The sequence below is a fragment of the Cryptomeria japonica genome, chromosome 7, assembly GCF_030272615.1.
Source record: "Cryptomeria japonica chromosome 7, Sugi_1.0, whole genome shotgun sequence".
Taxonomy (NCBI): domain Eukaryota; kingdom Viridiplantae; phylum Streptophyta; class Pinopsida; order Cupressales; family Cupressaceae; genus Cryptomeria; species Cryptomeria japonica.
In genome coordinates this window covers 283,769,381-283,841,469 of record NC_081411.1, presented here as the reverse complement: position 1 = coordinate 283,841,469, position 72,089 = coordinate 283,769,381, and the positions used below count along the sequence as shown (strand labels likewise).

The 72,089-nt window shown below is 35.0% G+C and overlaps 2 protein-coding genes across 3 annotated transcripts; both read left to right on the top strand.

Moving 5' to 3' along the window:
* Positions 1–23,140: 23,140 nt before the first annotated feature.
* Positions 23,141–30,105, top strand: LOC131855887 (probable disease resistance protein At5g66900). 2 transcript variants are annotated; one of them, XM_059207978.1, is made up of 8 exons: positions 23,141–23,397; positions 23,810–23,929; positions 24,200–24,512; positions 26,692–26,855; positions 26,948–27,996; positions 28,100–28,372; positions 28,541–29,824; positions 29,970–30,105. In XM_059207978.1, the coding sequence occupies exons 3-8, from the start codon at positions 24,262–24,264 to the stop codon at positions 30,090–30,092; spliced, it is 3,144 nt and encodes a 1,047-aa protein (XP_059063961.1). In that variant the 5' UTR covers positions 23,141–23,397; positions 23,810–23,929; positions 24,200–24,261; the 3' UTR covers positions 30,093–30,105. The 2 variants fall into 2 exon arrangements, with proteins under 2 accessions (XP_059063961.1, XP_059063960.1); XM_059207977.1 differs by having other exon boundaries at positions 23,141–23,718.
* On the top strand, positions 30,105–34,929 carry LOC131856327 (protein SIEVE ELEMENT OCCLUSION C-like). Its single transcript, XM_059207979.1, has 3 exons — positions 30,105–30,508; positions 30,619–31,089; positions 34,780–34,929. The coding sequence occupies exons 1-3, from the start codon at positions 30,356–30,358 to the stop codon at positions 34,912–34,914; spliced, it is 759 nt and encodes a 252-aa protein (XP_059063962.1). The 5' UTR covers positions 30,105–30,355; the 3' UTR covers positions 34,915–34,929.
* The last annotated feature ends 37,160 nt before the right edge of the window (positions 34,930–72,089 follow it).

Below are 72,089 nucleotides of genomic sequence, written 5' to 3'. Positions count from 1 at the left end.
GTATTTTACTTCCACTTTTTCATTATTAACCTTATCCACATCATTTTTTCAGGAGATGAATCAATAATGTATATCCAACAAAGTCAATATTCTCATATCACAATCAATTCAAAAACGATCATAAAATTGATAAATTTTCACTAGACCCTTGTATCATCTCCCAAGGGGGCATCATCAATATCATTCAGCAAATCAACATCTGGGGCATCATATCGAACATTTTGGCACACAACATCATATCGATCAAAATATGGCAAGCATATCCAACAATTTTCTTTGAATCAACATGTGCACACATGTCACTTCAAAGAGGGGCAAAAAGTAGAAGTATAAATCTGACCACTTTCTTAAATACATATTTAATATTTATTTTAACCCTATCCCCCTATTAATTAAATCTTATTTAATTAATTTCTTCATTTTCATCTATTTAATTAAATAAATTATTCAATTTATTTAATTAAATTCACCTAAACCTTTTCTAGCCTTTAATTAAATAAATCACTTTATTTAATTAATTCTCCTTTCTTCCTTTTAATTAAATTTACTTTTAATTAATCCTCCAACTTGTATTTATGCAAGTTGCATCTATTTTAGTTGAAATAAAACTTTTTATTTTAATTAAAATTCTTCTCCCTCATCCACTTGCAAAATCCTACATCTCCCACTTGCCTCCTAAACCCCTTCTAGATTCTTCTAAAATATCCTAATTAGCCTAATCCATCTCTTAAACATTTTCACATTCCTTAAGAGAAGTCACTTCTCAAATTTTCCTCAAAGTCTTTGAAATGCATTAAAGGCTTTATGTCCTCAACAAGTTAACCTTCAAACTATTCTTAACCATAATGGTTAACTCAACCTCCCTTCATGGTTAGAGACTTTCTCTCTAACTTAACCCTCATCTAACCCAAGGGTCTCATCAAGCACTTATGGATTTGACCCTAGTTATCCTATTAACCCTTGCACAAGAGTTTACCCCTTGGGTAAAATATTTTGCCAATGGATAACCCTAACCTAACCTTAACCTTACCTCCTAAGGTAACCTTCATGTCTTGTTAGGAATTTAATGCTTCTTACATCTCCTTTCAAGCCACCTCTTTTTGACAATTGTCACCATTTCATTGGTAAAAATTGTAAACATGGATTGAGTAACTTCCAATCCTAGCCCTGTTAAGATTATTCAATCTTAACCATCCATTGCCCTATTTTTCCTATAAATAGAGCTCTCATTCTTCATTATCTGAGATCCAAGTTTCATGCATCTACATTATAGTCTAATTTACTAAGCATTTTAGCCTATCTTTGTTAAAATATCATCATAAACATTTAGAAGCATTTCATTTCATATCATAGAATATTCATGCTACTATATCATGTTAGGATAATTTGTTAATCCCATTATCATATCACTATCTTCATCTTAGCTTAATCATCATAGCTTTTAACACATCATATAGATATTAGAGTGCATTCATGCAAATAGATCACAATATCACTCGTTCTTGGAGTTGTCATTCCTAAGTCATTTGCTCAATGATCTGAGAGAAAAATATTGGCTTTAGGGATCCTATGAGATAGAGAACAATGGGACACCCCTTGGGAAGTTAAACTAGTTTAAATTAGTTTATATACTTGCACCAAGAGTGTCATTGATATGTAGGTTATCTGATCTTGATTTATTCGTTTTGATTGCCATGCTTTCATTTGTGAATGATAGGCTAGATTTTTTTCCAAGTGAATTGGACTTATGTTGTCATAGTAAAAAATGCAATCTAGTTCTCTACTACTTGATTAAGCTAATAACCATTGTAACCACAATATTTCCTTATCTTCTTTAGTGATTGCAATTTATTTTTCTTTCATAGTGGAGAGGGACACCACCTTCTACAATATAGGAATACACCTAAGTGTTGCCTTTGTAAAAATGAACACATATCCTATTGTAGATCGCTTTTTATCTAAGTCACTAGCCATGTTGAATTCAGCATATCCTTGCAATTATGCATCTTATTCGTTAAACCTCAACACATGATTTGATGTTTCCTTCAACTATCTTAGAATCTATTTTATATCCTTCTAGTGATTTTTTCATAGATTATTTATATACTTGTTGACCACTCCCACTGCATGAGAAATTTTGGGTCTTGGGAAGCCATTCCATACATAAGGCTTCCAACAATAGAAGCATGAGGAAATTTTTCCATGTATTCTTTTTCTTCTTGTGCCTTACACAACTCAAAAGATAATTTGAAATGATTAGTGAGAGGTGTACTCACAACCTTAGGATTTTTCATACTAAACCTATACCTTTTCAATATATATTTCCCATAATTTTATTTCCTTATTCCTAACTCTGATACTTATCATTCAAAGGATTTTCTTTGCAACACCCAAATCGTCCATTAAAAATTTCTTAGCCGAATGTTGTTTTAGTTGGCTAACTACAACCATGATAGTTCTTGTCACTATCATATCATCAACATACAATAACAAAAAAATATATTCACCTTTCTTCAAATTCTTATAATGTATAAAATGACAAAATTCACATCTAATAAAATTCTTCTCAACCATAAATGAATCAAAGTTTAAATATCATTATCTTGGAGCTTGTTTCAGACCATACAAACTTTGATTTAGTATGTAAACCACATCTTTTTACCTTCTTTCTAAAGATTTTAGGTTGTATCATGTATAAATATTCTTCCAAGTCACCATGTAGAAATGCTATCTCCATGTCAAGCTGCTCCAATTCAAGATCATAAACAATTGCTAAACTAACACTACTTTTATGGAAGTCATTTTTACAGATGGTGATTTTTTGTGTGAAATCAATACCCTTCTATTCATCATATACTTTGAACACCAATATAGCCTTGTATATCTTTTTCCCAGTTTCTTCTTCCTTCAACCTATATACCCATCTATTTTTTTAGTGATTTCCAATTATGTGGAAGTGACACTAAATACCTTGTGTGATTTTCCATCAAATATCCCATCTCATCTCTCATCACTTTCGTCCATTGTTTGTCATCTATTTTTTGCAATCTTCTTCAAATGTAGTGTGTTCTGCTTTATTGGCAAACAAGAAATGTTGAATGAAGTCTTTATATCCTGTTAAATATCTTTGCCCCTTGGTAGACCTTCTAACCTAAGGGATAAATTCTTGAAAATTTCCTAGTTTAGAGGCACGAGTGGAATGAACTTGTTGCTATGATGTACCGCCTTATTGAGGATAACAAGTGTAATTTTCTTGTCTTTTGTTGCCATAAATATTTGGAGGTTCATTCTCTTAATTGGGTGGCAAAGTATTTGGATGTGCTTTGGGTGGTAGATCTGGTATTTTCCCCTATGGAAGACTTTGAAAAAAACTCCTACATTTGATTTTCTTGTTGTTGTGATTGTGACCGAGTATGAACTCGGTGTTGTGATTTAAATACAACAATCCCATTTGTGCTATCATCTAATGGAACATATTTTTTTATTGATACCCCTATTCTGGTGAGCTTTCCATTACCTTTTCATTGAAGATCATATCTTTTCTTTGTGTCACTTTTTTGGTAACTAGATCCCATAGCCTATAGCCATATTTTTTCATCTCCATATCCAAAAAAGATGCATTGTTTTGACTTCACATGTTCTTTTTTCTTATGAGATTTGAACTAAAACTTATCCTTTATAACTTCATAATATAACAAAGAAGATGTATTTCTATTAATAAACTATATTGTTATATTTACAATCTCATCCTTATAACTATTTTCCTAAACCAACATTTGAGAGCCTACTATGTACTATTTCCAAAGTAGTTCTTCTTAGCCTTTTCGTTGCAACATTTACTTATCGTGTAAGAGAACCTATCTTAATTATTTGATTACCATTCTTTGCACAATATCCATCAAATTTTTTTAAACAATACTTACCCCCATCGTCAATTTTTAAACAATTAATTTTACAACGGGTTTGATTTTCAACAAGTGCCTTGAAATATTTAACAAATATCAAAAACTTCCTTATTTTTAACATATAAACTTAAACCTTCTTAGTGTAATCATATACATTTAAAGTAACAAAATAATTTCACCCACCAATAGATTGTACCTCAAAGGGGCCAAAGACATCCCCATGTACTAATTTCAATCGTCATGACTTCTTCTCATGTTCATAGTAGAGAATCTTGTCCTCTTCATTTGGCCATATTTGCGATGCTTACATAACTCCAAATCTATCAATTTTAGGCCTAGAAGCTAATTCTTCATTTGCAATATCTCAAGACCTTTATTTCTCATATGATCAAGCCTTTTATGCCAAACCTCTATTTTGTTGTCCACAACTGCCATTGGAGATCCCACTTCCACTAGAACATACAAAGTACCAAATTTGTTTTCTCTGCCAATCACCAACACTCCTTTTTTCACCTTCCATACACTTAACTCAAAAGCAATACCACATCCTTGAGCATCCAATTGCTTGGATGGAATCAAATTTATTTTGAGTTGAGGGACATGTCTAACATCCTTTAGTAGCCAATTGTTACCATTTTTCAATTTTAATAAATCATCTCTTTTATGAATGATATTACAAGTCTCATCAGCATCAAGGTAAAATTTACAAAAGTTTTCAACTTGACAATATGTGAAATACTCCTTGCATGATGTACCATGAAATGATGCTCTTGAGTCAAGAACCTAAGCATTTGCAATGGATTATCCCATACACATAACAAGATCACCAACATGTTCTTCAAATTGTATTTGCCTCATTTTCTTTTGATTGATTTTAAACCATTTTGAATGACCAACGATATCTCTTCATGTGGCCTTCTTTACCACAATACTAGCAATCAATATTTTTGTCTCTAGATTTGAATCTTTTGTTGGATTTTGATCCTTTTTTTCAATTGTTACTCTTCCCTCATTCTTTTGATCTTTCTTTGTTGTTGGTCACCAAATCCTCTCCCAATAACTTGCTTTGATTTTTCCTTCTCATATCCCCACTAAGTAGAATCCCCAAAACATCATCAAATTTTTAGCATACTTCCCTTCTTATTCGATACTAAGTTGCTAGAACATCCATATCAACTCCTTTTCCTAGCTATTAGGTAAAGAGCTTGACAACAAAATGACCTTTATCTTATCATCTAAACTAGTGCTTATTCAAATTAATTGACTAATCAAAGTGTTGAATTCATTCAAATTATTTGTGACATTAATGTGTTCATTTTTAAATTGTATAATTTCTTCATTATAAATACCTTGTTGGATGCAAAGGCCATCTCATACATGTCTAATAAACAACTCATAATCCTCTTGATATCTTCTCTATTGCAACATTAAACAAGACATTGTTAAATGATGATTAAAAAATTGTAGCCACTGCCTTCAAATCCAATTTTTCCCAGTCTTCATTTGACATTACAATTGTTTTTTTCAATTTTCCATCCAACATGATCAAAAAATCATTTTGGGTTAATAAAGATTTTAATTGTGACCTCCATATTTCAAAGTTTTGACTTGAAAAATTTTAAGTTCTCCATTTATTTGCTTCTTGCATTTGGTCTTGTTTGTTAATGGTTTTATCAAATTCTCTTAAATGCTCTAATACTAAGCATACATTACAGTTTAAAAAGGGTTGATTCACACTAGTGGTTCCCACTTTTACTTGCGAAGGAAAATCGTGGGTGTGGGAATTTTTTTTTAAGGTGGTTTGTATGAACTAGTGGCATTCGCTTGAACTACCTAGGGGGGTTTGAACGGACCCCATTTCGAGTTAGGGTATGAATGAACCCTAACCCAAAATTGGGTTCATTTGAACCCAATAAAATATTATATTTTAAGGGGTTTGCTTGAATCCCCCCTTTGAACGAACCCCTATTAAAACTTTTTTTTAATGGTTTGTACTTTCCATGTTCGTACGAACATGGGTTTGAATGAACTATGAGGGTTTCGTTCAAACCCACTTTGCTCGAAGGGGTGCTCATTCAAACCCCCTTTCTAGGCATCTCTTCCCCAATCTCTTCAAACTTCTGAGAAATTTTGGCCTTCAAACCTCTGGTTCAAGGCTCAAATGAAAGAATCTTGACAACCCAAAAATATAGGATGGTAGTGCTCAAAGAAAGCTTTCCAACAACTATAATTTTATTACATTATGAGTTTATTATGATCTTGTTTTTTAAATATTATGAAATATTATTTTTTCAGCGAACATGAACTTCTTTGTTCAATGCATTGGGAATAATAGTAAACTAATTCAAAAAAAAAAAGAAAAATATCTATGCACTACATATGGATGTCTTCTTTCTAACCAAAAAAAATTGAATTTTGATATATATAGAACAAGTTATGTGTTCAAATGTACACCTATATCTAAATTATAATTAGTTGAACTTCAAAACTTAATAAATGAAAAATATTCAACATATCACTATCAAACAAACTCCATGTTGTGGATATTAATGTTACAAACCAAATTTTGAAAGAATTGAGTTTTTATCATTTATAGAAAAAAAGATGCGTTTCGGGAGGCACACCACTCTTAAAAAATGATGTTTGTTGTAAAAAATTACTTTTCGAGGGAGATGGAAAAATAAAAAACAATTTTATTCAAAAATAATTAAAAAACATATATTTAGAATCTATAGACAAGATGTTACAAATCACTAATTTACATCATCTCCAAATTCTTAATGGTTTAAAAGTTATAGGTGTCGAAAAGTGAAGATTATTTAAAAAATGTTCATCTCTATGTCAAAGTTGGCAAAAAAGTGGGAACCATTATTGTGAGTTCACCCAAAAAAAAAGTCAATAAAAACATGATCAATAATAAATAGATCACAAAAAATTGAACACAAACACACAATCCATGTGGTTCACCAATAATTGGTTATATCCATTGGGAAAAGTAACATATTCATCTTGTTATTAGTAGTAACAACAAACACATGAATTCTTATTGATCAATACAAATGTTTCATTTCCCAATTTATAGATAGCTCATCGATGTAGATGAAGAGTCTAAAATAGGGTAGGGGAGATGAAGAGGTTTGTTGACCCAATATGTATGACTAGACTTTACAACATAATACCTTCATATTTTAATCATTACTAGTGATAGAATTTATGAGTACGTACCAATCACATTTTGGTTGTACCTCTAGTGGTCACAAGACATACACTTAATTGGTTTTGGCATAAAGTTGGTCTTGGAATGCTCCTTAATTGAACTACATAACTTGCATCATCTTACATCTTGAATAAAAGTGATTTGATCAATATGTCTTACAAATTCACGATTATTAGTATCCATATTTACATAATTTATAATATTTTCAACAATACCTTAAGAAAGTATTCGAATATATTTAAATATACAATGTGATTATATGCAAACACATCAAAACCCACCTTCAATAAATCCCAATAATATATAATTTTAAAAACACATTTTCCTATTCTAATCACAATTACATTGAAAATACAATGAAATCATCATTAGAAGCAAGTTAAGTCGGCTCCCCTTAAGGGATATGATTCTTAAATTATTTGGTTTGTTTGTCATGTTCTAAATTGAGGGCGACAAGAGAACACTACATTTTTTGTTTATTTGTGGATTGAGGCAAGATTTCTCAACTTTATCTACTCGAGAAAAATGACTTCAAAGATGGAGGGAGCAGTATCTACATCCACACTCAGTCTACAACTCTGCCTCACTCTATAAACTGTCTAATAGTGTTGTGAGTTAACCATGAGAAAAATCCAAGTTCCTCGTATAAAGTAGGAAGATAAGGTTTAAAGCTAAGGTCGTATATGATGACTTTGTTTGGCATTGAAATCCAAATTGATGCTATGCATGCTAAGATATTTTCACCATAGTTCTTTTCAAGTAGAAAAAAATATTATTTATATTTTGGTGGACTTCAATACTTATGATAGTGTAGTGTCATGAAATTGTGACCCTTGTTATTTGCGATGACATTAGGGTCTTCACGTTGGTGATTCAAATCCATAAGCCTGATCGGAGACCCGAGACTTGCTCAACCCCTAGAAACTGCCATGTTTTGCCCTTCACACTGCCTAAACCTGCTTCTTGTCCTGAGACAAAGGCAAGATAGGGGCACGGAGCCCCTGTCTCCCCTAGGATAGGGGCGTGGCACCCCTGTCCTCCATGGCACCCTTGTCCTGGCCCTATTTTGGGCCCCCCTCTATCCTATCTCTGCATTGGACTTTGCATTAAGTGGGAAAAACCTTCCCTATGTCAGCCTGTGATAGAAAATCAGTCAATTAACCCTAATTGACAAGTGTATAAGTCACATTCACCTTCCCATTTGTATAAGTTGGAAGTTTTTCATCGATCACACATTCAAGCATTCCTTTCCAACATTGAGCATTCTCAAGTCTCCTTTCAAGGCTAGGTGTTGCATTCAAGTAAAGGATTCAACCATTGAAGAGGAGATCCCTTTCAACATTCAATTGAATACAAGAAAATCTATCTACATTATATTTGAAACCTCCCTTGAGGTGACTTACATTTCAGTCTTTCATTTACATTTACTTGCAAGTACTTTCTTTCATCATTTGGTTAATTCCAAAACTAGGGTTTGACTTGAAGGTAAACCCCCAATTCCAACCCCTTTTCCTCTCTTTTCTATGTGTAGGTTGCAGGTGTGCAGGTGTGTTTGTAGATTCAGACTCTATTTGTAGAGGCAGAAAAACCCTTTTTGTTTCATGAATTTTTCAGAGGACTATGGACACTTTCAGCATGTGGAGGCAGAGACAGAGGTAAAGGCACCAACTGCCCTACTGTTCTATGGGGAGCTAGTAGTCCTGACAACTTTTCCCCAAATTCGTAGGGCAGCTTCATCTCGACATATTATAGCCAGATCTAGGTGCACAACTTCATCTCATGCTTCTATCTTGAGTTATAATTAGTTCTTTGCTACTTTTACACTTAACATAATTCAATCATTTTCCATTCTAAAAGAGGCGTTAGCTTATCATTTCTATCCCATTATCAATTCATTTAGTATTCAATCTCTGTCCTAAGAGATTGGATCTAGTGAATTCCCCCTCTTTTAAATGTAATGTGAATAAGTTGTTTGAAGGGAAATCCACAGTGAAACTTTCATCTCTCCTCGGAGGGAAGAAAAACTTTCGTCTTTATCTCTCCATCATTCACCCTTTTTCACCATTACATTTTGGTGAACCCGACATCTTACATGCTTTATTTTGAAAATCATTGCATATTTTTCATTTACAAGTTTAATTTTTCTACAAACTTAGTGGCTAATTCATTCAAAACCCTAGTTTTTACAATTGAAATTGAACTTGTGTTTTGCAAAAAAGTTGCTTCTTATTCTCTTAGATTTGAAAATTGATTTGTTTGTCAAATTCAATTTCTTCATTGTCTTGTTCAATTTGCAAATCAAATTCACAAAATTAGGAGGTTAATTGTCAAAACCTTAATTTAAAAAAAAACATCTTGAAATTGTGCAAAAATTGAATTTCCATTTCATTTTCAGATTTGTGACTGATTTCACACTTATCTTCTGTCCTAAAATTCAAATTTTCTATTTCTCTCCTTTTTCAAAATTCAAAATTTTAAAAATTAAGTGGTTAGGTCCTAAAACTCTAATTTTCAACTCTTGCCATAAAAAAAAACCCTAATTTTCAAATTTAATTAGATTTTGTGCAAATTTCAATGAATTTCAATGAATTTCAGTTTTCTAAACATTTTCCAAGGTGTGTCCCTATCCATTAGGTTTGACCCTTTTCAAATTTTGAATTCAATTCCTCTTTTTTTTTCAAAACCCTAATAGGGTCCTATTTTCCCATTCAAACCTTCATTTCGCCCATCTAGAGATTGTAAAATATGCCAATTTTTTGGGGTTCGCTTTAAAATCATCGTAACTTTCATCCCTGAGAATTCCGAAAAAAGTTGGTCGGACCATGTGCACTTTCAACATGGTCCCTGGTTTTTTTCCGAAATTTCAGGAGTTTGTTATGACTGTATTTAATAGCTTAAATCCAAAAAATTGGTTGATTTTGTTGAGTTTTGATCCCTCTAAAATAAAAAAATACCTTCAAATTTCAACATTTTAAATTACAATTTTTTTTTAAAATTAAGTGGTTAATTATACCCTACCCTGATTTTAAAAATTCTGATTTTATCAATTATAAAATTAAGTGGTATCCCATTGGCCCTAATTTTAAATTCCATTTTCCTTTCATTTATCATAAACATAATTTTTTTGGAAATTGTGTCATTTTCTTCTTCCAACAAATTCAAATTGTTTAATCACTATTTTCTCAAATTTTGCATTATTCATTTTTTGGGCACTTTGTTCATACTATTCACAATTCAAATTTTCCCTCTAGTGTATGAGTTTCACCACTATTAGTCCTACCTACACTATCCTTGTTAGACGAAGCATTAGAATTAAGGCTTCCCAAGGTTTAATTACCAAGGGGATGGAGCATAATCTAGGTGACTTCTTTAATGAGGATAATGCTAATTCTTCCCATCCTACTCATGTCCCTATCTATCCAATTGATGAATCCCATGATGAACACAAAGAATCTTTGACTAGAGTTTCAATAGATCAATTTTCAAAATTGGACAATCAATTTGATAGCTTTCAACAATGGATGTCCCAAGAGTACCCTAATAGTGAAGCTCTTCCATTAATTGAAGGCCTTAAACGCATGATTCAAAGTGATAAGAATGAAATTGATATATTGTGTGGCATTGCTCATATTGTTGATTCTAATGCCATGCGTATAAAGAGTTGTGCTAAGAACTTAGGTTATTCACAACCTTCAAATCAAATAAATCATTCTATTCCTTTGTCCTGCCATTGGTTCTATCACCCTTCCTATTGAAGTTCACACTAAATCTATGGATGCCCACTTTTCTATCATTCCTTCTTCCAAGCAATTCCATGTGAAGTTGGGCTACCCTTGGCTATCTTCCATGAAGGCTATTGCTACTCCAATTCATGTGTTTGAAATTTCCCCACAATGGAGAAGTCATAACCGTGAACCATAGCTTATTTCCCCATCCAAAAGAAGCCCTAGTGTTCCTATTGATCTCTTTTGGCCTAGGCAATTTTAATTTCTTCCACAAAGGAGCGATACTCTTTTTCAAACTTATCAAAAATGGAAGAATGATATGATCTTATTTGAGTCAACCTAGATCCCCAACACTTAACATCCCCATCCTTCTTGAATATGAAATCCTTCCCCTAATAGATAGGGCTAATCTTCCTCCTAAGGAAAATCCTCAACCTATTCCTATGGATGTTACTATGTCTTCTCCTAAGAAGAACAACAATATTCCTCCCAAGGTTAGACCTGTACCACCTCCCCATGATGGACCCAATCTCCTTCCTACACCTAATATTCCTACTTTATATTGTGAAGTTCCACCTCCTTGCTCTTATAGAGAGAAGAAGCCCACCTCTCCTCTTGTCCAACCTAAAAAACCTCAACCTAAACCTTCAACTATCATAGAGGAGACTATTCCTTCTTTCATAAATATTCCTCCTCCTTCTCAATCTTCTGCTAAGACTCGACAAAATCATTATGCGAGAGACCGCCAACAAAGGTGTCATGCTCGAGCTCGTGAAGTTGTTCCTCAACCAATTCCATCTCCCAAGACTCCAATAGTTGATATGATTCTATTTTCTCCCAAGAAAGATGTTGAATCTACATCTCCAAATCCTAAGTTGCACAAAATATGTGATGGTTTTACTCCTATTCATGTTCGTATTCCTCTTTCTATAAATTTGGTGAAGAAATGAGTGAAAATGTTTTTCATGATTGCAAAACAACTCCTAATGCTTCTGATAGTGATTAGGAATATGTTGATGTGGACAAGCATTTATCAAATGAATTTTCACAAACCCTAATCCTAGCTCCTAGAATTGAACAAAGTGACTTATCACATGAGCATAGTCCTTCTTTGGATCTTGTGATAGCTCCATCTGTTGTGCCCGATGTCGCTCCTCTGGCCTATTGCTCGCCTTCTCGAAATAATGACTAGCAAGAATGAGGGGTGGATGTCGTGCTAGATTAGCAATATTAGCACTGTAGATCTTCTCTCTCTTTACTTTCTTGTTCTTTTGTGACTATTCTTCTATGTGTATCCCTGTTCTTCTATTTTTCCCTCAATGTCTACTTGAGGACGATGCAAACCATTGAGATCTCTTTTAGTCTCTTTCACGTTGACTCGAAAGACATCCTCTCTTCCCTTTCTTCTAAGATAGTGTCCTTTCTCTGGGGAATGATGATTATTATATGCATATATACATATATGATATACATGAGTTATCATACAACATATTGACCGAGAAAAGAAAAACTACCTTGTGTTTTGTATTCATTATCCTTGGGTTTATTTCTCGACTGGGGGCTAAATCCTTGCGATAATGTGCTCTCTCTCTCTCTCTCTCTCTCTCTCTCTCTCTCTCTCTCTCTCTCTCTCTCTTCTCTCTCTCTTGGGTGTATCCTACCTTAAAGAAATTTCTCATGATAAGGCATGCACGATCTCTTTAACGTGGGGGCATACACTCCGCTCATATTTTCCTTCTTGATACTTAGAATTATTTAGTAAACTTGGCTTTGCTTCATAATTTTGGTATCTTCTTTTTCGTGACTCATAGCGAAGGGAAACTTGCTACTTGCAGTCATGGTTTTCCCTTCTTGATCTTCCCTTTTACTTTTTCGATCAAAGTCGTAAGATCCTTAGTCCACTGGGGGCTTGGTGCATCTTGCCTCCTTGACGTGGTAGAAGTCTTTGAATCTTGTTTCCTTGTACTTTACCGACAGTATTAGCATACGCTTATGCTCCCACTAAAGTGGGGGCTAAATGTAGTGTCATGAAATTGCGACCCTTGCAATTTGCGACCACATTAAGGTCTTCACGTTCATGATTTGAATCCCTAAGCCCGATCAGAGATCCGAGACTTTCTCAGCCCCCGGAAACTGCCTTTTTCTGCCCTCTGCACTGTCTGAACCTGCTTCCTATCCTGAGACAAGGGCAGGATAGTGGCGTGGTGCCCCTTTCCTCCTAGGGAAAGGGCATGGCACCCTTGTCCTGGCCCTATTTTGGGGCCCCCTCTATCCTATCTCTGTATTGGACATTGCATTAAGTAGGAAAAACCTTCCCAGTATTGGCCTGTGATGGAAAATCAATCAATTAACCCTAATTGACGAGTATATAAGTCGCATTCACCTTCCCATTTGCATATGTTGGAATTTTTCCATCGATCACGCATTCAAGCATTCAAAAGCATTCAAGCATTCCTTTCTAGCATTGAGCATGTCAAGTCTCCCTTCAAGGCTAGGTGTTGCATTTAATTCAAGGATTCAACCATTGAAGAGGAGATCCCTTTCAACATTCAATTGAATACAAGCAAATCTATCTACATTCTATCTACAACCTCCCATGAGGTGACTTACATTTCAGTATTTTATTTACATTTACTTGCAAGTATTGTCTTTCATCATTTGGTTAATTCCAAAAATGGGGTTTGACCTGAAGGAAAACCCCCAATCCCAACCCCTTTTCCTCTCTTTTATGTGTGTAGGTTGTAGGTGCGCAATTGTCTTTGCAGATTCAGACTCCATTTGCAGAGGCGGAAAAACCCTTTTCGTTTTGCCGATTTTTCGGAGTACTATGGACACTTTCAGCACGGTCCTGACAACTTTTCCCCAAATTCACAGGGTAGCTTCATCTCGACATATTATAGCCAGATCTAGGTGCACAACTTCATCTCATGCTTCTATCTCGAGTTATAATCAGTTCTTTGCTACTTTTACACTTAACATAATTCAATCATTTTTCATTCTAAAGGAGAGGTTAGCTTATCATTTCTATCCCATTATCAATTCATTTAGTATTCAATCTCTATCCTAAGAGATTGGATCTAGTGAATTCCCCCTCTTTTAAATGTAATGTGAATAAGGTGTTTGAAGGGAAATCCATAGTGAAACTTTCATCTCTCCTTTGAGGGAAGAAATTTTTTCCTCTTGATCTCTCCATCATTCACCCTTTTTCACCATTACAGATAGTTGTATGCTCAGATTGTGGTACCTATAAAAGAGACACAAACAACACAAACACGCCAATGTTACATTGCATTAGAGATTAAAATCAACAAAACAAGTTAGTTAATCAAAAACTCTCAAAATCATCTCATTGTCCTCTATCTCCAAGGATCCTTCTGATTCAAGGTGGCTCTCAACTTGGAAGAGCACTTGATCTTGGGATGACTATTTAAAGAACGAGAGATATTGTATGATCTAAGATCTAAATGGATGCAACTAAGATCTTAGTGAAAATTTAATGATATGCAAACTAGATATATTACCAAAATGAGAGATTTAGTGATGCAGGAGCATCCCCGGTTCTTGGCAATCTTGCATCAACCAAAAACATTTCTTTTTAGTTGGTTTTCTGTTTTTGCAGTTTCAACATATTTTTCTGCATTTTCTCACCGGATCTTGCGGAGATGGATTTTTCTTGTGAACATGATCATCTTCCTTATTCCTAAACTGCGGGATGTTTGGATCATTTTCCGGCAAGTTATCACTTCCGAATTCCGAGACAGTTTTTTGACTTAGAACATAGGAACCACCTGGACCTATTTTGCTATTGGTTAATCTTGTGGATCCTTTCCATAGCTTGTAAAGCCCCAGTTCATTGATTCCGATGTTCCTTGGCATGTGGCCGACCTTCCATCTGATCTGCACTTCATCCTTTGGATTTTCCGGAGGAATCTCTTTGGCAGAGGTTGACTTGGTGGTTTTCACATTTGATCCTGTTCTTCGGCATTTGATCCCTCTTGGGCCGACCTGGATCCCTCTTGACCATATAAATCAATGTAATTTATCATCATAATTTATTAGGGAGAATATAGAAGACGTATCTTAAGATTTAGAGGTTTGGAATTGACTGATTTTGTAATTGAACATGTATGTAGCAGGCCAGTGAGCTGAATCCTGTAACCCAGATGTTATCAGTTATTTGTAATCAGTTTTCATGATCTAATTCATTTAGTTTTGGATTGCCTCCATCATCTCCTCTTGTTTTCGTTGTGTTTACTCTTGCTGCCTGGTCCAGATTGATCTCTTTGAGGTCCCTCCTAACTGGTGACTACTTCATTTAGTGTGAGATTAAGCTAGCATGAGAACGAGAAATATGATATGGAACTAGCATGATACTCTAAGCATGGTAAAAACTAAGCTATAATGAAAATAAAATGATCTAAATGCTTAAGAGATGAAAAGATGAACTCCTTGATGATCTTGCACAAAGAAAATCAACTATAACTTAGATGCAAAAATAACTAAGATGGGATCCTTGATATGAGGAAATGGGCTCTATTTATAGAAGAATGGGTGAAATGGATGGCCAAGATTGAAATGGCTTGCGAAGGGTCAATATTGAAAGTTATCAATCCATGTGAGATTTTCAACCCAATCTCATGTTGACAAGTGTTACCATGAGATTTCTTGAGAGGAGAGGGAGGAAGCATTAAATGCTTGGGAAGACTTAATGGTTAACCCCATGTGGGCAAGTTTGTTGGATAAAGCTTTTATCCAAGGATGCAAGCTATTATCCATTGGTTCAACTCTTGTGCAAAGTTGAAAGATGGTCAAAGGGACAAACCATGATGGGTTGATGTGTTGAAGGAATGATGTTTTGTAAGAGCCTTTAAAGCTCTTTGAAGACTTTGGAGGTTAATTTTGTAAGAGCCTTAAAAATTTGGGGAACTCAACAAGTTAACTTGTTGAAAAGGATAAAGTCTTAAATACATTTAGAAGACTTTCTTCGAAATTTGGAGAAGTGACTTCCCCAAATTTAGGGATGTGAAATGATTAGAAGAATTTAGGCTAGTTAAGTGTGATTTGAGATGTTCTAGAAGAATGCTTAGGATGCAAGTGGATTTTGTAGGAGGATGCAAGTGGGAGAAATAGGATTTTAATTAAAGTAAAATGTTTTATTTCAACTAAAATGGATGCAACTTGCATTTGTGGGAAAATACAAGTGGGGGCATGCTTATAAATAAATATTGATTTATTTATGTGCAAGAAAGGATTTTAATTAAATATAAATTTATTTAAATGCAGAAAGAGAATTTAATCAAATAAACATAATTTATTCAATTAATGGAAGAAAGAGGAATTAATAAAATGTTGAATTTGATTAATGGTTGGATAGAAGAAAATGGATATTAATCAAAGGTTAGTTTAATTAATAGGTGGATAAATGATAAACAAATAAGATTCATTTAATTGAGTGTGCAGATTTAGGTGTCTACAATAGCCAATGTGTATGTGTATGTGTATATGTATGTCTCCCATGTTTTTAGGAATAGGATGGTGGATGCATTTTTGGGATTACAATATTTTATTTCTTTCTTCTATTAAACCTCTGAAATTTGTTGGTGGGTATTGCAATTTTAGTTCAATATGATCCGAACCATCTTCTATATTATAGTTACTATTGCTTTGGAAAACTTTTATGACAATTCGAGCTATAAGTCACAAGTCATATAGTTAGCAAAATTATTTTATAATTGAAATTAATTAGACATGTTTTACAAATTAATTTTTTGAACGTTTCTTTATATTTTACTGATACAAACAATCATGAGAAAATTAACATTTCAAATTTTGTAATGTAAAGAAGTGCAATATTTTACAATGTTGAAACATTCATGAGATTACATAAAAAATTGAAAAGAAGTGCAATATTTTACAATGTTGAAAAATTCATGAGATTACATTTCTTGTCTATCTTTCTTATAACAATAATTTAGAACAAGGACATTTTCTTATACTTCTATGTCAATAATTTGTCATATTGCATATAAATAATCATGGCACAAGTATTTATAAATGAAAACAATAGTTTTTTTGGGTCAGTCAATATCTATTATCTTTGAAAATGTCACTACGTTTAGCTTTGTTATTTGTAAGATAGAGGTGTTTTATTTTTCAACAAAATTTGTGCATGTCTTAATGTGCAAATGATGTTCTCATTGAATGGATTTTGTTTATAGTTGAGTCACTAGAGCTTGAATATTTGATCAATATTTAAATCCTAAATTCCAAAATATATTAATGTGAAGGGGTTGTTTTATATGAGTGTCAGTTATTTATCCTTGAATGTTTTATTGTATTCCTAAGACCCTCAATGTTTACAATTCCTTGGGTGGTTTGTATGAGTGAAAAATTTAACGAGATATGAAGGTTCAAACAAAAGATTTGGTTACTAAATAAATTAATTAGTGTTATGCTAAATTATTTTTGGTGTAGAAAATTGTGCACCCTTCATATAACCAACCTATTCAACGTATGACTCTTAACTAGGATAATTAAATTACACTTATAAGCATATCTTTTTTGTCTTCATTAACTTGTAAAACATTGACAAGATATACAAACCTCAACCGTTTGTGCACCCTTCCTAGAACTAGTCTATACATGTGACTATTAACTATTTAATTATATGAAAATCAAGAAACTACTATGATCTAGTGCAAGAATAACCACAAGAACTCTATTTGAGAAATGATATAAAATATTGGAAAGGAAATTATCTCAAGAATGAGAGAACATGAAAATATTTATGAGAATAAAAATGAATCAAAGTAAGAATGCATAAACAAAATCTCACAATAGCATGATAATGCATGCAAGGTGAATGGTACATATTTAGAAAGAGGAGACGAATACAACCAATATGAATAGTAATTCCAACTACCAAAAATAGGTAGGAATTACTCTCATGAAAAATACCATGTATTCTCATCATGATCCTCGTAGCAAAGCAAGCTAAATAAATGTGTAGGAAAAATAAATAATAATCCAAATAAAATAAACACATATTAACAACTACTATTAAGCGTAGCTTAGGTGTGTGAAAGATGGCCCCAAGAAGTGTGTATCTTGATGAAGTATTCATTAATTAGAAATTCCCCACAAGGAAGAATCCTTAAAAGAAAAACCTTAAATAGAGAAAAATAATCCCAAAGTAGAGACACAAGATTTTAAAAAAGACCATGTAGCCCCCAAAACACAATAGCCTTCTAATATCTCTATTAAAATAATGAATCCACATGGAAGAGTGAATGCACATGACCTCATAATAAGTGGTGAAATAAGTCCCTCTACATTAAACAATGGATCTTCCTTTTAGAAGAAGGAAATCTTGTGCTATAAGTATACCATATACTAAATTTCCACTTTAAAGGTGTAATCAAGGGGAAAACATGATGAAGATCTCTATAAAATGTTCAAGTACCTTTAAGTTTGTACTCAAATGTGCCAAAATGCAATTATGAGTCCTAGCCCTAATTATATAATATGATGAGAATAAAGCATAAATTTATAAGTACCCTCATCACATCCAAGGAAAAAAGAGTACCCTCATTACATCAAGGGAAAAAGACAAATAATAATTAGAAACAAATTTTAATGATGAGGTCATATATGATACTCATGTATAAAGATGGTCCACCAAGAAAGGGAGAGAGTAAGATGATATTTATAGATACTAATTAATGAGGTTGATGCTAAATTGTGGTAGTTGTTGGTTAATCAAATCAGGTGTCAAATAGATCCTTACATTTTTATGGGAATTGAACTAAGAATTATATATTCATATAGAAGATGTCAAAATGAACATTGAAAAATGTGAATAAGGGGATTCAAGAACTTTAGGTTATGTCATGATAGAAGCATGGTGAGATAGAGAATGATATTCCATGAAGGAGAATCAACTTTATCATAGCTATCATTATCAAAGAGGAAAGTAAGTCCCCAATCATGTTTTATGAGGTGTCATTGAACCTCCAATTGATAGATAATTTATCTCTTGCAAAACAGGGCAATGTCCTAAGACTATTCACAAAAGAGTTGGAAATATAAACTAGAAGCGTTTCTATTCTAAGAAATGAAATTGCATACAAAAATAAAATTGTTGAATTTAAATGAGATTTGCTTGAATGAGTTTTTCTTGAAGCAATTCAAAGCTCTAGCTATTGGTTTACAATTGAACAAGCAAAGACTAATTTTTTAAAACAATCTGATTAATCTTAAAATTGACACACACAAAAAATACACTATAAATTTGAACATAAACGTTTTCTAAAAGTTAAGTAGTCTTGCATATCTTAAATGACCATACAAAATTAAAAAGCATTATAGAAAAAAATAGTCTACAAAAGTTTTGTATACACTAAATGACACACATAATTTGATCATGTAGTGATTTCATTGTTTACTTGTAATAGAAAGAAGTTATGAATAGTGTCATGATGCCTTTGCAACACCAAAAATTTCATTTATTACATGCAAGATCCTACACTCATTAACTCCACTCTAGGTTCCTTGTCTCTTTTCAATATAAAGTAGAATTCCATTTCACATGACAATCAATATTTTAATGAGATAAGGTGTGTTATGTTGATTTCTACCATTTTTACCAACAAAATTTGTCTTGTCTGATCTTTTGGAAATTTGTGGATTGAATTGATTTATGAGTTTGAATTATTCGTTATTGTTGTGTTCATTTACACAGATCATTAATAGAATTGAAAAATAAACAAAATTATTAACAGAGTTGAATCTCCATCTTTTATATTAGTTGAATGTCATTTCAATCAAATCAAGATTATAAAAATAGTTGACTTTTGTATATTTACACACACACATACTAGCATACTTATCTTTAAAGGAATATAGGCAAAGTACGCTGAAAGATATCATATTTGTTCATTATTCCACTTAAACATTTATTATACTATTATATTGTATTTAATTTTAAATTTATTATTATAATATGATCTTGTAATTAGTATTAATTATTATTAAGATATTATTATATTATCACAACATTATATTATTATTATAATATTAGATTGAGATAATTATGACGTTAACTAATTGCATGATGGAGGTAGACAAAATTGATTGATGAGTTAAATGTAAAGTGAGTGATAGTTGATAGGATAAAATAAATAAAATATATTTTTTTCTTTTCATGCATTTAAGTGTCACAAACACGTCAAATTAAATGCTTCTAGTTTTTATTAACGTACATTGTTGCATCCATTGTGTGAATATAAAGATAGCCCCCAAGAAAGGGAGAGAAAACCCCAAGAAGAGAGAGTAAGAGGATGTCTATAGATGCTATGAGGTTGAAGTTGTTGGTTAATCAAATCAAGCATCAAATAAGACAAAATAGATCCCTACATTTTTATGGGAATTGAACGTACTTCTATAGAAGGTGTCAAAATGAACAATAAAAAATGTAAAATTAATGAATATAATAGAAAAAAATTATTGTCAAAATGAACTATATAATTGAAATGAGTTTAACTCAAAAACATAAAGTAGAATTCCATTTCATACGACAATCAAATTTTAATGAGATGAGACGTGTTATGTTGACTTCTACCATTTTTACCGACAAAATTTGTCTTGCTTGATCTTTTGGAAATCTACAGACTGAATTGTCTACCTTATAAACAAGAGACACAAAGCGTCAAGTTCCTGCCGAGATGTTTTAGATTAGTGTTGTAATTTTTTCTATGAAGTGTTTTGTTTAGCTTGATCATTGGGACAATGGAGGACATGAGGTCTCCTCATACTAGGCTTTGAGGTTGAGTCCTTTGAAACATATGCATTCTGTATCATTAGAATTCATGAGTAACCAAATAAATGCCATAGAAAGGAATTGTAAAATTTGCTGAATGAACAAATTTAAGATAAATTAAAATATGAACAGTTTTAATTTGTCAAAACCATGGCCGTTTCCTCAAACCACTAAATCAATTTCAAGATTTAAATTTATTACTTATACCCAAACAATACAGTTCATTTCCGTGTGTAAATTTATTATAATTTTGAATCTAAAATGTTTACTTTGATAGGAAATATTGGGAGATAGCCTATGGAAGAACTGGGGATGCTGTGAAAATATTCTACACATTTAACAATAATTTTTACAATTTTTAATTAAAAAAATAAAGAAAATCTCCATACAATTTTAACCAAAATAATGGAAAAAATTTCAGAACAGAATTAGCTAGACTTCTAAACAATTTAACAGTAATGACTTTGAAATATTAGAAGAATTGCAGAAACAAATTAAGGTATCTGAGAATTGAATCCCCAAAATCCCTGACATATCCTTGGTGAATTCAGTACTCCGTCATAAATATAAAAAGACCATTTGTATCATTTTATCCTATACCAAAAGCAGAAGAGAAATCTGCAATTGAAAAAATAAACAAAACTTTTTTCAAGTAAAAATCAAGGAACATTCCCTTCCAAATTTTAACCAAAAAAGCATAACAGAAGCCCCAAGACATAGGCAAACCCGCTTATAGAGAAACCACCACCCGCTACACCTCCGCCTGGCCATAACAAAAGCCAAAAGAGCAAGCAACAAACATAATCAACAATCAATAACATAAAAAAATGTCAATTTTGGTGTAGTAAAAAAACTATGAGAGCGTAAAAAGCTCTAGTTGCCTCTTAACACAAGAAATGAATTGATCAAAAGCCATAAATTAAACTTGGGCAAACTGAAAATATTAAATACGAATCTTAAAAAGAAAAACCCTTGGCTAGTGAATTTATAATAGCTACATATATTGCATAAAAGCTTCATGCTATGACCGTTGATATTTTTGCAGGAAAAAGGCTGCCAAATTGCAACGCAACAAAGGGCTCAATAGAATTTCATATCATTCTCTGCATTCAAAGACACATTCAATGCATTCAAAGACACATTCAATGGGATAAGATTTGTCCAGATTTCTCTAACAACTGGTTACATCTGATTGGATCCTTTCTCCTTGCATTAAAGAAGAGGATAAGATTTTTGACTTTTGTAGATCTTTCTAGATTTACTTTTTCTCATTTTATTCACACCGAACTATTAAGACTAGAGAAATAAATATTTTTCTACAAATAAAAGGAAAAAATTTGAATTATGCTAATGGCTATAGCAAATATAAGCCAATAGGAAAAGAAATAAATAATTTTGATAATATTATTAAAATATGTAAAAATAATAAAACTATAGAAATGTTAATAGATTTTTTTAATTCAATGACATGATTAGACAACAAAAAGAATAAAATGCATTCAAAGACACATTCAATGGGATAAGATTTGTCTAGATTTCTCTAACAACTGGTTACATCTGATTGGATCCTTTCTCCTTGCATTAAAGAAGAGGATAAGATTTTTGACTTTTTTAGATCTTTCTAGATTTACTTTTTCCGATTTTATTCAGACCGAACTATTAAGACTAGAGAAATAAATATTTTTCTACAAATAAAAGGAAAAAATTTGAATTATGCTAATGACTATAGCAAATATAAGCCAATAGGAAAAGAAATAAATAATTTTGATAATATTATTAAAATATGTAAAAATAATAAAACTATAGAAATGTTAATAGATTTTTTTAATTAAATGACATGATTGGACAGCAAAAAGAATAAATTGCATATAACGGATGCATAAGTCATACCATTCTCTGCATTCAAAGACACATTCAATGCATTCAAAGACACATTCAATGGGATAAGATTTGTCTAGATTTCTCGAACAACTGATTACATCTGATTGGATCTTTTCTCCTTGCATTAAAGAAGAGGATAAGATTTTTGACTTTTTTAGATCTTTATATATTTACTTTTTCTCATTTTATTCAGACCAAACTATTAAGACTAGAGAAATAAATATTTTTCTACAAATAAAAAAAAAAATTTGAATCATGCCAAATATAAGCATAGAAATGTTAATAGATTTTCTTAATTCAATGACATGATTGGACAGCAAAAAAAAAAAAAAATTGCATCTAACGGATGCATAAGTAATCCTGCCGTTAGATGCATAAATAATCCTGCCTATCCGCAGAAACTAATAATAATACTAACAATGCCTGGCCGTCACGGCATGGTAATGCTTTAATTTTTATAAACAAATTATTGACTCCATGCAAAAGAATCCAAATGCACATACTACGAAACTGACAGCCTACCAGTACCTATTGAATAGTTTAACTCTGAATGAGTGCAACAGTTGACATTTGCCTAATTATTTTGGAGTCCAGGTCTTACATGGCTTGTATAAAAGTATAGGATTAGTATGAACGCAGAAGAAACCAACATGATTACAGGTCACGGCAAATAGTTAGAAGAGATGGGGTCACTTCAGGTGGACCAAGGGTTTGTCTGTATTTTAATTAAAAGTGTCCATATTTATATGTGGTGTATGTGAAGTTACATATCATCTAGTGAAGACTACACCGCCTCTTGACAAGGAGCTTGGTTTTATCATTTGGCTCAAGATGCATACCCTCAAGTAGAAGGTACATAGTCTTTTGGTGAAGCCTTCTCTTAGACCATACTTCTATAGTTCTATCTCAACGTGTTCATAGCTTACAAAGAATACAATCTGATTTCTTTCCAGCATCTGTGGACAACGATTCTCTGTTTGTCTCCTTGCAACACCCCCTTCAGTTTTATCCTCCAATTTTAACATGTCTTCTGTTGCCTCAACTGCTCCAACCTCTCCTACTACCTCTGAACTTATTGATAGATTTCTTAAAACTAGCGAGGATGCACCAGATTTCAATCTAGAACAACTAGTCCACATGATTGACAGTGTTACTTCTCAATACGACACTAAGGTAGAAAACATCTCTATCTTCCAAGGATTCCAATGTTTGTTTCCTCAGTTCAAGGATGGATTTTGATCAATAAGGTTGATTATTGTTGCAGGGGAAATGAAATCCATCTTTTGGGAAATTAAATTATGGTGCAGCTGGCCTCCCCTCTGCAGCACATACATCCAAATTCTCCGAAGACGTGTCAAAGCATGTCAACATCATTTCTCGCCAGGTGCTATTCGCCTGTTTTAGAAACATGTAGTTCAGCTCATATTCCTCCTGGCACAAAACAGATTTTGTAGATTAATGATTTTAGTTAGCAGAAAACTGAATTGTGATTTTTAATTGGAAATAGACATCAATATCTCTATTTAGATAAAAAAATTAGGTTACATCTAGATTTTACTTACAAGTAAACTGTACCAGGTTATTTTAATAGCCAAAAGTAGAGGAGATTGTGATCTTTAATACATTTTGAAGTTGATATTGCTTTGTGGGTCAGATATCAAAGTCTCTTGGAGATAAACATGGGACAACTATAGCAGTGTTGATACCTTTGGAAATATGCATTGGGTTGGAGTGGGCTTCTTGGTGGTCGCTGCTGTTTTACAAAGGCTGGATACAATTGAATCTAACAGAATGGAGCGCTTGAAGCTTCTCAAGTCTATGAATAATTTATGCAAAGTAATTATGCAACTCAAGCGTCTTCCTCATCTAAAAAATGAGATGCAGACAAGGATAAAAGAATCTATACAGTTGATAGTTGAAGGAGCAATATTGTGTTGTTTTCAAAAGAAAAGAAAAACACTTGGAAGGTAAGCCAAAACAACAGCTTTTAGCTGAAAGAAAAACTTATTTCCTGTTTCCTTTTTCTTGCACAATGTGCTCTTGTTACTACAAATAAAAAAGATGAAATCTAGATAAACAAATAATCAATCATTTTAAGCACATTGGATATTTCCAAGTACATCTATCGTTATACATTAAGTTATGCTTGTGTTTCAAATGAAATCCTAAGCTTTCTTGAGGCAAGTAGAATGCTTTACCTACAAACCACACCACAACTACAAAATGACTACCTGGGAACAGATAGGAAAGCACCAGTAAAAGTGCTTGAGTTTGTGGGTTAGATGTCGTTTACCTATATGACAAATAGGAGGTATTTATTGTAGTCTATGAAATCATATTTTTATCAAGATTCAATTATATAGTTTTTGAGTTAAACTCATTGATCCATATTTCATGGGTAGTGGTTCAAACTTCAAAGAATTCAACTCTCATGAGTATGAATGGTTCACTTGTCACACACTACATCTACGACACTCACAAATGTAAAACACCGGAACTTCTTGGGAGGTCACCTATCCTAGTATTACTCCAACTCAAGTGTGCTTAACCATGGAGTCTCCCCCAAGACCAAGCCCACTTAGCAAAACCTTCAGCAAATATTGTACCTTGTAAAGCAATTCATTATGGAGCACATTTAGCTCATCCATTGATAACTAGGAGGTATTTTTTGTGGTACATCAAATTATGATGTTTTATCATTATTCGCTAACATAGTTTTTGAGTCAAACTCATTGATTATGTTTCATGAGTAGTGATTCACATGAATCCATCTCTCATGAGCATGAATAGTCTACTTAGCACTCTATGCATCTAGGTGATGCTCACAAGGGTGAAGCATTGAAACTTTCTAGGAGGTCATCCTTTGTAGCAATACTCCAACTCAAGCATGCTTGAACATGGAGTTTCCCCAAGACCATGTCCACTTAGCTTGTTACCTCATTTGCTAAACCTTCATAAGTATTGTGCCTCATGAAACATTCATATAGAGCCCCTTTAGCTCATCCAATGACAAGTATGAGATATTTTTCACAAATATATCAAATTATGATAAATTTTATTGGGATTCAATTGCATAGTTTTTGAGTTAAACTCATTGACTCATATTTCATGAGTAGTGACTTCTAGGAACTCATCTCTCATGAGTATGAATGACTTAGGACTCCTTGGGAGGTTACTCGTTCCACTACAACTTTGACTCAAGTGTGTTTGACCATTGAGTTTCTCCCAAGATCAAGCCCACTTATCTTGCTATCCCATTTGCAAAAACCTTCAATATGTGTTGTGCCTTAAGAACCATTCATTATAGAGTCCATTTAGCTCATTTAATGATAGGTAGGAGATATTTTCCAGTAAATCAAATTATGATGTTTTATTAAGATTCAGTTACGTGGCTTTTGAGTCGAACACATTGACCCATATTTCATGAGTAGTGGTTCACGCAAACCCATCCCTCATGAGAATGAATGATCCACTTTGCACTTATTGCATCCAAGTGATGCTCACAAGGGTGAAGCATTGAGACTTTCCAGGAGGTCACCCATCCTAGTAGTACTTCAAGTCAAGCATTCTTAAACATGAAGATTTCCCCAAGATTAAGCCCGTTTAACTTGCTACTCCATCTGCAAAACTTTTGGCGAGTGTTGTGCCTTATGGAACATTCATTATAGAGCTTTAATAGCTTATCCAATGATAGATACAAGATATTTTTTACAATCTATTAAATTATGATTTTTTATTGAGATTCATTTTACAGTTTTTGAATCAAACTTATTGACCCATATTTGATGCCATTATCTACACCTGAAATTGTCATAAATGCACTGGAATAAATTGTGTATATGGAAGAACTGTGGATTAGAATCCAAATCTTGAGAAACCGACAACTTTGAAATGTTTCAAGTCCATTTCCTTCTGTGCATATACCTGGTAAAGCACTTGACAGTTGTGTAGACATAGTTGATGCCATGCAGTATTACTATTAACCCTAGATGGTCTTAATGAAGAGGGACATAAAAAGATAACTAAATAGTAAATACTCACCCCTTTCCTACTTTTTCAAGAATCATAAATGCTCAATAATATGTTTAGAAACTTGGATTGCTTATAAGCTAAACACATAACATATTTGTTAAATTCTTGATCTAGGTTGTCCATGGCTTCAAAAGACAAACAAGACCTTGAAGAACTTAGCTTTCAAGTGGATGAGATGCGCAAGACATTAAATGAACAGATTAATGTTTGTATTTTAGATGATATTCATAGCACTATGGGAAGCAGCGCCTCACAGGCTCCTTTCTTGAATGATGCAGGTAATTGCTTATATTTACTGTTCAGCTATTTGCTGATAGTAACTGATGATATTGTGTAAGTTCTGATTTCTTTTTGTCAACTTTGAAAGCAGTTGGGATAGAGCAACAGATAACTAAAGTCGTTGAACTACTTGATTTGGAAAATGACAAGCCAGTTGTAGCAGTTGTTATACATGGAATAGGAGGTGCTGGGAAGACGACTCTAGCTGATGCAGTTTATGTATCTCTGCAAGAGAAATTCCATGGTTGGAAACATTCCAAAGCTACTCTCATCCAAAACCTAGACTTAGATCCCAAAATAGAGGAGCTGCAATCCCAGATTGTACAGGATTTGACTGGTGTGAAGCAAAAGGTAAGAGACTATAAAAGTGGACAGCAATGCTTAAAAGAAATAATGGAAAAAGAAACTGTCTTCTTATACATTGACAATGTCTTGAGGAGAGACCATCTGGAGAAGCTTCTACCTAAGGAGATAACAGGTCCCAAAAAAATACGGATGCTTCTAACAGCTAGAAAAACAAATATATTGGGAGTGGTTGAGGACTGCAGGATTAAACCCTGTAAAATTTATCCTATGGGACCTCTTTCTCTTGAAGCAGCCCTGCAAGTGTTATGCAAAAAGATAGACAGAGAACAGGACATCAATTCAATATTGGATGAAAGCCCTCAGGCCAAGGAGATAGCAAAGAAATGCAGTTGCTGTCCTCTGTTTTTGGAAGTAGTAGGAGCATATCTCCATAAACGAAAGAACAAAGATGAAGCTTATGAAAGAGTACTCAATTGGCTCCAATGTGGAGAAGCTTTTAGTGGCTACAAGGAAGAGAGTTTCGATGAATCAAGGATTCTCTTTGTATATGAGGAGCTTCAACCAAGTTCTCAAGCGGCCTTCCTTGACATATGCTCATTCTTCTATAATTGGGAGTGGGAAGAAGTTGCGTGCATTGTAGGAGAGGAAGAACTAGAAAGCCTAGAAGAGGGGGCTCTGCTCAAAAGAATAGAGCTTGAAGAAGGTTATGATGTCAAAAGAAAAGTAAACAGGATAAGTATTCATGATCTTCTTCTAGCGGCTGGTCGTAATAAATCAAAAGGCAACCGTTTCAATGATTTAGGTGATTTTTCTGCAGTCCTGAACAATGAACAGGTATGAAAACCTATTACTATTCATATTAAATTTATGCAAGCTGTTGTAGGGTGTTTCATAATACATATTCAGTTATGTTGTCGTGGCTTCTTTATATCAACAGGCTCTCCGCCAAATAAAAGGAGTTTGGTTGGGATGGAATAAGAAGCCTTTTCATCTATTAGCAGAAAAGCTAGATGCGATGTGTGGGTCTTTACGAGTATTTGCAATGGGAGACTCAATAATTGTGAAAGGAAAATGCAGTCAACAATTTAATGAGTTAAGGTTTCTTCAAGTGGGAAAAGTGCCCAATCTTCCATTTGATATATCAAGGTTAAAGCGTTTGACATTCATGGATTACAACTCTGCGGGCAACACGGTGTTAGATCTGTCCAAGGTTTGTACTCCCTTTTTGTCAAGTGTTTTCTTCAATGATTTTTATTATGAACACATGATATGCAACAATTTTCTTGCTAAAATGTGATTGCTAGACCATTCAACTACAATTTTTTATATAAAGAGAAGGCTTCAGTGGATGTGAGCTAATATTGTTCTTTAGTTTCAGATACAATCAAAACTCAAAGTGCTTAAGCTCTCAGAACAAGGCAAGAGCCTTCAAAATCTTGAAATCAATCCATACACAGTAGCAGTATTGAAGGACCTACGAATATGTGCCTGGCGCTTTTGTAAATTGCAAAAACTGCCAAAAGCATTTCAGCAGCTTAACAAATTACAGCAGTTAGATTTGTCAAAATGCGAATTCACAGAAATTCCTGAGAGTTTTGGTCAATTATTTGCTTTGGAAAAGCTAAACCTGTCCTTTTCTCAAAATCTGAAAGAATTACCAGATTCATTGGAGAAGCTCCAAGCTTTGCAGGAGTTGGTTTTGAGTTATTGTAGGAATCTGAAGAAGTTGCCAGAAGGGTTTGGCAAATTGAAGGCTCTCACTAAGCTTGATTTAACATACTGTGAGAATTTGCAGGAGCTTCCAGGCAGTTTTGATAAGCTTTACTCATTAAGGTCGCTGTGGTTAGAACATTGCAGCAGTTTATTTGGGCTCCACGAAAGAATTGGGAATTTAACATCCTTAACTTCTTTACGGTTAGGTGAATGTGCAAAGCTGAGAAGTATTCCGGAAAGCATTGGACAGTTGACATCATTGACAGGGTCCATATCATTTAGTGGGTGTTCAAGTTTGACAGAAGTACCAGGAGAAATTTGCAAACTTACAATGATTAAAAAAATTTCACTGGGGAGGTGCTCCAGTTTAAAGATGCTTCCCAGTCGGCTCATAGAAATCAGTTCCCTTCAAGATTTAGACTTACATGGATGTGAAAACTTACAAGAAATGTGTAATAACTTCCATTGCTTGGTAGCATTAAGAAAATTAAACATGGTCAATTGCTGGAGTTTATCAAAGCTACCAGAAGGTTTTGGTAAACTTAGATGTTTGCAGGAGTTATGTTTATCAGGATGTCGCAAGTTAGAGGAATTGTGCAGTGACTTCCATTGCCTTAGAGCATTAATAAAATTAGACTTGTCTGAATGCAGTAGTTTGATGATACTTCCTGAACAATTTGGTGATCTTGCTTGCTTGGAAGAGTTAGATCTGTCAAGATGCTTTCAGTTGCAATCTCTCTCTGCAAATTTCCATTCCTTACCATCCTTAATAAGACTGGGACTCATAAATTGTGAGAGGTTAGAAGGGAAATGGATGGATAGTGTTGTGGCAATTGAAAGCCTGTGGCGTGTAGACATCAGTGGAAGTGAAAGGATGATCCAACGGTGGATGGAAATGCAAAGGGAGAAGGATAACTGCCATCTGGTAGTGGTAACAGGAAAATTGCAGGTATAGTTGTGGTTTATTTTATAGTTAAAACCATTCAGAGACTGAAAGCTGTATATATTGCATTCGCTGCAATATATTCAAAGAAAAACATATGATTTTTTTCACTATGGATGATTTAAGGAAATGCCATGTTTGTGTATTGCAGGAGAGTCATAGTTCTTTAAAGCAACAATATCAAAGTTCTTTAGGGAAGAAAGAATCCTCATCGACTCTCATCAACATCCATTTTGTTCATCCTCTCTTCAGCCAGAGACCGCTCTCATCTTGATCATTAGTTTGCGTTCCACTGAACCCTCGGTATGGGAATTACTGGAAAGAAATCTCCAACGGCTGGAATCCAATTATAAATCCTTCAAACTCATATATATCGGCAAAGAATTCAGTTCATTACCGACTAATTTGAAAGACAGGATACTGGCTTACACACCTGAAAACTCCCAGGCTTCCTTACTCTTGGATAAATTATTTGCTTTGTTTCCTACTTATAGAGAATATGTCTTCTGTACCTCTGATGGTTTACAAGAAAATGGCATGAAATGTTTTACAGTGTGGGAAGACATCTCTTATATACTTAATGAGGTTAGCTTCCTAATCAGAACCCCGAGAGAAAGCAATACTGAATTGTTGAGAGCATTGTTGCTGACTACAGAAACAGATTTTCTTCTGATCAAGAACAAACAACGGGTATTAATTTTTTCAAGCTACTATCTAGTAATTTTCATTTAAAATTGCAATTTTACAAAATTTATAATGCAAACTTTTGGTGCTAAGTTGTTTTTCATTGATAATTATAGGTGCAGGTCACTGACATACAAGACAAAATGCTATTATTATTGATTACACCCATTAACATATCGGAAACACAGACTTCAGCTTTGAAAGATATGTATCTAAAGATGCAAGACAGACACGACTATCTAGCAGAAGTTGTTTGGATTCCAAGAGTGGATTGGGGGAAGCCAACTTGGGCTGAATATCAGAGATGCGCTACAAATTCTGCATGGCCAGTGGTTCCAAATCCGTGGCTAATAAACCCAGAATCATTAAATTATTTGGTTAATACAGCAACCGCACTAGTTGTGGTAGATGCAAAGGGAATGATTTCATGCAAAGATGCATTGCCTATGGTAGAAAGGTGGGGGTTGGAGGCATATCCATTTTGTCAAAGCCGCGAAGATGATCTCAGGAAGCTAGAGTGGGAGGGACTCAAGGTCCAATCTAGTGTGGAATTTGTCTTTCAAAATCTGGAGTCATCTCAATTGAAGGTAAGTTCCAATCAATCAAATTCCATGAATAATTAAAGAATTCTTTTAATCTCATTAATATCTTATATAATTGCCGCTGTGCTGATAGGTAAAAGAGGCCATGTGCATGGAGAAACAGTTCCTTTGTGCACAGGTTCCCTTGAGAAGATGTTAAACTTTGTGCCTAGTTTGAATTTTGCATTGATGAAGTTGAAAATCAAGGTCAAAGTTCTCTATGTGGGGAAGAGACCTATTCACATTTGGACGAATGTTCAAGAAGAAGATGCTTATGAAATGAAGAGAAAGGCAATGTCTAACATTCCAAATCTCTCATTCTTGGATGCATATAAATTGTGGCAGCGTGTTGTGGATTTGTATAATGATCTGAGTAGAATGAAAGATGATGAAAAAATATTAAAGGTGAGAAGATTAGTGTCAGGTCTCTTGAAAAAATCCAATAGAGATGTGGGGCTGATTGTGATTGATGAAGATGGGGAGATGGTGACTGCGAGGGGAAAGGAAATGGTAGAGGTGCTGTTGAAGGGTGGTAAGGATGAGGAAGAGTTGTTGTGTGATATTAAAAACAAAGGACTGAAACAAGTTTTAGATTTGAGATGGAACGATGATATAGTGTCCAACTCTCTTTATCACTAATTCAAAATTCCTACATGGGTATGATCACTCTATTACTGCAGGATGTTTAAGTTTCTAAAATGTACCAAAATTCGTGGAATACAAGAAGGACAAGAAAACAAAAAAAAGGAAGTTTAATGACTCGAATTGCAACTATATGTTATGAAATCTGCATATACTAATAAGTACATTTGATATTTGAGGAATTATATAGTTATATGAAATAGACTGAAATCTTTTCAACTGTAATAAATTACATAAAAAGGTGAAGAGTAAAAACATAAAAATGGATTTGGTAAGTGGTAAGAAGTGAAAAATGTATATAGTCGTTTATAATCATGTTAAATCATTTAAAAGGTTAAAACAACTATGAGAAATGATTCATGAGAAAGAAAAACTCATAAATACTACTAAATGTTCCTGATTTCCATTTCTGAAAAATGTTTATAAAAAACATTGAACCGAGAGCATTAAAAGTGCATTCTCCAACTCCAAATTAGTACGCTACCTTATGATGTTTGATGTGCTAATTGGATAAAATTATGTCCAAAACTTGATAAATTGGTGCATATGGTTATCCCTAATGGGAGTTTGAAGATGTTTGGTCTCATCCATGTTGTGTGAGTTAGACATCTCACCGGGGTGCCTTCTTATTTTTGGTATTAATGACAGATTTTTCAATTTATTAGATTAGATTGTTGATGTGTTTTTTATGCACTTCATATACATAATAAACTACCAAGTACTTTATCCTCTCTTGAACAAAATCCTCTCAAATTTAAGCTATGTGATCATACAAGGTGACTCCAAGGTTTCTATTGTCAAGTCTTGATGTGTGGATAACTCAATGTTTTGATGTGATATTGCTGGAATTACGAGGGGACTTACATTGAACATGAATGTTGCTAGAACATGAAAACTTACTTGGAAAACAAATAGCAAAAGGAATTAAGAATTAAGAAAGCTAATCTAATCCCAAGAATGTAGGAACTAATTGTTGATTAGGTGTTACCAAACCAAGCTTTGTTTCGCCATAAGGAACAACTACACAAAACTGGTACAATCTCCTGAGGATAAACAAATGATTTTCATATCACCAATGCACATCAATCACACAAACAATGAGCATGAAGTAAAAGAAGTTAAACTTTCACACAAGTTTAGTTGACTACGCATTGCAATTTACAATCAGCAAATTACTAGTAGTATGAACATTAGATACACTATTCATCAACAATGATATCTTCCATTCATGTAACCAACTTTAAAGCAAATGAGAAGTAGAGACCATGCAACATATTGAATTAACATAGAGAATTCACCATAACTTCAATGAAAACATGTCTCTTACAACAAGATCTTGGCAACAATCTTTGCCTTCTCCTCCTATTCTAACTTCTACTCTAACTTCTAATTCATAATTGTTGTCTATTATTTAACTATTTTCTCTTAACCTTTACAAATGAAAGAATTGAGCCTTATATAAAGGTCTCATTACATTTCAATGGCTCAGATTGATTATCAAATCAATGGTCAAGATTTTACAATAAAACCCTAATTAGGGTTTGTTACAACAAATTCCTCCTTGACCAATAAGAAAATTACAATGAATAGGACACATGTCCTTCATTGAATCCCGACCAATGAATGATGAAGTTAGTTATCTCAAACTCAGTGCCTTCATTAGGTGAGTTAGGTACATTGTATTTGGATATCCTTGACTTGGTACCATTTGATTGGGTGAGTGATGATTGGGATGCCACCTCAACCTTGATCCAATCTTTTCATCTTGAAGCTTTTCACCTTGGCATACTAGCAATGATTCTTGGATTTCATCTTTGTTACTTTGACATGTTGATCCTCTTCATTTACATTTGTGATGTTGTCTTTGCAATATGCTTGTAAAGTCTCTCCAAATCGTACCTTCGTCTTCTCTTGAATTTGAACCTTGATTCTTCTTCATAGCATTGTTTGAGCTTCTTCATATAGTGAAGTCCTTCACTCCACGCTCCATACATCACATTGCTTGCATCCAAACTGAAAAAGAAAAAGAAAACATTTAAATCTTTATTGTGAATGAAATCTTAAGTAAGCAAAATGCAAGATAATTTACAAAACTCGCTTCTAGAAACCCTTCAAAAATCTGGAAATTGTCCTTCATATTAAAATTTCAAGGAAAAATGATTAAAATTCTTCGAATTTTGTCTTAAATCTGATTGCTTTCCACTGCAGTCCATATGGAAAGCATGGCAACAAACTTGCCAGTGCCTAAATTGGAAAAGTTCTTCTTTGCAACATGGTTTCAGCTTCGGGACATCTTCCATTTGGTGGAACAGATTGGTCCAATATCAAGGCCATCCCTTAGCTATTGCCTTTCCAAGACGAGCTCTTTTTTTGTTCAATAAGGGAGTTCAACAGTTTAGGGACTTATGGGATTTTAATAATTTAGATTGGGCAACTTGGAATTGTATTAAAAATCAGTTTGACATTAATAACAGGTATAAAGGGGTCATTATTTTTGTTAAATCACTGGTGCTGGTTGACTTGACTATGAAAATTTGCACTCCAATCTATTGTAACTTTTTCAAAGATTGGTTATGGTTGTCTAAATTTCAATTTTCATACTTCCCATTGAAGAAGGTGTATTTGAATCTTCTCCCTTCTATGTCATTGAATCCCAGACTGAACCTCAAATGGAAATGCAAATTTAAAGAAAAAACATGGAGAAATTTGAGTGCTCAAGTTTGGAGGTCAAAAGCTGAAGCTGAGGCTCAGATTTTGTCTTGGAAACTCTTGCACTGCAAATTGCCAGTGGGCAAAAGATTGAAATATTTAAAGATCCGAACACTTGTTTGTCCGTTTTGTCAATGCAGTGAAAGTTTGAAACACATCTTTTGGGACTGTCTATAGGCTAAAAATAAACGGAATGCAATTTTTAAATATCTTCCTGCTATTTTTGACCATGTTTTATGTTGGAAGGAAGCTAAAACTATTTTGCTGAGTATATGGAAGAGTAGATGTTTAGCAATTTTTTCTAAGATCATTTTCAACATTGTTTTTTAATGTTCTTATATGCAGAGGGTACCCAATGAGAAGGTGCAGATCAGTAGGCATTTGGATGCTATTAAATATCAAGTTCTTCAACTTCATGTGAACGACACTATGTGTTCCAGACAATTGCAACGTCTTTTGAAGTTTAAGGTGCCTTGTTGAAATGTCACAATGGAGGGTTCTTGTTTATTGTATGTTTCTAAGCTGCTGTTACAATTTGTAATAGGTTGTTGGGGTATGGTTTATGATTTTAGCGTGCTGTTACAGCTTGTATTTATTTGCTTGGATCTAGTTCATACCATAGTTTAAAAAATCGTGGACTCGCCACGGACTCGCGAGTCCTTGGGAGCCACGAGTCGACTCGCCGAGGACTCGCGAGACGAGTCCTGGCGAGTCCATCTAAAAGACTCGCGAGTCTTTTGCAAGGATTCGCGCGAGCACTCGCGAGTCTTTCAGATGGACTCGCCAAGACCCAGAAAAAAGTCATGCAAGCTTTAAAATTGAGTTTTTTTTTAATTTTTTTCAAAGTTACCCCAAGTTTCCGGGACGGGGATGGCAGGGGATGGCGGGACGCATTTCCGGGACGGCAAATTTTTTTGCCAAATTTGGGGACGGCGGGGGACGGCATAGGGGACAGCTATATAAAATATAGGAAAAATTTAAAATATATAGGAAAATTTCAAAATTCTAAATGTTCATATGAAAACATGGATAAAGCATGCATACATACATTATATTCATATGAAAACAATAAAACATGGATATAGCATGTGTATGATACTATGAAAAGTTGAAAACATTTTAGAATGTAAATTTTGAACATACAACATTGTTAATACTCAATAGACAATATGCAATTATGCATTCATAAATCAGAATTTCAATTCATTCACATTGTCAATATGCATATCAATAGACTCGGAGGTTAAATTTTCCCTACTTCTATCGACGCAGTTTCCCCCCATATTTTTCAACGGGGGTTTGGGGGCAGTGCCCCCAAGGTGGGGTCAAGGGGCATCGCCCCTTGCAGGGTCAAGGTGCAGCACCCCTTGCGCGCTCCCTGTTGCAATACAGGGAGGGGTCGAGGGGCAGCACCCCACGAGGCCAAAAAAACTTATTCTTTAATAAAGGCGTTGGGTGTTATTTTTCTATTGACTCGCCAAGTTTGATGATTTTCTAATCTCTATGTCAAAATGCCCAAAGGCTACACTGCTGCCATATAGTTTCATTGTCAAAATTATGAATTAAATTAATAAATTTAAAATTTAATTAATGTTATCTTTTAATTTTTTTTATTTTTAATAACAATTTGAATTAATAAGGGGCCTATATTAGAAAATTTAAATAAAAAATTGAAAATACAACTTTTTAAATTTTTTTAATATTTTTTAAGGGCCTTAGATATGGGGGACGTTTGGCCGTCCCCGGGACGGATTGGGGACGTCCCAGCCGTCCCCAGCCGTCCCCGGGACATACGGACGTCCCCCAGAGCTAGGGCAGGCGTCCCCTTGTTTCGGGGACGTCCCCTCAAAATACAAGGCAATTTGGGGACGGGGGGAAACGTCCCCTGGCCGTCCCCAAGTCCCCGAAACGTCCCCGGGACGGGGACGGAGGTTTTCAGGTCAGGGACGCGTCCCTGGGTAACTCTGATTTTTTTGCCTTCATTTGGCATAACTGAGGGAGTGAAAAATAAAATAAAAATAACACCCGATGTCTTTATAAAATAATAAAAGTATTTTTGGCCTCGCGGGGCGCTGCCCCTCGACCCTGCCCTGTATCGCGACAGGGAGCGCGCAAGGGGCGCTGCCCCTCGACCCCAACTTGGGGGCGCTGCCCCCAAACCTCCGTTGAAAAATATAGGGGGAAACTGCGCCAATGGAAGTAGGGAAAATTTAACCTCCGAGTCTGATTAGGCTCCATATAACAGCATAATTAGCATTGAAGAAATCTTGGTATTATACATTTTAGAGTTGAAAGTTTGGAACTATGAGTATGTGACATGTGTAATGTTTCAATTATGGCTCTTATGTTCTCTAAGTGCATTAATTTCTTTATGTTTTTTTGTAAAACTACGGTTTTTTTTTTTGTCGAGTCCTTGCCGAGTCTTTCATGAGTCCGAGTTCGAGTCCAAATTCGACTATGATTCATACCATGATGGAGAATCAATCTCCATAAGGAGAAATTAGTCCCTATATTTGTCCCTAATTCTTTTGCCTTGAGACCCCTTTATTTTTCACTTGAAGTGGAATTTCGATCAGGATAGGGACAAAATAGTCCCTATAAAAATTTCTCATAGTGGGAATTCGGTTACTACAAGGACAAAATAGTTTTCCATCATCATTTCTTTACTTCAAGTCTCAAGAGTGGAAATTCGATTTCTATAGGGACAAATTAGTCCCTATGAATTTGCTCACAGTGGAAGTTCGATTTCCATAAGGATTTTTTTGATCCTTAAATTTCTTCTTTGTCCAAATTGTTCAAATTACTTCACTCATTCAATCCCCCAAGTGGAAAATCGATTTTCTTAGGGACTTTTGTAATCCTTGGTTTCAACTTTCTCGAGAGTGGAAAATTGATGGGGATAGCGACTTTTCACCTGTTCAACACAAAGTCCACATCAATCTTGCAATAATTTGATCGTTATGCTCAAATTTAAGGGAAGAGTGGAAATTTGATTTCCATAAGAACAAATTGACCATTTGCATCCATGACATTGTAAATCTCATAAACTCTAAGACCTATTTGAAAAGGTTAACGACTGAAGAAACTACTGCCAAGCCAAGCAAACGAACAAAACAACTATCTTAAAAAAGCAAAAAAGTGAGAGTCCCCGTTTGCAATGAGGCGAGATGTAAAAACGTCACAACAGCATGCATGTTGTTAAATCCTTTGTTTAGAAGAAAGAGCCACATTTCCATTAAGAAAAACATATACCAGTTGCATAGAATTTGACTTACAATTTGATTTCACTTTTAGCAAAATACTAAACAGCCGGGACTTGTATACGGGAGAACTCACATTTTTGTCTGTCTCAAAGGCATTCCTTTCATCGTTTTCAAAACCCCCTTTTCAGAAAGAACAACTCTGACTTTCACATATTCTGCAGATGTAAACACTCTGCATTATCTCTGGCCAAAAAGGGGAAATAAAAAATAGAACATTGATTTTAACAACGAAATATTTATTGAACAGTTACCTGGATGAATTCACGATCCTATAAAGCCAAGTACAGAGCATAGTGATCACGTATCACAGAACCATTTGTGCCCGATTGAAAATGGCAGAACACATGAACTGAAAGCAGGAGGATTTCGCTGTGCGCAAGCTTCGTCTTTGAGTGGAGATGGTGCCATTGACAGTTCGTGATCGAGGAGGTATAGGGCTTGAACTTTAAAAGGAAAAGAGGAATGGTAGCCCTCTAATCAACTTGTTCTGCTTACACCACTGTAACAGAACACGGTTATGCTGGGTGAACCCAAGAGTAACTGCAAGGCTGTTAAGTATTTTGGGTGGCACTTGGTGTTCCACACAGTCATTTTAAACATTGTGTCTGCTCAGAAGGACGGACATTTGAGAAAGCTCGTGGTAGGAGAAACAGCTGTGGTAAGAAGGTTTAAAGCTGTTTTCTTGGTGTTAAAGAATACGATAATAGAGCAAATTTTTGGAGGGTATTTTTTAATCTCTCTTTTCTAATATTCTTAGAAAGGACTTAGGAAATACATGGACTAAATAGAGTGTTCTCGAAGGAGGATCACATTTAGTTCTTTAAGTGTTTAGTTTTGTTTATAATAAAAAGGTTGAAAAATGATTTATAGGAAGAAATTTGAAGTGTGTGGGATTTTTAAAGTGATTGTTTGAGCAATTATATTCAAAATTCTTGGCGTAAATCTATTGTGTCATGGGATTTGAATTTGACAATTATTTTATTTTATTTTTTTGAAATAATTAAGACATATTTTAGATATGTGATTTGTTCTTAGTTGATCTTATAGAAAAAGAATACAAATTTTCTAAGTTATAATGTGTTTGGTCTCATAAAATAAAAGAGGTTGGTTTATTGTTGAAAAGACTTATTTGGATTATCCACTTTTGAAATTAGATAAATGTGATTGATAAAATCTAAATCCATTGAATTTTTATCAAATCTAAATTGGTGTATTATCAAATAATGGATTTTCTTATGATTTTAGCAAAATTGTATATTCAATTTATATCATCACTTGAGTTTACTAAGTTTTTGTGTGAATTGATTACGTTTGTCTTGATTGTGTTGAGTTAGGATGACAAAAGAGTAGTAGACAAATGACACACAATTCTATTTTGGGATGTGTTTATGTTATAAAAAGATTTAGCCAAATTGATGGATAATCTATGTGTATTATGAGTCCATGGTACTTGTTAAGTTGCATGATAACCAAATGTCATACTTAGCTATAAGAAATCTAAGGTTGTGTGATACATTGAAACAATGAAGTCAATACGTCACAATCAATTCTTATTTGGTATGGTATGGCCACAAATCTCTTTATTTGCTACACTCATGAAGGGCAGGGCCAGTTCCCATAGGAAGGTTTGCATGGACTATCGATTTGTGAATGGAGGTAAAGCACCTAAATGATGCTCCCCCTCCATGCAATAACTCATTTTCCCACATGCTTGTTATTCAAAGACACGTTGTATATTAGGACAATGGTTTTTTGATTTGTACATCGATTATTGTACATTGTACTTGTTTATAATTGAAAGAACAGTCATATAATAAGAATGAAAAGGTATGAATATGTTTACTTTGAACATGAGTGTAGTTTGATAAGAAAATCATAAATAATGTATGTTGCAAGGTGTGCGCCCTTAGTCTCCTTGTGTTGTGCAGCACAACGCTTGGGTTTGTGACATGGCTTAACCGCATCCCATGGATTATATAAGTCTAGTGGTTGTATCAAGCATTAACAGGTCGATCTTTTGGTGCAATGACAACCGCACTTGTAACAAGTGGTATCAGAGCTTGGTTATAGGTTCAAACCCCTTGTTTGCGCTGGGGGGAGGGGGGGGATTGTTGTAAGGTGTGCACCCTTGGTCTCCTTGTGTTGTGCAATGCAACGCTTGGGTTTGTGACATGGCTTAACTGCCTCCTATAGATTCTATAAGTCTAGTGGTTGTATCGGACATTAACAGGTTGATCTTTTGGTGTAACAACAACTGCACTTGTAACAATGTATTTTGATCCTGATTTGGAATTAAATAGAATCTTAAACAATATTGTTAAGATCAATAGTGAATGCAATTAAGCACTTGTGTGTACCTCATAAATTATTTGGATTTACAATATTTAATGATTTTTTAAACTCAAGAAATGAAATTGGTGCTCTTGTATGAATTTTGTTTGGGTGTTTTATTCTTCATAAAAATATTGATCAAGATATTTACATTACTTTTAATAGAATGATATGGTATTGTTTATATCTATATAAATTTAAAAAAGGTTATAGTTTTGGCTTAAGTTTTATGATACAAATGTAATTTTGTTACACATGGTATCAAAGAATGATTTAAACACTTTGTTTATGAGCTTACTTTGGAGGAAGTAAATACTACTAGATTAATATTTGTTGATCTAACCCTAGGGATTTTGTATTTTAAATACAAAGATTGGTGTTTCTAAGTCAAGGGTATGTGCATCAAGATGGGTGACCAAAAGGGGGTTAAGATGCCACTTTGTTTTTTTTCAAATCAACAAAGTTTGAACTTTGACAATAAATTGAAGATAGACTAAAAATTGGAAGATGCAACAAGAACAAGAATCGTAGCACACTAAATCTACCTTCTAAACTACTATTTTTTTAAATTGTGGAGATTAAGGGTTTCAAAAAGGGGAACCACAATTGTTGGTCCCTTTTTAATTAGAAAAACATAACATAACATCAAATATGGTGACCCTAAAAATGTTAAAAAAAATTTAGAATTTTGAAAATCACTCAAGTGAGAAACTAGCTAACACCATGTAGTTTATACCATATTTTCAGCTAATTTTTTGAAGAATATATGTTTCTAACTAATTTTTTAAGTGGACATATCCTAGAAAATAAAAATTTGAGCATGCTCCCCTCTAATTTTTTTGAAAATTAATCGAGTTTTTTCAATATGTGTAGAATGGAGTCTAGTTTCTATAAATTTAATTTGTTTCAAAATACGATAAGCGAGTAAAAAACCATGCCCAAAATAGCACATGTTGGTTTTTGACAAAAAAAGATACACTAACAATAGAAATTGGAGATGAAAACCTTAACATAATCAAAATTTGAAAATATTATATGGTTAGATAGCTAAGAGAGAGCTTAACATCATTATGGTGCATTTTTGTTTTCATTGAAACATGTGCAAACCTAATGGAGAGCACGAACAAAGATGTTGGAGTTTTTTTCTCAAGCCTGAAATGGTTATCCAAGCCTTACGATTGGATGTCCAAGGCAAATCCAAGACAAAGGATTTTTATTTTCCAATGAAACCCATTTGGCGATCGCCAAATTCAAAAAATACATGTTTTGCATTTAGTGAGCACCAAATTTGGTACTAGCCCAATGTGAAAACTAAATTTTTTCATTTGGCTAGCACCAAATTTGGCACTAGCCAAATGGTTTGCATTGGAAACTTTTATTTATCTTTCTCTCTTTCTCCCCCAAAGTATACCTAATTCTCTCTCCCTCTCTTCTCTCTCTCACCCCCCTCTTCTCTATCTAATTCTATTTCACTCTCCCTCTCTTATTGTTTCTTTCCATTCTCTCTATCATTACATATCTCTCCCACACTCTCTTTCCCCATCTCTAGGCCTCCATCTCCCTCCCTCTTTACCTCACTACCTCTCCCTCATCTAATTTCCCACATTCTCTCTCCCCTCAATCTCTATCCCTAGGTCTCTCACCCTCTCTCCCTAAGATCTAGGTCTCTAACCTCAATATCTCTCCCCTCTCTAATTCTTTCCCTCCCTCTCCACTTCTCTCCCTATCTACTTACTCTTATTTGTATATCTATTATTCTCTCATCCTCTCTTATTCTCTCTCTCTCCATTATCTAGGTCACTACCCCTCTCTCCCATACTCTCCCTACCCTCTATAAGTTTCTCCTTCCCTCTCTCCCTCTCCACCTATCTACCTCTACATTCATGTCTCATTACCCACCTCTCTTTATCCCATTTCATCTATCTTACCCTCTCTCTCCCCATCTATGTCTCTCACCTCTCTCTATCCCCCTCCATGTATCACACCCCTCTCTTCCCCTCTAGGTCTCTCACCTCTCTATTGCCCCCCCTAGTTCTCTCACTCCCTCTGCACCTCTTTATCACTCCCCCTTACTCCTATCCCTTTATGAACTCTCTCCTCTGCTTCTCTCTCCACTCACATCTTTATCCCCTCCTTCCCTAGGTCTCTCACTCCCTCAATATCTACATCTCCCTACATCCCCTCTTACTCATCTCTCTCTTTGTTCTTTTGTCTCTCCACTTCTCCCTCCCTCCCTTTTGTAGGTCTCTCCAACCATTTCTTCCTCTCCTTCTCTATCTCCCCCTCCCTCTTTACCCCCATCTCTATCTCTCTCCCTTCCCCATTAATTCTCTCTCTCTTCACCTATCTACCTATCCATTCATATATCATTATCCATCTCTCTCTATCCCCCTCCATGTATCTCATCCCTCTGTCTCTCTCTCCCCATCTAGGCATCTCACATCTCTTTCCCCCTCTACATCTCTCAACTCTCTATTGGCCCCCCTCTATTTCTCTCTCCTTTACACCTCTTTATCCCTCCCTCCTTACCCATATCCATTTATAAATTTCTCCTCCTCTTCTCTCTCCCCTCACCTCTTTGTCCCCTCCTTCCCTAGGTCCCTCACTCATGAGCTATGTCTACCTCTCCCACCATCCTCTCTCTATCCTCTATAGGTTTCTTCCTCCTTCCCTCTCCACTTCTCTACATTTACATCCATATCTCATTACCCACCTCTCTCCATCTCCCTCCAATATGTATCTCACCCCTCTCTCTCCACATAGGTGTATCAGTTCTCTTATTCCATGTACACCTCTCTATCTCTCCCCCCTTACCCCTATCCTTATGAATTCTCTCCTCCTTTGTGAATCAACACCAACACACAACAAGGCCAACTAAACAACATTTTACCACAAGAGGGTGTAAACATGATGTCACAATCCAAGCCTTCTAAACATCAAAAAGGAAAAATAGAAGCACTTGACAACCTGCTTGGGAGGTAGGATACACACAACCGACTATTCAAGACCAACAAGTTGCTACACAATATCAACAACAAATGCAACCAGCTATGCAAGCCAATATCCAATACCAACCTCAGCAGCCACAAAATTATCAAAATGTTGGACCAACACACCAAGTGACATATCAACAACCAATCATCCAACAATATCAACTAGACCCACAACAACAACAATAATATATCACAATATCAACAACAAATGCCAAAGATTCTCTAATTTTATTAGCAAATGACTCAATTAGAAACTCAACAACAAGTACCAGTAGCACAGTTACAAGAACATGGGCGACAACAACATTCTCCTTTGCTAACAATTCAAGCTCAACAACAACTCATCAAACACACTCAACAATTTCAATGTTAGACACAATCCAATGTTCAACCCCAAGTGCAGTCCATAATGCACTATCAATAGCTACAACAATAAGATAAATACAAAGACACCATTACAACACAATATGGAGATCCATACCAATGGCAAGTACACCTTGATCCACTATTCCTAAATATCAAGAGCAATATCCACTTGGAGAAATAGTATACAGACAACAAGGTCATGCAGGAATGAATGATGAACCTCCTAGACAAGGACCTTTTGATATGATGACATAATAGATCGAGAAACTATCCAAACAAGTTGAAACATTATAGACAAAAGTGATTAAAAAAAGTAGCACGCCAAAGGATTTATACCCTAATACGTTCGATAAAAGTTTGTACATGCCTCCTTTCCCAAAAAACTTTAGTGTACCTAAATTTGACAAATATAGAGGAAAAGGAGACCCAAAATATCATATCAGAGAACTCTATGTGTCTTGTATGGAAATTCACTATGATGACACATATCTCATGCGTCTATTCCTGCAAAGTCTTTCAGAACAAGCGATGGTCTGGTATGTATGACTGCCAGGTAACATCAAGTCATGTAATGAATTATCTAAGAAATTCATTTGTCACTTTGCCTTCAATATCGATAATGAAGTCGTCATGACTAATCTTTGTACTACTAAATAGAAAATAGGGGAATCTTTCATGACGTTCTTACAAATATGGCTAAACTTAGTTAGTTGATGTCCATTCAACATCCCGAGGAACAACAAGTCAACCTATTTATTAAAAATTTAGTACCAAAATTAATGTATGAATTAAAAATAAAAAGTCCTAGCACCATCGACAAACTTTTCAAGAAAGGGACAAATATCAAGAAAGATCTTATACAAAAAGGGATTATCAAAATCTCTAAAGATAACACCAACAACGCTAGCACTTCCAATGATAAGAGAAAACTCTGGTCTAGAAACGAGAATGTTACCAACAATGGAGTTGTGGATGCAAGGACAGTAAACAATACACAAAAAATGTTCATCCTCAAAGGGGCCGCACCACCAAGTACTTAGACAAACAACCAACCTCGACAACAAATCAATACAAAGTGCCTTTTCAATAACCAACACAACAACAAAATCAAGTAGCCAACATCATGCAACAAAACCAAAAATGAAACCCCCCTAGAAATAGAGACACGCCTCCTTGGCAATTCACACCATTAAGGGAGCCCATTGAATCTATATTGAAATAGTTACTTCAATCAAACCTTGTACAACAAGCTGAAATCATAAATGAACCAATAGTAAAACCAAGGTGGTGGAATGATAACCAATATTTTGAATATCACTGAACAAAAGGACACAAAACCCCTTCTTGTTTCCAACTGAAACATATTATACAAGACTTTATTGACCAATTCTTGGTAGAAATAGACTCTCTAGTAGCGTCGTCAAACACAAATCACACCATATTCAAGACCCTGTTGCTTGATGATGATAAAGGAAGGGCCTATACATCTACTTCTAACCCAAAAGGCAATGCTAATTACACTAATAGCCCATGAGTATACAATCAATTATCTCTGAGTGTCAGATAGCCTTTTATCTACCATAAGAGTCAAGGATCCAAATTCCCAATGTGCAATAGCTACCCAACGATCTAAGGTTGTTTTACAAATAACTCCTATGCCATAATTACTAGCCAATATAATATCCTTGATTGTTTAGGCAAGACTCCGACACAAATCTCTATCCTTGATTTTTTGCATATATACCCTACCCATAGATCAGTCCTAGACAAAGCATTACAAGGATCCACCATTCCTACCGACATAGATGTTGACCAGTTTCAAGCCATGATAGGACATATCACTCCTTCATGCCCAATTATTTTTACTAAAAATGATTTCCCTCACAATAAGCCCAATCACAAATCCATTGCATTTAGAAGTATTCATCCATAATTGTAAAGTAAGACGATTCTTGATAGATGACAAAACAAGATTGAATATTTATACATTGGGAGTTATCATAGCTCTTGGTTATTCAAAAAATGGCATTGATCCTTCAAAGAAAATAACTATCAAAGCTTATGATGATGTAGAGTGCCTTTAAAAAGGAGTCATCGTGCTACCTATCCAAGTTAGACCCTCCATTGAAAGTATAACATTGCAAGTCCTGGACCTAGATCTACCTGACAACATGATTCTGGGTCGTCCCTAGATACATGCCATGAAAATAGTTTCATCTACTTATCATCAATGCTTAAAATTCCCTTATAAGGGAACATAAATCACTATCCCTAGAGATCCAGATCCCTTCCAACTTTGTGTCAACCTAAAAGGGACAAACAAGTAGCAAGTACCAGTAAATAGAGAAGCTCCATCACCCACTAACACGTCTCAAAATATGGATCCTCAAACATTGGCTAAATTGTCAAAAGGAAAACACAAAGTTGAAGATCAAGGATGTGGGGAATACACTATGGCGCAGTCATTTCACATTGGAAATATACCTACTTTCCCTAAGTCCTATGGAAATCCATGTTAGGTGCAAAAAAGAACCCAAGATTATAATTCAGTATCAACCTCCTACTACTTTCACAAAATGGGGAGACCACAACAAAGAAAAAATTGAAGATGATGTATCAAAATGGCTTTACAGAGATGAAGAGAATATCCCACCTATATAGTTTCTTATTCAAAACCATGGAAAAAGATTCATCATCATGTAGAAGAAAGGCTATGATGGACATAGTGGTCTTGGCCCAAATAAATAAGGAATTGTAGAACCCATTCAACCAAAAGAGCGACATCACACTAGAGGACTAGGATTTAAACCATTATGGATTGGTCCCTCCCATGCCAAGTTAACCTTATACGAAAAAGGCGCACACTCCTAACAATGAAAATACACTCGATGAAGGCCTTAATGAAATGGATACCAATGAGTAGGAATTGGATTCCTATTCCTCTAGATTTTATGCCCTAGATGATATTTTCCTTGATCCCGATGACTTACCTATTGAAGACAAGCATGTAAATACTCATCTTCCTACACAAACTTATCCTAGACCATGGATTCTAGACTTTTGGGATCGTAGCTCATCTTTTGAAGAATGCAGTACCAAAAGTAATGCTAACAATGATACAACTGATGTCCATATCATGACCTTAACCTTTGCCACACCATATTTGTATATAATAGTGATGATAGCATGCCCTTAGTTCATCCTGAAACAAGGACCACCAAGTTTAGACCATTTTGAGAATTATGACTAGGCCATAGTAGCATTCCTTGAGTTTCACGAAGAAATGCCAACATAATTTGGGGAGTCAACTCCATCTTCCAGTCACAAAAATGAAAATGAAAATAATGAAAATAATGAGTCTCTTGGTGAAAACCGCAAGGCACCTCTGGACATTAAAAAAGTAAAAATAAATGACGTATATGAGGCTGAAAACCTTCTCGAGGTGCTTGAGGATGGAAGACTAGACAAACCCCCAACATATCATATAGAATGTTTTCTCTTGGTGGCGACAGTGCAAGAAATCAACTTGGGTAAGCTACATAATCTTAAAGTCATTCACTTTGTAGCCTCATTGTTAGAGAAAGAGAAGGCAGACTTTATTACATTCTTCCCAGAAAAACAAATAAAATTTGCATGGTCCTGTAACATCATAAATTGTACACCCTTAATTTGGGTTGTACAATTTCACGCTTAGGTTAGCACCTGCCTTAGTGTGTTGCATTTTGTATGTTCAAAGTTCCTTTTAAGCATTTAATTAAATCTAAAGTCCTCTCTTATCATTCCAAACATTATAAAAGTGGGCCCTTAACCCTAAGTATGCCCCCTTTTATTTCTTCTTCAATTAATTAATTAAATAAACCCTGATAAGGTCCTATTTCAACCTTCAAGGTTCAATTTCGCATATATAATCACCTTGAATTATCGCATCGAGCTAGATTTAGCTTTGTAATGACGATATCTTGCATCCCTAAGAATTTGTAAAAAAATCGGTCGGACCATAGCAATGATTCGCCATGGTCCTGACTTTTTCTCCCCAAATTTTGGGATCATGTTTTAGTGATATTTTAATGTTTAAATCCTGCTTTGTGCGAAATTATATCAATTCTAGGTTAGCCTATGATAAAAAATTGTGATAATTTGTTGAAAATAGCCAAGATCTAGGGCACAATGAATAGCACAATAGAGAGACAATATTTGATAAGAATAAATTGTATTATAATCAAGATGAAAATATTGATCAACTGAATCATCAAGAATTATTACATATAATGTAGATGAGCCTTCTTATAAAGGCCTTCTAAGAGATAAGAGAACACACAATGATGACATGCGGCTCAATGAGATGCAAGGGTAGGTAGGGGTAGGTAGGATAAATAGTAAAATGTTCCACATAAGGTGGATCACCCACCGAAGGTGGAATTATCACTCCACAATAAGTGGATATGATAAAGTAAAAACAAGATCACACCATAAAAGGTGGAAATTCTCCTACATACACACTCCCAATATATGCACATCTCCCTAAGTGTCTCATATGAAAAATACAATGAGGTGCATGTACCTAAGTAAACTTAAGTAAAGTGTAATTATATTCAAGATGAATAAATAATTACACCAACACCCCCCTTAAGTGCAACTTAGGGGAATGCACTTAAGTCTACAATGCAACTAAGCAATACAAGATGGGTCCTAACTACTAGGCCATGTTAGGTACCCATGTACAAATGCAAATGCAATCTCCCATAAAGCGGGGAAAGAGAGAAAAACCCAATGTGAAAAAACCCTCCCCCAAAAGAGAGATGAAAACTATATACAAAGAAACTCTCAAAGAAGTATGAGAAGGACAAAACCCCATGTGAGGAAAAAGTCCCCCCCCCCCACATGAGAGAAGAAAAGAGACCAAGTAGCCACCCCTCAATGTAAAATTTGCACCAATGGTAGAAGCTTGAAGCTGAATGAAGAAACTTCTCCATGATCGTCAAACAACGTTCCTCCCCTTGGGAAGAAACAAAACCAAAGGTGTATCCATGAAGTCTCCCCAATCATGAAGGGAAGATGTAGGAAAAAAACTCATGATGAATGGAATCTTTGAAAACTGATCAAGTGTTCCCATGTCAATGCTAAAAGTTACCCCCTCCAAAGGTGGTGTACTGATCCACACTACTGAAAAAGGCACTCCAAGATATAGTGGAGATGAATGTAGAAAAAGATCCAAAGACTCACATGTCTCCTCTAAAGATAAAGACCTCCTCCAACTGTTGTACATAAGAATCCACAATCATGTCAACATCGAAAGAATGATCATGTAGAGAATGCACAAGAGGGTCAAAGTGTTCCCTTGCAACAATCAAAGAAGGATCATCTTCACCAAAGAGAAGATGAATGTCATCAATGATGTCTCCCAAATCTAGAATGTAGGACTCCACAAGGAAACCTACAATGTCTTTCAAGTAGTCATCCCAATGAACTGAAGCTAGAAGACAAGATATATCCTACTACACTGAATCACAAGAAGGCAAAACTATCGCAACATCTACATCATCCAGTGCAATAGGTGGTGTGATATCAAAAGGAGGAGATGTAATGGAAGGCTAAAAAATGGGGTCACATGTGAGAACACCCAAGTTCAAGTACCCAAATTTCTCATCAAAATCTGAATCATCGACATAGGAAGAATCAACCTCATCAATAAGACCAAAATGTGAAAAGGAGTACAACCGAGATGAATGATCAACCACCCCAGTCACAATGATAGCTCTAGTCTCCAAGTCTCTAATGATAACTAAATCAAGTGTGAACTTCATAGTTTTCCTTGTTGCCCCATGTGTGATTTGATAGATGGAAAGGAGATTGTTTGTCAAATGGGGTACACAAAACACGTCATTGAAGGAGTTATCCCCAATGGCAATAGATCCTTTCCCAATCACATCCATGTATGTATGATTGCCCATCAAAATATGTGACATGATACAAGGCTCAAATAAAGAGAACATAGACTGCGAAGATGCCATATGATGAGAAGCCCCCAAATCATGATTTGTAGTAGCACAAAGATCTTGTCTGTTTCCTTTATTTGTCCCAAAAGTGTGATCTTTCCCTTAATCTTTTTCTTTGGAAGAAGAAGCCGAAGTAGATATTCTAGAAGTCAAACTGATTTTGTTCTTCTCAAGAAGATGTTTCAATTCATCAATATCCTTCTTGTAGCAACATTGTTCATCATGTCTTGACTTCTTGCAATATGCACAAAAAAGATTGTCCTTATATGATTTCCTCTTTGGTGAGGATGTAGAATCACCTTGTTGTGGAGATGATGATTGTGCTCCATCTTGTTGTGCCTTAGGCTTAGGTTGCTTTTGGTTCTTACCTTTTCCTTGTTTTCTTTGATTCCCTTTATTAGCCACCAAAGCTTGTGACTTTGAAGATTTGAGAATCCCCATCGTAGTCAACTTAGATTTCTCAAGAATCAACATCTTCATGAATGCAGCAAAGGATGGTGGAGTGTAGGAGGCACCTTGAGCTAATTGATGGGTGGGAAAGCTAGATACAAAGGGTGCATACTCTGATGGAAGCTTGTCCAACAAGTTGTAAACTTTGCTCTTAACTCATTTGATTTTGTGACATAATAATAGATTGTATCAAAATCCTTGGGATCCAATGTTGTGAGTTCACTATCAAGCTTGCAGCCCTTAATCTCATCAAATTGACCATAATTTATCATAAATATCCCAAGCCTCTTTAACTTTATTACACTTATCAATGTGAAAAGTGAGGTCATTTGATACATACTTTCTTAAGGTTCCAAGTGCCATACAATTTTTTATGAGCCATTCAATTTGAGCATTAGGATCATCCTTAGGATTAGATGGTGTTGTAATTGTTTCATTTACATAATGAATTAGTCCTTTTTCCATTAGTTTACTCCATGCCTTAATCTTCCATGATGCATAATTATGAGGAGTTAAAAGTGAATATTTAGGAGAACCCGTAGAACCAAAATGAAAAAACACAAGATAGAGAGAGGCAAAATCACACAAGACACCCCCCCAAATTACTCAATCAAGAAACCCCCCCCCAAAAAAAAAAAATTAAAAAAAATGATGATTTGGCACTTTATACTTAGTGCATGTACAATGGCCACTTGCAAAGCAAGGCAAGGTGGACTTCTGATTTCAATGTTACAACTACCTCAAATAGGCTATAAGAGACCCCAACAAATACTACAAGTGATCTAAACTGAGATCCAAGCAAAATACAAGTACCAAATAGGTCAAAAATGACCAAATACTAAAAGTATAATTTCTACTCAAAATCACTGCAAATGGATGGTGTATTATAAAATTAAAGAAAAAATTATGCACTTAAAAAAAAATGGCACTTGAAAAGGAGGTCATGTGACCCCAAATGAAGCTTCTGAAGTTGCAAAATTGAGGATTAGACAGGTATAGTCATCAAAAAATGTAAACTGTGAAAAAATTGTCCATCAAAATTAGAAATTTCCTCCACCACTGTGAATAGCATGAAAAATTAGCCCACCCAAAAAACAATTGCACCAAAAAGGAACAAAAATGAGCAAGATACGACCTGCAAAAAAAATAAAAAAATGGTGAGGGGTGCAATTTTTTTAAAAATATGCTGACACAATGCTGACATCAGCATTTCACAATGCTAAATTTGACGGTCGTTTGACCATCATCAGGACGTCGCACCCCCCTGCACAGTATGTCTGTATAGTACAAAGTTGATGATGTGGCAATAATTGGTCCATACAGTCGACGTGTCAGTATGGATAATGAATTGGTGGCTTAGGTGGCAGTATGATGGGTTGATGTGGTGGATGACGCAACTGTCTGTACAACTGGCTGGATTGTACACTTGGAGTACATGGTAGAACTGGTGGTGGATGACAAGGCATTGACTATGTGCTGATTGGACTAAGTGACGTGGCCTATACGCCAACTGGGATTGTTGACATGTTGTCATGTGGTGCACTTAGTTTTCACCACGTGGCATCTTGCTATTGTGGCCTATGGAGGATAGCTTGCGTGGCGGAAAGGACCAATGCACAACTGTCGGGAAACTGTGAGCACTCGTACAAACTTTCTCAGCGAGGTCGGGAGGAGCGCGGCGGGGTGGCGAGGGTCGGGGTTGGAGCCGCGGTTCGATCGGGACTGCTAGAAAGTACTGTGGGTGGCTGGTGGGAGTCCCAATGGTAGGGCTAGTGTAACTCACATACCCTGCATAATAGTAGTGATAGTACGATGGTCGGGTGGGGGGGGGGTACCCCCCCAAAAACAAACAATATTTTTTTAAATTTTTTTTTTGTTGACAATAAAATTTTGCTTGTATAAAAAAATCTGTGAGATTTTTAAAATATAGAAAAAAAATCGCAGAAAATAAAATTCGAGTTTTTTTATTATTTTTTAAAATAATTTCGTATCGTATAGCCAAATTGGCTAAATTTCTCCAGGGCCCTGAAATCAATTTTCACCAAATATGGTCGAGTTTATACTCAAAATTTATGGAAATGGCCTTCCGGATGCAACTGTGATGTCCAAATCACCATAGCACACACCTAAAATGAGCATCTCCCCAAATCCGAAAAAGAAAGCCTCCAAAAGCTTTCAAAAATGACTAATCAATGAAGTCGTATTGGCTCTGATACCATATGAGAATTTGTTGAAAATAGCCAAGATCTAGGGCAAAATGAATAGCACAATAGAGAGACAATATTTGATAAGAGTAAACTATATTCTAATCAAGATGAAAATATTGATCAATTGAATCATCAAGAATTATTACATACAATGTAGATGAGCTTGCTTATAAAGGCAAGGCTAAGAGACAAGAGAGCACACAATGATGACATGTGGCTCAATCAGATGCAAGGGTAGGTAGGAGAAATAGTAAAATATTCTACATGAGGTGGATCACCCACCAAAGGTGGAATTATCACTCCACAATAAGTGGATATGATAAAGTAACAACAAGATCACACCATAAAAGGTGGAAATTCTCCTACATACACACTCCCAATGTATGCACATCTCCCTAAGTGTCTCATATGAAAACTACAATGAGGTGTGTGTACCTAAGTAAACTTAAGTAAAGTGTAATTATATCCAAGATGAATAAATAATCGCACCAACAAAAATAAAGTTAGGGTTTCATATATATAACCTTTTCTTTCCTCATTTGAAGGATCCACAATCAAGCAATTGAAGGAGCGTCTTATGAAGTGAAAGTGCAGGTTTTGTGTGAAGTCTTCAATCAAAAAATTCATCATTCATCAAGTCTTCATCAACCTTTTCCATCATCCATGGAATCTTAGGAGATATTGAATAATAATAAGGAGATCACCGACTATTGATTGGCTTGTACCTCTCCCTTAGGGTTTGGTATGGTTTCATGTTATTTTCATATCTCTATGTGAGTTTCACATCATCCATTTTCAGATTTACTTTATTTCTTTAAATCACTACCGCATCTATAATTTTAAGCATTTACATTACATACATTTAGGGTTTTTACTCAAAATATAGGGTAGAACTCTAGTTTGCATTTTTTAGCTCACTAGGATCTTACAAGCACATGATATTCTAGAGGACACACACTTTTTAATACTACATTGGCTATTTGTGGAGGTGGAAATCACCAAAACAAGGGGTTTGACTAAGGTAAAACCATATATAGCCACCCACACAACATTTTTGAGATTGCAAGTGCAGGGACAAGATTTCGATGGAGCTGTGAACTTTCGGGAAGCCAAAATTTAGGGACAGATTCAGATCTAGAAATAGCCCCCAAATAAATGAGATCGGGGCACCCAACGCCCTGGTCCTTTTCATATTTTGATGGTTTTTGGCAGTTCTAGTCTTAGGCCCTCTAATTTGTAGATTTATGATTTCTATCTCAGTATAGTAACAAGGACTAGAGCGCCTGGTGCCTTGGTCTAGCTCAGTTAGGCTTGGATTTCAGTGACAGGTGCACGTTAGAATTACATTATCAGATCTGTAGTCCGTGTCTCAGTTTTATTTTTATATCTTTCTATTATTGCAGTTAATCTAGTTGCTTTCATATATTTCACTAGCTTAGCTTATCATTACTTTACATTGGACTCATTTCCCTTTCATGGCAGCAAAGGAATAGAAACCCTAAAAGTATTCCTTGACTCTCTTTCACAAGTAGTAAAAGAGAATCACTTCCTTAGGCTCTTTCGTATTCCAATGTATGGTTGAAAGTGGGGTTAGGCCCTAAACTACCCGAGCCCATTTTTCACCATCACAGGTCCTATGCAGATATGCCAAGGCTAGAATTAGAATTGGTTCTTCATCATTTGCCATTCCAACCAAGTGCTAAACTAGTCAAACAAAAAGTATGAAAAATGCATCCACAAATTGCATTACTAGTGAAAGCAGAACTCAAGAAATTGTTAGATGTGGGTTTCATTAGACCCATTGATTATGCAAAGTGGATTTCTAATTTGGTTCCAGCGAGAAAACCTGTTGGGGGCATCAAAATATGTACTAATTTTAGAGACTTGAACAAAGCTTATCTAAAGGATGACTTCCCTTCACCAAACATAGACATGATTGTGGACATGACCACTGGCTATGAGATGATGTCTTTAATAGATGGTTTTTTCTGGATATAATCCGATCGGAATATCTCTTGAGGGTCAGCCTAAAACAACTTTCTCTTATTCTTGGGGAACCTATTATTGGAATGTAATGCCCTTCGGCCTAAAAAATGCCAGAGCAAATTATCAGAGAGAAATGAAAACCATCTTCCATGATTTCATGCACACATTGATGGAAGATTATGTAGATGACCTACTATGCAAATCACTCACTAGAGATAGTTATTTGAGTATCCTAATTTTAATCTTTGATAGAATGGAACAATATAAGCTTTGGTTGAACCCTAAGAAATATGTTTTTGGGGTTACATTGGGAAAACTCCTAGGTTGCATTATCTCTCATCATGGCATTGAAGTAGATCTAGCAAAAGTGAAAGATATAATGGATATGCCTCTACCTTCAAACCTAAAACAACTAAGAAGTCTACAAGGAAAATTATAGTCTATCAGAGGATTCATAGCACAATTAGGTAACAAATGCCACCCCTTATAACATTTTCTTCACAGGGGAGTAATTTTCAAATGGAATAAACAATGTCAACAAGCTTTCCAAAAGTTAAAGGAGTATTTGTTATATCCACCGGTCTTGATGCCTCCCATTGAAGGAAAACCTTTCATATTGTACATATAAAAAACAACAACAATATTATGGGCTCTCTTAGCACAACACAATGGGGAAGGAAAAGAGAGAGTTATATAATATATCAACCAAACCCTAGTTGGTTATGAATTGAACTATACCACTATTGAACATACATGCCTAGAAGTTGTCTTTGCTACTCAACAGCTTAGACATTACTTATTAAGTCACAAAATATTTCTTGTAGCAAAGTTAGACCCATTGACGTATCTACTTAATAGGGCAACACTCATAGGCCACCTTTCTAAGTGGGTTATGATATTGATTTGATATCCAATATGTAGACCACAAGGCTATAAAAGGACAAGCCATAGCATACCAACTCGCAGAAGCTCCTATCCAAGATGATCACCCATTTTTATTTGATTTTCCAGATGAGGTCATATTTAATATCACACCTACCACTGAATGACAACTCTATTTTGATGGCTCACACACACATCATGGCTTGGGGGCAGGTATTTTGTTTTTGACTCCGTAGGGGGATACAATCCCTAAATCATATAGAATCACATTTGAATGTACAAATAACATTGTAGAGTATGAAGCCTTACTCACAAGACTAAGAATTATAGTGCAATGGGATATCAATAATCTTAAAGTATATGATGAGTCTCAATTGGTCATCCAACAAGCAAATGATGAATATAAGGCTAAAGATGAAAAACTCATCCCTTACAAGAAGTTGGTTGATTTCTACAAGACCAGGTTTGTTACAATCACATTCAGTTAGGTACCATGACTGCAATACAAACTAGTAGATGCCATGATCATTATCGCATCCATGCTTGATATTCCATAAAATATTGTTAAATCTGAGTTCTTAGTAGAAAAACTATTGATTCCTACCTTTGAGATTATACAATTTGAAATCCTATGTGAAATTATTGTTCCCAATTCTCTTTGGTACCAACACATATATAACTATTTAAAATCCCAAACATTATCTCCCAACCTATGAAAAAAGCAATGTCACTTCTTTACCCATCAAGCCAATAGATATGTTATCATTCGTGACACCCTCTACCATTTCTCTTTTGACCAAACCCTCCTTGGATGTGTTGATTATGAAGAAGTGCAAACTGCTTTACAAGAGATTCATGATGGTGTTTATGGAGACCACTTCAATGGTTTCAGTCTTGCAAAGAAACTAATAAGAGTAGGATACTACTAGTGTACCATGGAAAAAGAGGCTCACACGTTTGCAAAGAAGTGTTGGATCTATGTCAAATTCATGGAGCCTTATTCATGCACTAGCCCAAGAACTCCAACTTTTCATATCTCCTTGGCCCTTTTCTCAGTGGGGACTCAACCTCATAGGTAAGATTCACCCTACCTCTGCTAGTGGTCATAATTTATTATCATTGTCATATAATACTTCACCAAATGGATTGAATCAATTTCCATGACCTACATTACTGACACACAAATTTCCAAGTTTATCCTAAATTATATCATATGTCGATATAGAGTCTCTTTGGCAATTGTCATTGATAATGGTTGTCCCTTCAAAAACCAAATTTTTTTAGGGAGCTCTGTGAAAAGTTTCATATTCAACACATCTTTTCCTGTCCTTTCTACCCATAGAGTAATGCTCAAGCTGATGCATCTAACAAAACCATCATAAAAATCCTCAAAAAGACTATTAATGACATTGGTCATGACTGGCATGTGTAGCTGAATCCTGCCTTATAGGCATACTAAACTAGTATCTGCACTCCTACAGGCGCTACCCCTTATTCCCTAGCCTACGATATTGAATCCATCCTTTCCATTGAGGTCAAGATCCCCTTGTTGAGAGTCTCCTTGCGTCATATCATTGATGATGAAGAATATGGAGTATCTAGACTACATGAGCTAGAAACTCTAGATGAGCGATGCATGAGCAATGCCAAACTACCCTAGTCCATCTACAAGCATATCAAAATTATCTCCAAAGTAATTATAACAAGAAAGTCAAGGGTAGGTACTTTGAAGTCAGATATTTGGTCCTCAAGATGAATCCAAAGAATCAATAAGAAAGGGAGAAGCCAGTCAAATTTGAGCCTAATTGGCTAGGTCACTATTTAGTTACTATGCAACTTATGAATCTAGGGCATATCAGCTAGCAACATCAGAGAGAGAACTACTATCTGAACCTATAAATAACATGTACCTCTACAAGTATTATACTTGAGGGAATATGGTCCTAAAAAAAGAACAAAAAAAATTGAATATAATATTGAAAAAGTAATAAAAAGATGAATATGATCTTTGAAAAAAGAACTAAAAAATTGAATATGGATCCCAAAAAAGAAAAAAATAGTAAAGAGAAATCATTCACCCATTAGTGAAAACTTGGCAATAAAGTGCTTTGGGTAAGTAACGTGGTCAAAACCTGGCAAATAGGCACCATGGAAATCAAGTGCTTTGGGTAGCTCTGTCATCTCTCATTACTCTATCTGAATCCTATTCACATTTGTGATAGATTTTCCATCCATCTTTCCATCAAACCCTTTTTATCCTTTCTAGCCTAAAAATGGTTGTTATTCATTGCCTTTCCTTAGCACAAACTAGCCCTGTATATATGCTTATTTGGCCATTGTATAGTTTCACATAGATTAGGGGCAACTCTTTTATCATGATCAATTGATGGAGCCCTTCTTGCTGCAAGATCAGAGAATGATGCATGTAAATAGCTTAAATGTCCTGAAAAATCCCCAAAATAGAAAAATGTCTTGAAAAAATCCCTAAAAACCAAATAATGTCCTAAAAAAATATCAAAAACATCCAAATAACATCTTGAAAAACAAACTCCAAAACATACAGAAAATGCCCTAAAGAAATCTCCAAAAAAAATAATTAAATAACCACAAAATCCTAAACATTTCAAACAATCAAAACTCCAAAAACAAATCATCATTTTCATTCCATCAATAAACTTATCCTTTTCAATAGATAGACATTTGAGTAGACATAGACAAAAAACCAATAACGTACTATGCTTATCAAGTCACACAACAATAGACAAACTATCAATCACTTCAACAATCAAACAAATCAACTTGTTGTATCAATAAACACTATTTGACTATCATCTATCTTATATAGGGTGCAATATACTCGAAACCTGACTGTGTTTGTCGTAAATGAGGTACATCATTCTTGAAACCAAACATTATGATTATCCTATCAAACACAACCTATCAAACTTTGACAACAAGATTAGAATGGTTGTTGACTCACTTGGTCTAGTGAGTCTTATCATTCATTGATTTATCTTTGATCATGTTCCTATGCCACTCGAGGATATCCATGAGGATTAGAGTGCTCGGGATGGTTCATGATCTTTTTGTTTTTGTCTTTTGTTTATGGGATGTTTTCATGATATTTTGAAACAACTATGTTTTGGGTGTCTGTGTTGGTACATTCACTTTGTGACTATCACACATACCTAGACCCTTAGCATACACACCCAACATTTTAGAATCGATTGGAACATTCCTTGTCTACAACATGTCTATTTTTTTGCAAAGGGATCACATTATTGCTCTGACCTCAAGTATGTCACAATGTGATGTATCCATTTTCCATATTAAATAAAGTTCTCTACTGCTAATGGTGCATTTATGAAAGCAAGGATTCATCACAACTAACTTTTTCTACATTTAACTTTTATCTTTTGACTAACATTTCTTTAGTTAGTCCTTGTGGTCCCCTTGGTCTTGTACTTTGGTACACCAAAAATAAGCATCATGCATTCATAACATTTTAGTCCACACGCATATCATAAACATTTATATATTGTCTCACCCTGCACACATATGTTAGCATCATAGCAATACATCCATAATTTATATAATAATAAAATTAATAACATCATTTAAGAATAATCATCATCAAATAGAAACATAACATGCATACACATTATCATAGCACATAGATCAAACATCTCATTTATCAAATCATCTCATATAGGACAAGATATCACATATAAGCTCATATAGAATCTGCATCTCATAAACATGTCATGAATAGTACCAAGTCTCTGTGTCAAAATGGAACTTGCAGACTCAATATAATATCAAAAAGTGTCTATAAAAGAGAAAGCATGCCATATCAGTAGGTTCTCCCTCGGTTCTCCTGACCTATATCCTATCCTAAGGATGAGATGCTCTTCCTATCCCCAATCCTACCTGTCTTGGTGGTCTCAATGGTCCAATCACCCCTGCACTACTCTGTGTCCTCGTGACTATGTCATGCTACGTGACTAGCTTTGTGCTCGATATGATGATGTTGTTTTCTCTGTTGACACCACATTCTCATACAAATCCATCCAATACTTGGCCTCCTTTCTTAGCTCTCCTACCTACCACATAGCCTTGCACATACTGATATCTGTGACACTCTAGATGAACTCCTAAATAGTCTCATTTTCTCTTTATGCTCTTGAAACTATTGTATCTTGAAAGGCTATAAGTATATCCCTCTCTACCATAAGTTTGTCCCTATTTGTGATTGTAACATCATAAAGTTGCACCCCTTGCAATTTTCGATTGCATTTGGGTCTTCGCCTTAGTGTTTTCTCCCCTCAACCTGATCGAAGACCTGAATATGCTCATACAAGTCAAAATCTACATTCATCTCACCTGTACACTCAAAATCCACCTTGATCTTTCCCTAAAATAGGGTAGGACCAGTGCGTGACGCTGTAGGATCCATTAGGACCAGGGTGTGGCACCCTGGGATCCCCTAAAGGGAACCTATTTTGGGGTCCCTCCCTTTGGCCTATCTCAAAATAGAGTGGGGAAATCCCCCCTATGTCGGCTCAAGCTAGAAAATCAGTCAATTAAACCCACTCGAAAATATATAAGAGGGATTTCCCCTCTCATTTGACATAACACAAGATCAAGGAATTTACATCAAGCGTTCAAGCATTCAAGAGAAATTGAGCATTTTCAATCTTCCTTCAAGCATTGGAGCAACAACAAAGTCAATATTTCAAGCATTGAAGAGGAGATCATAGTTCTATTTCATGAAATTATAATTCTATGTGGAGGCAAGCAAAACTTCACAAGGAGGTGTACGCATTTCATTTTGAAGCAATTCAACATCCCCTCAAAGACAAGGATTTCTACTTTCAGTCATTTCATTTACATTATTTCAACCACTTGGTTAATTCCAAAATCGGGGTTTGACCTGAAGGCAAATCCATATTCCCAACACATTTCCCTTTCTTTTTGTGTGCAGGAAACAGGTGTGCAATTGTACTTCTAGAATTAAGCTTTATTTGTAGAGACGAAAAAACCCTTTTTGACGCGCAGAAAGTTCAAAGGACCAAGTGGAGGGCGACCCTATACGGACACACGGTCCCTGCAACTTTTTCTTGATTTCATAGAGCAGCTCTAAATCATCTCAAACTTCTCAGATCTAGGTGTACGAATGAATCCCAAACCTGTAGTTCACTGTTTTCGCATACCTTGTCCTCATTTTCAACACTTTGTCTTAATTCAATCAATTAACTTACAAAAGAGGGTCAATTGCATTCCAATCACAACCAATCTACTTAGTATTCAATCCTACCATCCTTTAGGATTGGATCTAGTAGATTCATCCCCCTCTTTTGAATGTAAAGTCTCCCTTAAGTAAAAATTGGGCTTAGCAAATTCCCCACTCCCAAGTGGAGAGTTGGCCAAGCCCCCAATTTTCCACTTTACATTTTGGTGAACCCGACACCTTACACCCTTAATTCTGATTTTTTGTTTTAAGATCTGAGTGTATGCAATTTAAAATTCAAATTTTCAATTACAAGTTTAATTTCCTTGCAAATTTTAAAAATTTAGAGGTTGAATTCACAAAAACCCTAATTTTTCGATTCAAAATTGAGCTTGTCATTTGTCTAAATTGGATTGATTGTTTCAGATCTGAGAAGTTTTCAATTTTGCAATTCAAGTTTTCATTTACACTTTCAATTTTCAAATTTTTTAAAAATTAAGTGGTTAAATCACAAAACCCTAATTTTTTATTTTAAAACTGACCTTGTGGATTGTGTAGATCTTGAATTAATTTTCAGATTTGGATTTTTGCTTCAATTTGAAAATTCATTTTCCCTCCTTACAACATTCAAATTTAAATTTTTAAAATTAAGTAGTTTATGCAACAAACCCTAATTTTTAAAATTAAATCAATCTTGTGCAAATTCAAGTTTTCCTTTAAGCATTAATTGATTCAATTAAATCTAAAGCATCTTTTTGCCCTTATAAATATCATAGAAGTTGGCTCTTAAGTGTGCCCTTCTTTTTTTTTTCAATTAATCATTTTATCAAACACCACAAGTGTGTCCTATTTTGACCTTCAAGGCTTATTTTTGCATATCTAGACATATCCAATTACCATATCCAATTACCATATCCTGCTGGAATTCACATTAAAATCACAATATCTTGCTTCCCCAAAAATTTGGTAAAAAGTTGGTGAGACTGTGTGTTCAGATTGTGCCGCTACCACCCCAGTCCCGACTTTTTCTACTTAAATTTCGAGAGCCTGTTTTGACTATATTTTACTACACAATTCCAAAGATTTGTGAAATTTTATTGATTTTAGGTCACCCTAAGGTTGAAAACAAATATGAATTTCAACATTTCCATTTTCAATTTAAATTTAAAAAATTAAGTGATTAACTATATAAACCCTAATTTTTAAGATTAAATTGATTTCCTCAATATTCCAACATTCCAAAATTTTAATTAAGAAGATAGATTTGGACAACCCTAATTTTAATTTTAATTTTCCCTCCTTTCAAAATTTTAAAATTAAGAGGTTATTTTCAATCGTAATTTTAAATTCAAATTTCTATCTTCTATGGGATAATTTCAAATTTAATTTAAGAGGTTATTTTTGTTGGCATTTGCATGAAGATTGCATTAATGATATGTTATGTTGTCATTGATGTCAATTGAACCAGTAATGATATTGTTGATATTGTTGTAATATTGTTACTATAACCGGTAGGAAGAATTTGTGAGGAGAACCGGTAAATGGTGTAATGGTGTAAACCTTATCTATTGTTGTAACTAGTAAACCCTACTAGTCATTTTTGTTAAACCCTAACCAATTAAGATTGTTAAATTGGTTATGTTGGTTTATGATCTGATGTTGAGCGGTAATGATGGTGACACGTATGGTCATTGTATGAAGACAAGTTCAAATGTTTTGGCACGTTGTTTGTCTAGGGAATCAACAAATGTATTGCATCTAATGCAAAGCGTGTGATGAGTTACTGAGCTCGATGAAGCGATAATCAAGGAGAGATTGAGGTTTTCTTGATTGATGTGTAGAGATTGCTATGTAATCCAACAATCATACTTGAACCAACTTGTTTGTAATCTCTATGAGAGAATTAGGTTTTTGTTGTGTTACTGACCTGATTGATTTGTTTATAAGGTCGATGAAGTTGTCTAGTTGAAGGTGTTGGCAGAGATCAGTTGAGTGTGTTGTTGCCAAACTAGATCAAGAGTCTGTAGTTTGAGTAAATGAAGATAGGAGCTTAAAATGATCTGACCAAGCAAGTGTAGTTCTATTCAAAATGATCAGCAAACTCCTGTTGTTTTCTAACAATTACAGCAAAATTGAAATCCCCTAACCAGGTAAGCTCTAACAAGCTTGGTTACTTATTAAATCCTCTAACAAGGTAGTCCATTAGCTTGGATTTTCAAATCCTCTATTGAGGTTACTCCTTACAGGGTATTGCTTCTAACAAGGCATTTGTAGTCAATCCCTTAACCAAGTGATTCCTAACATGATCAGTTCCTAACAAGACTTTTGTAAAGCTTTAACAGGCTTGGCTCCTAACAGGGCGAACTTCAGAAGAGTTCAGATATTATGTTGTGAGCCTCATCTCATCATGGTTTTTACCTATTTGGGTTTCCATGTCAAAATACTTGTGTCATATGGTGAATGTTTTTGTGGTTATGATCTTATGGCTGATTTGATTAACTACTTAACTATTTCTAATAAGGCATGATAACCAGAAGCATTGAGAAATGAAGTATGTTGACATATGATAAAGCATTTGGATGTTTACAAGTTTAATGATGTTTACTCATGTTAAGTTGTTGTAACAGTCAACCAGTTTCGTATGAGTTTTCATCTTGACAGTGGTATTTCATTGATAAGTTTACTTTGTGTGATTAAGATTGAGATTGGCAAATTTTGTATCAGCTTTTCTATTTACTGATTCACCCCCCTCTCAGTAATCTACCAGATACTTATTCATTCATCATACCATCAATTGGTATCAGAGCATCTTAGGTCCTCTAAGGTCTAAGCCTAACAACTTGAGGTAAAGATCGGCTAGATCATGATGAAGAAGGAAGGTCCGAAGTTTAACAAAGAAAGCTATAGGATATGGAGCGACAAAATGAAAATTTACATCAAGAGTCTGGGAAGCCAGTATTAGGATCGTGTAGATACTAAGTATATTGCACCCACTAGGATTTTTATTGATGATCAGAAGAAAGAACAACAAGAAAATCATCAAGCATTAGAAGCTATTATCAGTTCCCTGTGTGATGCTAAATATGTAGATGTTCATGGTCTTGAAACTGCATATGAGGTATGGAAAAAACTTGAAGAGATTTATAGTGGTGATGAACATGTTAATATTGCTAAAGAGGAGAGTCTAAGAGGAAAGTTTGATGACATGAGGATGGGTGAAGGTGAGAACATCCAGCAGTATGGTCAAAGGATAAAAGAGATAGTCAATGAAATTACGAGTGTAGGAGGGAAAGTGGGAGATGCCATAGTGATCAGTAAGGTACTGAGAACCTTGCTACCGGTTTATGCTATTCGAGTTGCAGCTATTCAAGAGCTGAAGTCCATTGACAAAACTAAGGTAACCCTTGACTCCATCATTGGCAAGCTTACTGCTTTAGAATTAAATGGTTATGATGGTAGTGGACAGTGTCATGTATCTGTGTGGTGTACCTGTTATACCTGTATCTACAACACAAAACACTCAATAAATCATTACAAGCATGTTTAGAAGATTTAATCAATAAAATATAAAACCATAGCTAATCTATCTATTGCCTCCTAGTAAATGCGAGTATGAATTTTGCTCTCAGATCTTATTATGCAAATTCCAGTGACTTGACTACACTTAGATGGAGGATTTGAATGATGAAGATGCATGATCTAGGAAGAATAGTATGATTAAGCTACATGAGTTCATGATTGATCTAGCATGATTAACCTAAAATTGAACATGATAACATTGCTAAGAATGATAAACTAGAAGCTAGATGCCTATAGTAACAATGCATAAATGAAAAATGAGATGGATCCTTTGTGCTCCAAAATGGGGTCTATTTATAGGATTTCCAAGGCTAGGGTGAGGTGGTAGGAATCAATGGTCAAGATTCATCTAAAGATATCAATGGTTAAATTTGAGGAGGTTGACAAAGGGAGTTGGATTAAAGGGAACATATGTCATCTCTATGGTGACAAGTGTAAAGAGGCTTCTAGAAGAGGTTGGATGAAAGGGAACACTTAGTGACAAGTGTCAACTTCTAGAAGGGGTTGGATGAAAGGGAACATGGGGGTAGGTAGAATGGGTTAAGTTTAGGAATGGTTGGGTTAGGTAGTTAAAAGTTAGGAGAATTTGAATTTAGAAATTCAAATAATAAGAAAAGGCTAATTAATTTCAACAACTCATGATTGATTTGTTTTAATTAATTATAGGATTGGAAGAAATGATTTTGATGGGGAGGAATTAATTAATCAAAGGGGATTATTGAAATGAACCTATTAAATAAATCCTTAGATTTATTAATAAGTAGATGAAAAGGGGTTTTTAATCAAATTGTTGATGAATTCAATTAAATTGGGAAGGAAGATTAATTAAATAATTGCTTATTCAATTAATTATCTTCAGACTATTTTTAGGTGTACACATACAGAAATCTGAGTCTGCATTTAGAGCTATTGTTTCTAACCCATCTAATCCAGATCTAGCAAAGAAGCTGATGGTAAAGACAATTTAGTGGAGTTTGAAGCATTGTTGGCAAAGCGGCTTCCTAGAGACACTGGTAAATATAGAGGTAATTACCTTTGAAATGTTTTGTATGCAACAAGATTGGCCACATAGCTGCTAATTATCCTAACGGTGATAATGAACACAAGAGAGATAAATTCAAGAAGTATAAGGGTAAAGGCAAGAGAGATTTTCTTATTGCTATATATTGATAGCGATATCACTGATGAAGAATTTGATTGTGATGCTAGTGAAGATATTGTGTTTGTAGCTATTACGGAAGAAATGTCTGACCATAAGGCACTAGTATCCAGGATGGATAACTCTAATGATTGGATCATTGATAGTGGTTGTTCACATCATATGACCGGTGATCGAACACAATTTCTTTCCCTGAAGGAATTTGATGGTGGTGTTGTTAGATTTGGCAATGACTCACCCTGCATGGTTAAAGGTAAGGGAGTTATTTCTCTTAATGGGAAGAACAATGTAGATGATGTCTACTGGGTTGAATGTCTTAAACACAATCTTTTGAGTGTGGCACAACTCAATGAAAAAGGATACCCACTGGAGTTTAAAAATGGTATGTGAAAGATCTATGACAACAAAGGTGAATTGATTGCAACCGGGAAATAAATTAAAGGTAACCTGTTTCACCTTAATCCTAAAGTTAGAAACTATTTAATTGCAAAGATGGATGATAGTTGGCTTTGGCATGGGAGATTTTGTCATATAAACTTTGATAACATTATTAAAGTGAGTAATTCAAAGACAGTGAGAGTTTTTCCTCAGTTAGATAAACCGATTAATTCTCTTTGCAAAGAATGTTAGTTAGGGAAGATGACTTCTTCAACTTACAAGAGCAAATCCTTTTCAGTGGAATATTTGTTAGATTTGGTTCATACAAATCTTTTTGGATCAATAAGAACAAAAAGTATTCAAGGTGATAGATATTTTATGATCTTCACTGATGATTTCTCAAGGATGATGTGGGTCACATTATTGAAGGAAAAGACCAAAGCTTTTGGTAAGTTCAAGGTATTCAGGGCCTTAGCTGAGAAAGAGAGCGGCAAGAAGATAAAGTATCCAAGGACAGATCAAGGTGATGAATCTACTTCTGAGGAATTCACTAGGTACTTTGAAGAGAATGGTATCAAATGGCATCTTTCTACACCAAGGACACCACGACATAATGGTATCACATAAAGGAACAACCGGTCAGTTGTTGAAGTTGCTAGGACAATATTGATACAAGAGGTGTAGTGAAAACCTTTTGGAGAGAAGTTGTCAGCACAGTTGTCTACACTATGAATGAAGTTCTAGTGAAGAGAGGTAAGGACAAGACTCCTTATGAATATTGGTATGAAAGATCACCTGATGTTAGCTATTTTAAGATATTTGGGAGCAAATGTTTTATTAAGAGAGGTGATTACATTAGCAAATTTGAGGCTAAGAGTGATGAAGGTATATTTATTGGCTATTCTACCAAGAGTAAGGCCTACAAGTGTTTTAACAACCGGATACACAAAATTGTTGAGAGTGATGATGTTTGAGTGGATGAATTTCCCAAAGTATTAGAAGGAACTAGTTCAGAGGAAAAGGATGAAGATCCTTGCATTTTGATTTTGGAACCAAAAATTTTGAAATTTGAAACTGACAAAGCAAATTTTGATGCACTTGTTCAACTGGAACGAATAAATTCAGAAGAAGATTGATGCAAAGAGTCTTGGAGCCTTGTTTGTTTCACCATCTTGAGTGGCTTGTCCTACTCAACCCTACTACTACTCAAGTCCTTCCTATGGCACTTGGTAAGGGTTATGAAAATGAGACCTCCAAGGTCTGAATCTTCTTGAATTTCCTCCTAGGTATAGCCAATGGTTTCTGGACAATCAACTCCTCCACTTGAGGTTGTCACCTCTGTTACTCACACTCACCTCTCCTGGGCTCCAACCACTCCTGCTAGGATCTTAACACACCAACTCTTCTTATGGTTTCCCAATGCATTAATAAAGTTTCTTCATTGTGTTTTGTAGTTTAAGCCTCACCAAATCCATCACCATGGTTTCTCAAGCCTTCTAGGTCTCTACCGACACCTAAATAGGCCTAATTGCATTAGCCCTCCTTAAGTAGTTTTTGGGGTTTAATTTGCAAAAGTCCCAAACAAGCCTAGGAATAAATCATGAATTTGGATGCCCTTTTAGAAGGTATAGACAACATTGGAAAAGTGCATTTGGTTTATCTATATAGGTGTGGTTTCCAATGCCGCACTATTTTGTGGGGTTTAGGCTTAACCAGTGGATTGACAAAATTGGTCTAGAACCTTTCACCAGTCAAAAATACTACTCCAAACACCTTAGGAACCTTCAAGGACACTCTGAGGGATTTCCATACACATGCCACTTGGGCCTGCATCAATCTCCAAGTGCTCACAAATTGCACTTTGCTTACTGTCCTAACTCACCTACTCCCAGCGGTGAGCCTAGGTCTTCATTGTTTCTCCTCCTCCTGGACTTGCAATATCACACACCCTATTCAAAAACTATGCATAGACCCTAACCTAGCATTCTTAGTGATTTCAACAAGTTCCATCAAAGAATGCCTAGGCTAGAGCAATTTCTTGCTCTTAAACCCTACTTGCAAGGGTTTTGCTCCTAGTTGCAAAGAATGAGAGAAATATCTACAACCTGGAACAATCAAACCTACAAACCAACCTGATTGAAAACAAATACAATGAAAATACAAATATGGCAATGAGTTTACATCATCTAGTCTGTCTGGGACTGTATAAGCAATGAAAACAAGACAAAACTATAAAAACCCAGTGAAAACAAGATTGTCTCACAAACCAAAAACTTGCTCTTGCATTTCCAATCCTCCAACCCATACAATGAAGTAAAATTTGGTTTATACCAATTATTTTTAGTTAGTTCAACCAACTTCCTAACACCCATAACCAAAAATGTAACTTTTGCAAGAAATTGCAAAATGTTGCTCAACAACTTTTAACAACTTTTCTCCAAGATGCAATTTTGCATTCTATTGCATTCTAAGACTCTTGAAGGTCCTCAAACACCTTACAAGACCTAAACACAACTCATTTGACTCCTAATTCATGAATAAATTCATATGGAGTATTTTGCATGTGAACTACCTAAGCATCTCACTTCTCGGGTTAACAACATCCTGAGCACAATTGACTCAAACCAAAATTTGGACAACTCAACCATGGCTCTACTGATTCCTCAATGGTTGGTCCATCATTACACCACACACTAACACACAAAACTAAAAGAAAATCAAATCTTACATTCTTGGAGTGCTGGGTGCCCTATACCAAAGATGATGATAACAAAGAAGTTGAACCTGAAGATAATGATCATGTTATTCCTAGATATGTGAGATTGAATCACAATCTTGAACAAATTATTGGGGATAAGGATGCTAGAGTACTAACAAGAAGAAGAATCAGAGAGAAATCTTGCATGATCTCCACTATCGAACCAAGAACTGCTAAGGAGGCATTTGGTGATGATCATTGGGTTAAATCTATGGAGAAGGAATTAAATCAAATTGAGAAGAACAACACTTGGACCCTAGTACCCCAACTGATAAATAAGAATGTTATAGGTACTAAATGGGTATATAAGAACAAGTTGAATGAACATGGTGTTGTAGTTCACAACAAGGCAAGGCTGGTTTGCAAGGGTTATGTGCAAGAAGAAGTATGACAAAACTTTTGCACCAGTAGCAAGACTGGAAGGTGTCAGAACGTTACTTGCATTTGTAGCCAATAAGAAATTCAAGGTATACCAAATGGATGTTAAGTCTACATTTTTGAATGGGATATTGGAAGAAGAAGTATACATAGAGTAGCCAGATGGTTATGCTTCAACTAATGAGAAAGACATGGTATGCAGATTGCATAAAGCTTTATATGGATTAAAGTAGGCACCGAGAGCATGGTATGAAAGGCTTCATACTCATCTGATGAAGATAGGATTTTTGAGAACCAATGATGATAGTAACATATATCTCAAGTCTGAAGGAGATGAAATACTGGTCAATGAAGTATTTGTTGATGATATCATATTTGGAGGTAATGATGTCATGAGAAACAGTTTTGCAAATAAAATGAAAAATGAGTTTGAAATGTCTTTAGTAGGGGAAATAAAAAATTTCATAGGCTTGCAGATACAACAAATGAAGAATGGCATTTTCATTACACAGTCTAAGTATGTGAAAGAGGTTTTGAAGGCATTTGGCATGAGTGGCTGTAAACCAGTTGGGACACCAATGGTTACAGGTTGCAAGTTGTCTAAGGAAGATGAATCTAAGTTTGTTGATGAGAAGGAATACATGTCAAAGATTGGTAAATTTCACTATGTTGTTCACAATAGACCGAACATAGCTCATACAATTGGCATAGTTGCTAGATTCCAGAAGAATCCTAAGGAAACACATCTGATAGCAACTAGGGGAATTTTTAGATACCTGAAAGGTACTATTGACTATGGATTATGGTATCCATCTAGAGGAAACTTTGATTTGAAGGTATACACAGATGTTGATTGGGAAGGAAATGTTGATGATAAAAAAAACACAACTGGTGGAGCATTTTTTCTTGGAGGAAGGCTCGTTTCATGGAGTAGTAAAAAGAAGAGTTGTACTTCACAATCCATTGCTAAAGCTGAGTATGTTGCAGATTATATGAATTGCACACATGCTATTTAGATGAGGCACATTTTGGAAGGTTTTAAGATGAATATTTCAGAACCCATAAAGATTTTATGTGATAATACAAGTTCTATAAATATTTACAAGAATCCCGTTTTACACGCACGAACCAAGCACATTGAATTAAAGTATCATTTCTTGAGGGAAAAAGTTCAGAGCAAAGATGTTATCTTAGAGCATGTTTCTACCAAGGAACAACTTGTAGATATTTTTACCAAGCCTCTACCTAAGACTACATTTGAGTATCCTAGAAGTCAACTAGGGGTTGTACCCCTTCATGAGGTTAGTTGAGCATGATATTAATTACCTCAGTCCTTGAATCACTTGCAAAATTTTACAAGGATTGGTGTAGAATTGGATGTATTCCACAAGGGGAGCATCAAGTTGTAATATGTTGTTGATGCACAGTAAAAATTTGACATTACATGTTTTACTTTCAATTTGGCATTAATGTCAAAGGGGAAGAAGAATTATGTGAGTATAGGAAGGAAAACCAGTGACAAGATGAAGACATGGAGCACATGATGAATACTTGGTAATGTAAACTAGGATTCCTATTCACAATCATGCAACAATCAATGGTGTTGATATTTGTATTGACATCAATGCCAAATGGGGAGATTGTTGGCATTTGCATGAAGATTGCATTAATGATATGTTATGTTGTCATTGATGTCAATAACCGGTAATGATATTTATGATATATGATATTTATGTTATTGTTGATATTGTCTTGTAACTGGTAGGAAGAGCTTTGTGGAAGATATTGTAAACCGGTATGTAAGTATGTGAGTTGAACCGATAACCGATATAAGAGGATAAAACCTATCTAACCAGTAAACCCTACCAGTTGTTTTTGTTAAACCCTAAATCAATTAAGTTTGTTGAATTGGTTATGTTGGTTTATGATCTGATGATGAGCAGTAATGTTGGTGACATGTATGGTCATTGTATGAAGACAAGTTCAAGTTATTTACAGTAGATAAGGTTTACACCATTACACCAATTACAATAGATAAGGTTACCATTACACTGGTGATACGTATGGTCATTGTATGAAGACAAGTTCAAGTTTACTTTGTGTGATTGAGATTGAGATTGGGAAAGTTTGTATCAATTTTTCTATTTACTGATTCAGCCCCCCCACCCTCTTAGTAATCTACCGGATACTTATTCTTTCATCATACTATCAATTTTAACAAAGCCCTAATTTTCAATTTCAAATTCCTAGGAGATTGCATTATTCTTTCCAATATCTTTTTCCTAGTGCATGAGTTTTACTACTATTAGTCCTACCTATAGTATCCCCGTTAGAAGAAGAAGTAGAATTAAGGCTTCCCAAGGTTTAATTACTGAGGAAATGGAGCCTAATTTGGCTAGCTTTTTTAATGAGGATATTGGTGGTTCTTCTAATCCTACATATATTCTTGTTTATCCTCTTGATAATTATCACAATGAGGAGGATTCACTAACTAGAGCATCCATTGACCAAATGGTGAAGATGGACAATCAATTTGACAATCTTCAACAATGGATGAGTCAAGAATACCTGGAAAGTGAATCTCTCTCATTGATTGAAGGACTAATAAGAATGATTAAAAGTGATAAACATGGTGTTGATATCTTACGTAGTATTTCTCATATTTTTTATTCTAATATCATCCCTATGAAGAGTTGTGCTAAAAACCTAGGTTATACACAACCTCCTAGTCAAGTTAATCATTCCATTCCTTTGACAACTCCTATGACTAGTGTTCCTACCTTTGCATCAAACATCATGGCTACCTCTACACAAAATGTTATACCTACAAATGTTAGTCATTGGGGTAATATCTCTTCTTTCATTTCTCCTACCATGAGTGTTTCCCTTGTTACCCAATCACATTCACCACCCATAAATGTTAGTCAAGGGGGCAACTCCGTCAATAACAATTCCTTTATTCCTCCTATGAGTCTTCCATGTGTTACCCAATATTCTCCATTACCTACTTATCATAGTGTTCCACCTCCTTATTCTCATTCTCTTCATTCAACATTATTACTCCACCCTCTCAGTCCAACATGTCTAATTTTAATTCATCTACCGAAGCTACAATCAATAGTCTAGCCCAAAAAGTGTCTTCCTTACAACAAAAAATAGCTTCTATGAATCAATCCAAGTATAATGTGCCCATATTTTATGTAGCGAGCCCATTATCCAATGACATTGTTAGAGCCGTCCCTCCTAAACATGTAAAGTCCCTCAATTGGAAATTTATAATGGAAAAGGTGATCCCTTAACTCATGTTAAAACATTTTAAACTTTGTGTAGTTACTTTTCTCATCATCAAAGGTTGTTAGCAAAATTGTTTACTAGAACATTAAAGGATAGAGATTTGCAATGGTATTGTTCTTTGCCTCCTTATTCTATTACTTCTTTTCAATAATTGGCTAATGCTTTCATTCAATAATTTCACAATAACATTTGTCCTAAAGTTACTTTGATTGATTTGATGCATTGTAAACAAGGAGTTAAAGAAAAAGTGATTGATTTTATTGGCAGATATAAGCATTTGTATTCTCAGATTTCTTTTCCTATGCCTAATCAAGATATTCAAAAGATTTTCATTGCTAATTTACAAAAAGATATTAGGGATAAACTTCTCTTAACTAAATTTACTTCCTTTCCATAGTTGTGGGA

What these genes read in the sequence shown, in the direction of transcription:
- LOC131855887 (XM_059207978.1), top strand. Translation starts at nt 24,262, where the DNA reads ATGCATTGGGTTGGAGTGGGCTTCTTGGTGGTCGCTGCTGTTTTACAA. An exon ending in CAGTCCTGAACAATGAACAG is followed by an intron (nt 27,997 to 28,099) that starts GTATGAAAACCT and finishes TTATATCAACAG; the next exon opens with GCTCTCCGCCAAATAAAAGG. An exon ending in CGGTGTTAGATCTGTCCAAG is followed by an intron (nt 28,373 to 28,540) that starts GTTTGTACTCCC and finishes CTTTAGTTTCAG; the next exon opens with ATACAATCAAAACTCAAAGT.
- LOC131856327 (XM_059207979.1), top strand. Translation starts at nt 30,356, where the DNA reads ATGAAATGTTTTACAGTGTGGGAAGACATCTCTTATATACTTAATGAG. An exon ending in TGATCAAGAACAAACAACGG is followed by an intron (nt 30,509 to 30,618) that starts GTATTAATTTTT and finishes TGATAATTATAG; the next exon opens with GTGCAGGTCACTGACATACA. An exon ending in TGGAGTCATCTCAATTGAAG is followed by an intron (nt 31,090 to 34,779) that starts GTAAGTTCCAAT and finishes TCTTATATGCAG; the next exon opens with AGGGTACCCAATGAGAAGGT.